Source organism: Zingiber officinale, chromosome 2B, assembly GCF_018446385.1.
Source record: "Zingiber officinale cultivar Zhangliang chromosome 2B, Zo_v1.1, whole genome shotgun sequence".
In the NCBI taxonomy this organism is placed as follows: Eukaryota; Viridiplantae; Streptophyta; class Magnoliopsida; order Zingiberales; family Zingiberaceae; genus Zingiber; species Zingiber officinale.
Genome location: NC_055989.1, coordinates 72371087 through 72442758, shown reverse-complemented (window position 1 = coordinate 72442758; position 71672 = coordinate 72371087). Strand labels below are relative to the sequence as shown.

The window sequence follows — 71672 nt, the reverse complement described above, 5'->3', positions numbered from 1 at the left end:
ACGTGAAAGACCTAGTGAGTGAAGCTAGGTAGTTGGAAAATCCTAGTCGGTGAAGCTAGGTGAAAGTCTTGGTGAGTGAAGCCAGACATGTGAAAGTCCCGGTGAGTGAAGCCAGACAGTGAGAAAATCCTAGTGAGTAAAGCTATGTGAAAATCCTAGTGAGTGAAGCTAGGTGAAAGTCCTGGTGAGTGAAGCCAGGTAGATGAGAAGTCCTAGTGAGTGAAGCTAGGCAGATGGAAAGACCTGGTAAGTGAAGCCAGGCACGTGGAAATCCAGGTGGGTCAAGATTGACTGGACACTTGGTATTGAGAAGTTCAAGTAGGTCAAAGGATTGACCTAATACTTGACACAAGGAAATCCAGATGAGTCAAGGGTGACTGGACATCTGGTGGAAGGAAGTCCAAGTGGGTCATTGAGGACCGGACACTTGGCACGAGACGGTAAATCTAAGTGGGTCAAGGAGGACCACACTTGGTGATCAGAAGTCCAATGAGAAGTTGGCAAGGAGAAAGTCATGATGGGTTAAAAGTTGATCAAACACTTAGCGGTCGTAAGTCCAATAGGGAGTTGGCATAGAACTAGGAAGTTCGGACGTAGTAAACTTCCAAAGGCCATAACTTTTGAGTCAGATATCGGAATGAGGTGATTTTGGATGCGAAATGAAGCTTATTTCAAGCTCTACACATTTTTATACTTGTCAATCGGTTGGGGGGTTCAATCGATCAGCCAATTGATTGGTTGACGTGATTTTGTGCAAAAAACTTCTTGATCGATTAGGTAATCAATCAAAACTTCCCCAATCGATTGGGAGAGTTTCTGAGTAGACAGTGAGCTTCTGAATCGATCAGTTGATCGATTGAAATCTTTAATCGATCAGTCAATCGATTGGTAAGCTTGAAATCACGCGATAGAGGCTAAATCGATTGGGCAATTGATTCAGGCGTTTTCCAAAGAGCACAGAGGCGCTCTGAATCAATTAGTCAATCGATTCAAAGCCTCCCGAATCGATTGAGAGTCATTCAATTAATTGGGATCTGATTGTTGCACAGGTTATAGCCGTTGGCGAGCGTCTTCTTCGTGCATTCCTCTCCAGCGACAAAAGGGCGATCTCAACGACGATTCACAAATATTCTCCACTGCTCACAGCCAGTTCTTGGAGGCTCTTGGAGACAAGTGCTAGTGCACTTTCAATGTTCAAGAGGCAACAACAAGCAACAAGTAAGCAAGAAGAAAGAGTTCTCATTTGTAGTCTTGTATTTTTCTTCTTGTGTGTGTTGTATTTTGTTGCGTGGGTTTGTACGACGCTTTTACGCCTCCGGCTACGACTGAGAAGGAGTGTTTTATTAGTGGAGAGTGTGTGGTGTGTGGATCCTTGGATTAGTTATCTCTTCTTGAGGTGGATATCAAGTAAATCCTTAGTGTCAGCGTTGTGAGTGTGTTTCGTGTTGTTTGTTCCGCTACACATCACCGAGCGCGATGAGCTATTCACCCCCCCCCCCTCTATAATATTTTGACCCTAACAAAGAACGTGGGCACTACCTACCAGTGACTCATGAACAAGGTGTTCCGGAGGCAGATTGGTCGTAACATGGAGGTATATGTGGATGGCATATTGATAAAATCTCTTCATGCTACTGACCTATGCGCAGAAATTGATGAGACCTGCCAAACTTTGATGACCTATGAGATAAAACTGAACCCGAGTAAATGTCTGTTCGGCATGAAGAGTGGTCATTTCCTAGGTTACATCGTCATCGAGCGGGGCATCAAAGCTAATCCAAGCAAGGTTAAGGGGCTACAAGACATGACACCGCCCTGGAGCTTGAATGAATCCCAACGGCTAATCGGTCGGATCACAACACTATCTAGATTCATATCCAGGTCATCTGACCTAAGCTTGCCATTCTTTAAGGTGTTTCACCGAGCTACAAAATTCTAGTGGGACGTCGAGTGTGATTGGGCGTTAGAAGAGCTCAAGGAGTATCTTAATTCCTTACATATATTAGCCAAACTGATTGTTGGTGAGCCGCTCTGGATCTATCGATCATCCAGCGAACACACGGTTGGATCAGCTTTAGTAAGGCAGAATGGCCAGGAACAACAGCCTGTATACTTTTTAAGCTATATATTGAAGGATGCAGAGTCTCGCTACATCAGTCTGGAAAAATTAGCTTATGCATTGATACTCACCGCTCGAAGGCTTCGTCCATACTTTCTAGCACACTCAATCATCGTGCTGACTAACGGCGCCTTGGGGCGAGTCCTTCTCAACCCCGAGGCATCTAGGAGGCTAATCAAATGGGCGATCGAGTTAAGTAAATTTGACATAGAATATCAACCCTGGAAGACAATCAAGGCCCAAACCTTGGCTAATTTTGTTACAAAAGTCCAGAATATCGAGCCGGAGACAACCTGGAATATATATGTGGATGGTTCATCCACTTGGCAAGGTAGAAGGATTGACATAATGTTAAGCTCACCACAGGAAGACCGCATGCACCTGTCTCTACGGCTAGACTACAGAGCCACCAATAATGAAGCTGAGTATGAAGCATTGATAGCCAGCTTGCAGGCGACCCGACATGTGGGAGCCGTTAAAGTCCTCATCCGCTCAAACTCTCAGTTGGCTACTTAGCAGCTCTCAGGGACGTTCGAGATAAACAATGTCTGGCTCAAACTCTACGCGGAAGCCTTCAAGAAGCTGAAGGCTAACTTTATGGAGGTCGTCATACGGAAGATCCCTCGATCAGAGAACCAAGCAATAGATAAGTTGGCAAGATTAGTCAACTCCTTGACGTCGATCACCATAGAGCATCTGATCGAGCAAGTCTCATTAGTGGTGAATATCGACAGGACAGAAGGGATAACCCTCCCAAGTGACTAGAGAACGACATTGATAGAGTTCCTCCAATTGGGAGTCACACCAGTCGATCAGGAGGAAGCCCGTCTACTAAAAAAGAGAGTCGAACGATTCACCCTTATCAGAGATCAGTTGTATAAACGAGCCTTCTCCAGGCCCCTGCTCAAGTGCATTAGGCCGGAAGATGCCGAGTACATATTGAAGGAAGTACATCAAGACTCTTGTGGAGGTCACCCGGGCGGTCGCTCGTTGGCCCGAAAGATACTCCTGGCCGGATATTTTTGGCCCACTCTTCAAGAGGACTCCGCTCGGACAGTAGGCACTTGCCTCTCCTGCTAAAAATATCAAAATATTCTGCACCATCCAACCAAAGAGATAAAGATGTCCACGGTGTCTTGCCCGTTCGACCAATGGAGCATGGACATCGTTGGGCCATTCTCCATGGCGACAAGTTAGCGGAGATTCCTGATCATCGCAGTGGACTACTTCTCAAAGTGGTTGGAAGCCGAGTTGCTCGCGAGAATAACCGAGCATATGATCATTAAGTTCATTTGGCAGAACATCATATGCCGATTCGGCATCCCACGCCAGCTCGTATCAGATAATGGGAGACAATTTGCTGGTCAGAAGCTTAGAAAGTGGTGCGAGAGCTATGACATCTAGCATGCCTTCACCTCTGTGGCCTATCCCCAGAGCAACGGGCAAGCGAAAGTCACCAATAAGGAAATTCTCAGAGGGCTACGGGCTCGTCTCGACCACACCGGAGGTAGCTGGGTTGATGAGCTCCCCGGTGTGTTGTCCCCAAGGAGGGTATTGACATAACTCCTTTTCACTTAGTATATGGCGGCGAAGCAGTCATCCCTATAGAGGTTGGAGTGGAATCCGATCGGGTGCGGTTCTACGATAAAGGAAATGTCGAATAGAGATTCATGGAGCTCGACTTGGTGGATGATACGTGGGCTAAAGCATCCATTCAGCTAATGGCATACCGGCAGCAGATGAAACAGAACTACAGCCAAAGGGTGACCCCGAGGTCTTTCTAGGTCAGCGATCTTGTGTGGAAGAAAGTAAAGCTGGTCGGCGACGTCGCCAAGCTCGAAGCCCCGTGGGTGGGGCCTTTTAAGGTCGTGCAGAGGCTCCGCTCAGGTGCCTACTACTTGGAGGATGAGAGCGGAAGGCAGCTCGAGCGGCTGTGGAGCGCGAATCATCTCTAATCCTACAGGGTCGGGTGAGAGGTACGCAAGTGAACACGGATGTATTTGTATATTGCGTCATGAATGCAGGACAAATATGAATAAAAGCGAAGTACGTCACTTTTGAGCTGAGTCAACGGTCGAGCGGCAACCTTAAACCCTCGTCTTCACTAATGGTCGAGCGGCGACCTTAAACCCTCGTTTTCACCAATGATCGAGCGGCGACCTTAAATCCTCATCTTCATCAACGGTCGAGCGGCGACCTTAAACACTTGTCTTAACTAACAGTCGAGTGACGACCTTAAACTCCTATCGTCATCAACGGTCAAGCGGCGACCTTAAACCCCTGTCGTCATCAACGATCGAGTGGCAACCTTCAACCTTTGTCTCGATAAGTGGTCAAGCGTAGATCTTATAACTCAAGAACGATGAGCGGCCGACCGTGAATACGCGCTACTCAAAAGCTCCAAGTCTTCAAAATACGGTGACCGTTCAAGATTATTTTGCTATGACTTCTCATCACAGATCGGAGGGTCACAAAGCCACAATAAGCAACTCGCAATCTCACTTAGGGTTTTACGCGGTAACACGTGAAAAACTAAAATGCGAGTCAAATCGAAAGATGCCAAATGGTGGAAAGGCGACGAATGAATAAGAAAAGATCATTCATTAATACTTAGAATGAGGATTACAAATAGCTTGCATGAAGATTACAAACAGAAGAGTGAATACAAAATCACTCGAGCAAAGGTCACTCTAGATAATCCAAGACATCGTCGGGCAGCGATTCAGTCAGCTTATCCCGACTAATGAACTTACTCGATAGAGCAGCAGGGAGGTAGCCGCCTTCCCTGAGTTGGCCGAACGCCCCTTCGATCACCAAGTCAAACGGACGAAGTGCCTGGTCGGCGACCTTGTCATTAAAAACATCCGAGCGGATGTAGGCTTGCTTCATGAGTTCGAACCTACTCGACTCGGCTCTCTGATAAGTCTCTAGGGCCGCTCGGGATGCCTTAAGTTCTTCCTTCAACCGGGCCAACTCTTCTTCCTTGGCGTCGAACTGGGTCTTCTTTGAAGTCTGCTTCGCCAACCGTCCATCTCTCTCGGCCTTCAGCGCAGCCTCACCATCCTTCATGTTTTGAGCCAACATCCAAAACTCTTTATTCTTGATCTCCAGATCTTCAATAGCTCGGAGTTTCCTGGTGTTGGCCAAATGAATTTTGGCTTCAAAGGTGTTGGCCTATTTATTAAGCCGAGCTATTTGGGTGGCCTGCTCGGCGTTTTTTCCTTTCTTCGCCTCCAGTAACTCAAGGCTCTTATCCAGATCGGCTCTTAGCTGAACCATCTCAGTATTCATTTGCTCCAGCTGCTCTTGAGAAGCAGATGATTAGCCGCTTGGCGCCTTCAGTTGCTTAACCTTTTGCTCCAAAAAAGCAAGTCTTTGGCATATAGCCAAGCTCTCTACCCAACACTACAAGTAACCATGAAAATATAAGCGTCGATTAGAGATAGATTAAGAAAATACAACACTTACCCCAGTAGACATCAGGGTGTGGCTATCCACGAGCGCCCTCGGAGGCATGACCGCTGCACGGGCTCAGGCGTCAGTCCATATCTGTGCGAGCAGCCTATGAATGATTATTTGATACTCAGGGGCTCAGGATTCAACGCTATCCGACTCACGTCATTCCTCATTCGAAAGATGGAGAATCGTCGTTATGTGGCGCTAGCCGCTCAGGGCTTATTGGGTTGAGGTCGCTCTTCCGGACTACTGAGATGATGATGCTGGATGGATGCCAGACTTTCGTATCTTTAATGGTGACGACATGAAGGCAACTGGCGGCGCGCAGATGGTTCCCTGTGGCAGATCAGATAGGGATGGTGTCCGATCAGACGACATAGGGGGAGCAGTCGCCGGAGCTGGAGCTGGGGTTGATGTTTCAACCCGCTCGACGGAAGGGCGCGGGCTAGTTCTGGTGGGGGTCCGCACCACCGAGGAAGCGGATCGCGATGAAGTCTCTGTTGGTGCAATTGACCTCTAGGGCTTCGATATTTGACAAGGAGAAAGAAGTCTAGTCAAGACTAGATGATTAGTAAAGGTAAGTCCTAACCAAAGGATAGGCAAAGTGGAAGTCCTGGTGAGTGAAGCCAACCCCTAGTGAGTGAAGCTAGGTGGTGGAAGTCCTGGTGAGTGAAGCCGGGCCCTAGTGAGTGAAGCTAGGTGGTGGAAGTCCCGGTGAGTGAGGTCGGGTCCTAGTGAGTGAAGTTAGGTAGTGGAAGTTCTGGTGAGTGAAGTCAGACCCTAGTGAGTGAAGCTAGGTTGAGGAAGTCCTGGTGAGTGAAGTCAGACCCTAGTGAGTGAAGCTATGTGGAGGAAGTCCTGATAAGTAAAGTCAGGCAATGAAAGTCCTAGTGAGTGAAGCTAGGCAACCCTAGGGAGGTAACCTTTAGTTTACTGTATTGTTTTATTTATTGTGCTAACTCAAGTTGCAGGGAAATCCAGCTAGGTCGACGGGCCGACCTGATAGCTGGCACGAAGTCCAGATTGGTCGACGGGCTGACCGGACGTCTGGCAGGTAAGTTAAGGTAAGTCACTGGAGGAGAGTGACTGTGAGGACGCGTTCCCGGGTAGGGAACTTAGGCGTCGATCTAACTTAGATCCATTTCGGAAATCTAAGTTGAGTTCGTGACTAGATTCTGGTCTCAAGGAGACGAAATCTAATTACTACTCTATTTGACAATGAATTATGCTAACCTTTATTTTGCAGGGTAGTATAACTTGTATTTTGCCTTGGACTAACATTTTCTTGCAGGAAAAGTAGTTTTCTGGAAAATGGTGGTTCGGGCGCTTGGAAGGGATCCAGGCGCCCAGAAGCCAAATTTTATCCATCGCACCCCGTCGCAACATGGAGCGCTCTAGTTGGCTGGTCTATGTCACACTCCAAGCGCCCGGAGCTTCCTATATAAGGAGGGTGAGCCCTGGAGCAAAGTACAACAACGACATCTGCTCTATTGCGCTGTGCCCCTGCGACACTGTGAAACTTCTCCGACAACGTGCTGCTTTTTCTTTCCTTTATTGTTATCTATATTTCCTCTTTAAAGTTCTTGTACTTTCATTTGTAATATTTTTACAAACTATTAGTGATTGCCCAACGAAAACACTCGACGAGTGCGGGTTTTGGAGTAGGAGTCGACTAAGGCTCCGAACCAAGTAAATTGATTCTTGTTAGCATTGTTCTCTTTCTTTTCCGCTACGCACTTAATTCCGCTACGATAATTTTTCGATCGATATTCACCCCCTCTATCAACTTTCACCATCCAACAAGTGATATCATAGCAGGTATCGCTCTGAATTGATGCAACCACCAATCAGGCAAAGGTGGTTTTTTTAAAAGAAAAATTAGATATCATTTTTGCTTAAAAAATATTCTTACGCCTTTCGTTTTTCCCTCTAAAAGTATTTTTTAAAAATTCATTTTCATTTTTTTCACTGTTGATTAGTGTTGACAAAATATCGCGTTTAACAAAATTTGTAATAATATTTTTTTATTAATATTTTAATATCTTTTTTAACAAATTTATTTTTTTCATGCATATTTCTTTATCTCCCACATTGCTTAACCCAAGACAAAGTCTTAGAAATTATTGCTTATCTATTTTTTTACAAATATATCAATATCTATTCAAGAAGGACGGAGCATCCACGAACCACCACCATATGATCAAGAAGATTTCAACTACTGGAGGCGAGGAATGGAATGATTCTTAGGAAACCTAAATTTCGATAATGTGCTGATATTGAGAAAACATTCTCGGGACTCATAATTGAACGAAAATGTAAGTAAACTTATTTGTAATATTTTACCTAACAATATTTTATGCAGAGTAAAAAAGTACAAGAATGCACATGAACTTTGGATCCAGTTGATCAAGCTACACGAGGAGTCGTTAGAGCTAGAGGATCAAGTCAAAATCAAATCTGGACTCGAGTCAAATCCAATCGAAAAACCTACTGAATTAGGGGTTGCGCTCAAGGTTAGTAATATTTATGAAAATACCCCTGCTAGTAGTAGTTTAAAAAATATGTATGTTAATTTGGATATTTCTGAAAATATACGTGAAAATAGTGTATTTGATAATACATGCAAAAATACCCCTAGGACATTATCTGATAAAATAAATCTAATTAATTTAGAAAATTCAGAAAATATGAAAATAATTAATAACTATAAAAGTTCAAATGATAACCAAATCAATTTAAATGACTCTACCTCTAAAAAAAAATTCAACTAATAATATAAAAATATTACTTTACACAAAAATTTAAATAAATTAACAAATTTAGAAAAGTTAAATATTAAAAATTCAAATTTAAACTTAAATAAATCTAAAAATTCAAATGATACTGATACAAGGTCAATATTGATCTAGATAAAATTAATAAATTTCTTAATAAATTATTTAATAATCTAGACAATATCAATTTAGAAAATCCTATCCAACCCTAAGAAAATTTAATTAACAAAAAAATAAATTTTAAAAATAAGACTAATTTAATAAATTCAACTAACATATTAACTTGAAAGGCAAAGAAATATAAGGATAAAATCAAACACTTTGATAAAATCAAAACAAAATTTAACAAACTTAAAATTAAATGTTAAAGATAACATGTTAAATAAAGATAATCTAGAAAATTCAAAATTAATAATTAATAAAAAGTTAAAAGATAAACCTTTAAAGAGATATAATTCAAACAATTTAATTAATTTTAATTTAAAAATTAATAAAAACTTAAATATTAAATACACTCCTTTAAAGAAGGACAATTTGATCAATTTAATTAATTCAAAATTAAATTAAAACTTAAATTAACTTAAAATTAAAACTTAAATTAACTTAAAATTAAAACTTAAAACTTAAATTAAATTAAAACTTAAATTAACTTAAAACTTAAAACTTAATTTTAAATTACAAATTAAACATTAAATCTTAACTAAAACTAATCTTAATTATATAAAAATCTTTAAAAAAATCAATAATTTCAGGGGAGGCTCCAAACTAATTGGCACCTCAAAAAATAATCTACCTGACAGGATAACTAAAAATAACCTACCCGGTAGGGTAATTAGGACTAGTTAAAAAAAGATAAAAGTTTAACTTGAATTACGGTACTGGTGAAATTTTGGATGATAGTACGTTAGGGAAACTCTGTCTACGTATGTCTAGGAAGATATGACTTCAACCTGATGCATTTGCTTAGTAGAACTAACAGAAGCTACTCCTTACGGATCCTAACTAGTTAGACCAAGGTTTTGTACTAAATTCGGTGGATAGAACTGTTTGGAAAACCTCGAAGGCATGGTTACTCTAACAATGTCCAAGTGACTCACCATAGCCCAAAAGTTGATCAAAAGAATGCCTATTTGTTGAACCCAAAACTAAACCTGAATCTAATACAAAGTTAAAGCAAACCCTAAAAATTGAACTTAACTTCATCTCACGAAAATTATAAGTTTCCCTGATTGAAAACATATATCGGGTGAGATGACCGAGCATTAATAATCAAATCGAATTGAATCGAATTAAATTAAATCAAATTAAATTTAAAAAAATTAAAACAAAATTAAATAAAATAAAAATAAATTAAATTAAATTTAACTTAAAATAAATTAAATTAACTTAACTTAAATTAAATTAAATTTAAATTAATTTAAATTAAATTAAAATAAATTAAATTCAAATTAAATTTAAATTAAATTAACTTAAATCAAAATAAATTAAATTAAATTAAATTTAAATTAAATTAACTTAAATTAAAATACATTAAATTAATTTAAAATGAAATTAAATTAAATTCAAATTAAAGGCCATTTCGATCAGCAGCTACGGTAATCAAGTATCAAGCGATCTGCCTGCAACCAGCTGCTAACGAGAAGTTCCGACGAAGCTATAATCTTGACGCCGACGACTCGAAGCTCAGAATTTGCCATATTCTTTTGTCGTTGGTACATTTAATTACTGTTTTTAATTGTACTTTAAATTGTAACATTTTAACAATATTATAGTTGTTGCCCACCGAAAGCGATCAACGATCACGTGCCTTGGAGTAGGAGTAGCCCAAGGCTCCAAACCAAGTAAATCTTGGTGTCATTGTTTTGTCGGTGTGTTGTTTTTTATTTCCGCTGCTTTACTTGTACGATTTACGAATCTGAAACGCGTGAAAACCACGAGCGTTATTCACCCCCCCTCTAGCGCGATTTCGATCCAATACAAACCTCCTAGACATATAGGAAGTTTTACTTGTAGTTAACAAGAAATCCTAAGAATGTGTCAAGTTAAGGGGGAACCCTGATTGAAAGACTAAAAGTAGTTTTTTTAAAAAAAAATATTACTTTTGCAAATCTTTGAAACTAAGTTTGAAAAATTATTTTCATAATCTTTTACAAAAATTCTTTTTGCTTTACAAATTTTTATGAAAACACCTTGCAAATATTTTGAAAATGCACTATCAAAAAGTTACTTAAACTTTCAGAAGTTATTAATTGTGAAAACTCACTTTTGTCACTTAGAAAATTTGTTTAAAAATTACTTAGAAGTTTTTTAAATCCTTAATTTAAAATTTTTCTTTACTTTTTCTTTGATCTTCAAACACTTTGGAAAGTTTTTCGCACATTGTTGGTGCAAAACCTAATAGAAACTAACCTTAAGTTCATATCCTTTTGATGTATGCCAAAGGGGGAGAGTGATTTCTTAAGTTAGAAAAATCTTAAGTTAAAGGAAGAGAGTTATCTTAAGTTAGAAAAGTTAAAACATTCCTAAACTCTTAAACTTTTTCGAATGTCTCAAATCTTGAGAATTAACCCTTAAAGACCCATGGCTAACTTAAGAAAATTGTTAATCCTCACTTGACTTTGGCCTGCTGCGCGGAGCATTTCCCAAGGTGTCGATCCAATTTAGATTCATTTCAGAAATCTAAGTTGAGTTCGTGACTAGATTTTGGTTTCGAAGAGACGGAATCTAATTACTACTTTATTTGACTATGAATTGTGCTAACCTTTATTTTGCAAGGTAATATAACTTGTATTTTACCTTGGACTAGCATTTTCTTGCAGAAAAAGGAGTTTCCTAGAAAATGGTGGTCCGGGCACCCGGAAGGCAAATTTTATCCATCGCAGCCATCGTAATGTGGAGCGCTCTGGTTGGCTGGTCTACGCCATACTCCAGGCGCCCGAAAGGGATCCGAGCGCTCGGAGCTTCCTATATAAGGAGGGTGAGCCTTGGAGAAAAGTACAACAACGATATCTACTCTACTACAATGTGCCCCTGCGACGCTGTGAAACTTCTCCGACAACATGCTGCTTTTTCTTTCCTTTATTGTTGTCGGTATTTCCTCTTTAAAGTTCTTGTACTTTCATTTGTAATATTTTTACGAACTATTAGTGATTACCCAACGAAATCACTCGATGAGTGCGGACTTTGGAGTAGAAGTCGAATAAGGCTCTGAACCAAGTATATCGGTTCTTGTTGGCATTGTTCTCTTTCTTTTCCACAGCGCATTTAATTCCGCTACGATAATTTTTTTGATCGATATTCACCCCCCCCTCTATCGACTTTCATGATCCAACAGTCTCCACCCGGCACCTCTTACGCCTTATTAGTGGTTCCCCAGATGAGGTTGAATCCGATGCCCTCTCAACCGGAATCACCGGCAGCCGCTCAGAGGGAGGGTGTGATGCACCAACCACTCTACCGCTGGGCGTCCGACTGGCTATCCCTTTGCCCACTAAGGCTGGAGCCGCTTCACTCTCGTCATGCGGGTCTTCTCGTGAGCCGATCAGCTGCAGACCACGACTCTCCAGTTTTGCCACGACCGCCGCATTGATTTCATCATCTGCAAGCTTGGCCTTTATGGCCAAACGCACACGCAACATGATGTCAACTATAAAAGAAGGAGAGAAATCAGTTAGAGTCAAAGGAAGAAGTGAAGAAGCTGCATACCTAGGCTGGACGGAAGCCTTGTGCAGATCGGACTCAAGCCGGAAACGTAGAGGACACCCTCCAGTAATAACTTGTGGATGTCATATTTCTGACCGGCCAGCATTGAAGCTGCATTGAGGTAGTCTGATCGACTCTTGTACTTTTTAAGTGGAGGCTGATTTGCCACTTCAAGCTACCAATCGGTCGGGAAGTCTGGCCGCTCGGGAAGGCGCATGATCCGGTGATAAGGGCCCACCCCTCAGGAGGTCATTGTTGTTGGTTGCTATGCAGAATATCATACCGGTTCCCCTGTACAAAAATTTTTGTGCAAGTCCTGAACCTTTACTAACAACCTATTGTGTTCTTTAGAAATTAAATTAGGAATCGCAAATGGAACTTAACATTATTGATTCCAAATTTAACTTATCTGTTCTTAGAGGTTTAGACTTAGATCGCAAACGATGTTTAACATTATTGATCCAAATCCACCCATGTTACAAATTTAATTAAATATTAGTTTCGGAAATTGGTTCTCAGGTCAAACATGACGAGGCACTTGACCTTCTTAGGTATGGGAACATCCACCACTGCCTCGACAAAACCTCTTAACGAAAGTCAATATTTAATTTCCTTATAGTAACCCTAGTTTTAACCAAAAAGAATAATCGAATCACAAGATCAAAAAATAAAGAAATATAAATTCGAAACAAATCTGAAACCTAGAATCACTAGCCTCTTGTGTTTGGTATTTCAAAATTCTTACAAAGGAAAAACTAGTATGATGCGGAACAGAATTACTAGTTATACCTTTCTTTGTAAGCAACAACCTCTTGATCTTCTATTGTATTCCTCTTCTTATCTCGGACATTGTGTGGGCAACGATCTACCGAGATGAGAACCACCAAGACAACTTCCTTCTTGCAAGTTTCGGCCACCAACCTTCAAGCTCCAAGGGATGCAAGAGCAAAGCCTCCTTTCTCTCCTTCTCCAAGCAAAATCCGGCCACCACAAGAGCTCCAAGAGATGATGTGGTTCGGCCACAAGAAGAAGAAAGGAGAAGAAGAATAGGGTCGGCCACACCAAGGAAGAGAGGAGAAGCTATAGAAGATATGTGTTGTGAGGTGAGGCACCTCTACCCTATCTTTTATATTCCTTGGTCTTGGCAAATAAGGAAATTTAATTATAATTAAATCTCCTTATATTCTTTGCCATTGGTTAATAAGGAAAATTTAATTAAAAATTCCTTTTAACCCATGTTATGGTCGGCCACACCATCATGCTCCAAATAAGGCAAGTTTTAAATATAAAATTAAAACTTCCTTATTTGTTTTCGGAAATTTTAAAATAAAAATTTCTCTAATAATTTTTCCCTTCATGGTTGGTTATAAAAAGAAATTTTATAAATTAAAATCTCTCTATTAAAACATGTGGATGATTTCCAAAAAGGAAAATTATCTTTAAAATTAAAATCTTCCTCTCAATCTACAAATAAGGAAAGATATCAAATCTTTTCTTAATCTTTTGTAGAAACTATAATAGGAAATATTTGATTTTAAAACTTTCTTTTATATCATCAAGATGATTACAAAAAAGGAAAGTTTTATCAAAAATTAAAACTTCCTTTTAACTACAAATAAGGAAAGATATCAAACCTTTCACTTAATCTTTTGTAGAAAGCTATAAAAGATTTAAATTTTAAACTCTCTTTTAAAATCATGGTATCCACATATGGAAATATTTTAAATAAAATCCCTTTTATTCTTTACATGGTCGGCCACACCAAGCTTGGGCTCCAAGCTAGGGCCGACCACCTTTACTTGGCTCAACCTATGGCTTGGCCGGCCCAAGCTTGGACTCCAAGCTTGCTTGGCCAGCCGCCTAAGGTTGGGTAGGAAGATGGGTATAGGTGGGTATAACACTTTATAAATAAGAGGTTACGATAGAGACCGAGAGGAGGAATTGGTTTTGGTCTCCCGATGAAATTAAGCTTCCCGTGTTCGCCTCGAACACCTAACTTAATTTCATCAATAATAATTCATACCACTAAAGAATTATTATTGAACTACCGCATAAATCCCAAATTATATTTTGGGCTCCTTCTTATCATGAGTGTGTTAGTCTCCCTGTATTTAAGATATCGAATGCCCACTAATTAAATGAGTTACTGACAACTCACTTATTTAATATCTAGCTCCAAGAGTAGTACCACTCAACCTTATCGTCATGTCAGACTAAGTCCACCTGCAGGGTTTACATGACAATCCTTATGAGCTCCTCTTGGGGACATTATCAACCTAGATTACTAGGACATAGTTTCCTTCTATAATCAACAACACACACTATAAATAATATCATTTCCCAACTTATCGGACCTCTTGATTTATCGAACTAAATCTCACCCATTGATAAGTCAAAGAAATAAATACTAGATATATGTGTTTGTTATTATATCAAGATTAAGAGCACACACTTCCATAATAATAAAGGTCTTATTCTTTTATTCAGTCAGTATAAAAAGAATTTTCCTTAATTGGTCCTGCTCAATACACTCAGAGTGTACTAGTGTAATTTTATAGTTAAGATAAACTGATATCAAATTACACTACGACTATTCCAATGGTTTGTTTCTTTCCATCTTAGTCGTGAGCTATTGTTTATAATTTATAAGAAATTGATAATATGATTTTATGTGTGTGACACCACACACCATGTTATCTACAATATAAATTAATTGAACAACTACACTTAGCATATAAATGTAGACATTTGACCAATGTGATTCTTTATTTTAAAAATAAATATTTACAAAAAGCTAGACTTTTAGTATACATTCTAACAGTTTCCATGGGGAAAGTCAGAGTCTAGGCGGTCAACGCCCCCGTATCATCGGTCGGTCGGACAACTCACTTGCCCGACCAGCGTAAAGGATAGCCGAGCTGGTGTCAACCCGCTGATCACCACAGCTTGGTAACATACCGAGCTTCCGATGCTCAGAACAAGATATACGTCGAGCAATCAGCTCACCCGGACTTACATCGAACCTTGGAGTCGGTGAAAAAGGATCACAGCACAATGGAACTCTGATAGTGGAATGTTGGCTAAGCGGTCACTCCGCTCGGTCGAAGGGCTAGACCACCCGAACGGCCAAGGGCTGGTCGAGCAGCTATCCTGCTCGACCTACTAACAGACAAAAGGAGGATCAGTCGATATCCTCGTGGGAACTCGCGCCACCGACAGACGGCATTGTTGGCGGCATGGATAGGCAGAGGATCGTACGGCGGGAGCATCCATTGTCATGTCAGAGATATGCCCGGGTCATTAAGGTATGGTGTCAGGGATGCTTTCCTGACATGTCTTTTCAGGGGAAGCTTTGAGAAGCGTGCATACCTCGAGAAGCGTGCACGCGCTTCCCCAGAGCCCTATATAAAGGATTCCAAGCTTCGACGGAGCTATGCACATTTTTTTACTGTAGCTATTGTTATTCTGCTTCTTTGCTTCCTCGCTTATACACCGCCGGAGACTGACTTGAGCATCGAAGGGTCATTGTCGGAGAACCCCTCTCTGGCTAGGCACTGACGCTGCTATGGTTGCAGGTTCCTTCAACTCAGTGTCCATCAATAGTCAACAGGAGTGCCACGTCCCCTAGCGTCCATCGCCTCGACTCTCGGACATGATTAAATTTGGTGTCGTTTGTGGGAACGCACTTGCATCCAAGCCGAGAAAATGGAAGAAGCTGGACAACTTCACACCGTGATGCTCACCCAAGAAGAACTTGATATGCTCGTGCAAGATCGAGAGACCAAAATAGTCGAGCAGCAGCAGAATGCGCTAGCTGATTGACTGGTGCAACAATCCACATCAACGTCGGGAGGCCGAGCGGCGCAGGAGGATCGACCGAAGTAGCTCTCCATTTGGGGACAAAACAGGGAGCCGACTGACACCCATGGAGAGGCACCGCCCGCCCCAATACCGTTCCACCGGGCTTTGTTCCAAACATCCTCGAAAATCACGTAGGCGAATCAAGAGCGAAGATCTTCTTCAAATGAAGCGCCCGTTTGGGATGCCCGTAGGGACAAGGCACCTCAAGGCGACAGATCCCCCGAATGGATTAATCGCCAGTTCTCCGAAGCGATACTGTAGGACCCTCTGCCGAGACACTACGCTCCACTGGCTATTGGAGAATACAACGGGTCGACTAATCCAGACGACCATTTGGGCAAGTTTGACAACGCGGCCACCCTTCACCAATACACAAATGGGGTGAAGTGTCGGGTCTTCCTTACCACGCTCTCCGGCTCGGCACAACGATGGTTCAGGAGACTGTCGGACGGATCGATACAAAGCTTCAAGAATTTCTGAACGACCTTCCTACATCATTTTGCAAGCAGCAGGCGCTACTAGAAGACGAGCGTCAACTTGTTTTCTTTGAAGCAAGGGTCGAGAAAAACCCTCCGAGCGTACATATAATGCTTCAACCAGGTAGCAATGGATATCCCCTCGGTCTCGTCCGAGACCATGATGAATGCCTTCACACAGGGGCTCGTCGAAGGGGATTTCTTCTGATCGCTCATCAGGAAGCCGCCCCACGACTATGACCACATGCTCAAGAAGGCCAATGAGTATATAAACATGGAGGAAGCCCATTCCGCAAGAAGGAAGGAGGCACCAGCCGAACCCGCAATGTCGACCGAGCGGCGACCGCCGAACAACCACCAACCGCCGAAGGGGCCAAGAGCTGAAGGTCGGCCGCAGCAGGAAACGAGGGCGCATGCCGTGCAGCATGTGGCTTCCGATCGGCAGAAGGCACCGAAAGGCAAGGTATGGACACCTATGTTCTGTTCCTTCCACCAGTCAGCGTCGCATAACACATGCGATTGCCGTGGCCTAACACCAATCACCAGACCGACCCCAAGGGGCTACCGTCGATGATCTCCTTCTCCCGATCGGCGACATGGGCATCAACCCATGGGGCGGCGGGAAGACGCAAGAAGATCACTCGAACGACAATAATATCATTAGCGAAGGGGAAGCATTGACCCTTCCCGAGCCATGCACGAGCGAAGCAGGCCATCCGCTCGGGAGGAGGAAAATAGAAGTAATGCCGCTCGAGGAGAAATAAACATCATCGTCGGCGGACCAACCAGCGGTGATTCTAACCGAGCCCGGAAGTCATACGCTCGGCAGTTGGAAGTTCACGTCGTAGGTTGTAGCCAAGAGAAGATGAATGGGCCCGAGATAAGCTTCGGGCCCCGTGACCTCGAGGGCGTAGAAGTTCCTCACGATGACACCCTCATCATCCGAGCGGTAATAGCTAACTATACTATCCACCGAGTTTTTGTTGACACAGGAAACTCGGTGAATATAATCTTTAAGAAGACTTTCGTTCAGCTCTAGATCGACCAAGGCGAGCTACTACCAATGACACCCCCATTATATGGGTTCACTGGCAATGAGGTGCAGCCGATCGACCAAACTAAGCTGGCAATATCACTGTGAGAAGAGCCGCTTAGGAGGACCAAAGCCACGACCTTCGTTGTGGTAAATGCCCCCTCAGCCTACAATGTCATCCTGGGCCGACCGGCTCTTAATGAGTTCCGAGCAGTAGTTTCAACCTACTGCCAAAAGATCAAGTTCCTGGTGGACGACTGGGTTAGAGAAGTCAGAGGCGACCAACTAGCTACTCGGCGCTGCTACGTTGAGATGGTCAAGACTGAGGCCAGATCCGCTCGAAAGGCTCCCAAACTAAAGGTAAGCGCCATCACTGAAAAACTACCTACTCTAGTTTATGAGGAGAAAGAGAAAGTGCAAATCCATCCTTGCCGAGCGGAAGCAACAACTTCCATAGCGTCCGACCTGGAAGCTGAACAGAAGGCGGAGTTGATCGCTTATCTCCAGCAAAACCACGATGTGTTCGCGTGGTTGACGTACGGGCTCCCCGGGATTTCCCCGAGCGTCGCACAACACCAACTCCACGTCCGACCGGACGCTCGTCCGGTGAAACAAAGGAAGAGAGACTTTAGCACTGAGCAAAATCTGATCATCCGGGCGGAATTAGAGAAGCTGCTGGAGGCTAGCCACGTGCAAGAAGTTCAATTCCCGAGCTGGCTCGTGAATGTAGTGTTGGTCTTGAAGCTGGGCAACAAGTGGCGAGTCTGCATTGACTTCCGAACCTCAACAAGGCATGCCCAAAGGACTTCTACCCGCTGCCTCAAATTGATCAAATGGTAGACTCCACTGCTGGGTGCAAGCTAATATGCATGCTGGATGCGTATCAAGGGTACCACCAAGTGTCGCTCGCCCGGGAAGATCAAGAAAAGGTCAGCTTTATTATGGTTGATGTCACGTATTGTTATAATGTCATGTCGTTCGGATTGAAGAACGCTGGAGCCACCTATCAAAGGCTGATGAACAAAGTATTTCGACGACATATCGACCATAACTTGGAGGTATACATTGACGACATATTAATCAAATCCCTCTGAGCAGCTGATTTATGTGCAGATATCAAGGAGACCTGGCAGACACTTAGGGTGTACGAGATCAAGCTGAATCCAAACAAGTGTCTATTCGACACGAAAAGCAGGAGATTTCTGGGCTACATTGTCACTGAACGGGGCATCGAGGCTAACCCCAGCAAAGTGAAGGCATTACAGGACATGCTGCCTTCTAGAAATCTGAAGGAAGTCCAGCATCTCACCGGTCGGATAACTGCACTGTCTCGGTTCATCTCCAAGTCATCCAACCGGAGCTTGTCGTTCTTCAAGATATTACGCCGAGCCACCAAATTTCAATGGGATGAAGAGTGTGATCGAACGTTCGAAGAACTGAAGGAGTACCTCAATTCATTGCCTGTATTGACTAAGCCAACTGTCGGCGAGCCACTCAGAATTTATTTATCCTCGATCGAGCATGCGGTCGGCTCGGCACTAGTTAGGTCGAACGACGAGGAACAGCCGATGTACTTCTTGAGTCATATATTGAAATATGTTGAATCCTGCTACACCGGTCTTGAGAAGTTGGCTTACGCATTGGTACTCGCCGCTCGGAGGCTTCACCCATACTTCCTCAGCCACTCCATCATTGTAATGACCAATAGTCCCTTGGGGAGGGTGCTGCTGAATCCAAAAGCATCTGGACAGCTAATCAAATGGACTACGGAGCTCAGCGAGTTCGACATCCAATACCAGCCCCGAATGGCCATCAAGGCGCAGTCCTTGGTGGATTTTGTCACTAAGGTACACAATCTTGAGCCTGAAGCCATTTGGAAAATATATGTGGATGATTCATCTACTCGGCAGGGGAGTGGAGTCGGTATATTGCTCATCTCCCCCCAGGGAGAGCGGATGCAGCTATCCGTTCGGCTCGACTATAAGACAACAAACAATAAAACCGAATACGAGGCATTGATAGCCGACCTGCAAGCCGCTCGGCTCATCGGAGCCATTAAAGTTCTCATCCATTCGGACTCACAATTAGTCGCACAGCAGCTGACCAGGACATTCGAGATAAGTAATGCTCGTCTCAGACTCTACGCTAAAGCCTTCAAAAAACTGAAGGCCAACTTTTGGAAGGTCGTCATACATAAAATCCCCCAATTGGAGAACCAAGCTACAGACGAGCTGGCCACGCTAGCCAACTCGCTATTGTCGATCGTCATACTATAGCCGATCGAGCAGGTATCTTTAGTGGCTCATGTCGACCGAATGGAGGGACTCTCCTTCCCAAGTGATTGGAGAACGGCTCTAGTGGAATTCTTGCGGTCAGGGGCTACGCCAGCCGATCGGGAGGAGGCTCACTTATTGAGGCAAAGGGCTGGTCGGTTCACCCTCATAAGAGATCAGCTCTACAAGAGGGTCTTCTCCAGGCCTCTGTTCAAATGCGTCGGATCTGAGGATGCCGACTACATACTACAAGAGATACATCAAGGATCCTGCGGAGGACACCCGGACGGTCGATCGTTAGCAAGGAAGATTCTGCTGGCCGGATATTTCTGGCCGACCGTAAAGGAGGGCGCCGCTCAGATGGTGGCCACCTGTCTGTCCTGCCAGAGATACCATAACCTCTCGCACCGATCGACCGAGGAGATGAAGACGTCCACAGTTTCTTGCTCGTTCGACCAGTGGGGCATGGACATTGTAGGGTCGTTTCCCGTGGCAATAGGTCAACGGAAGTTCCTACTCGTCGCGGTGCATTACTTCTCAAAGTGGGTAGAAGACGAGCCACTAGCCAGAATTACCGAGCAGATGGTCATGAAGTTCGTTTGGCAACATATCGTTTGTCGGTTCGACATCTCGCGTCGGCTCATCTCTGACAACGGAAGATAGTTCACCAGGTAGAGACTCAGGGAATGGTGCGAAGGATACAACATCCAGCAAGCTTTCACCTCTGTAGCATACCCTCAAAGCAACGGGCAGGCTGAAGTCGTCAATCGAGAGATCTTGCGGATCCTACGCGCTCTGTTTGACCATGTTGGAGGAAGTTGGGTAGATGAACTCCCTAGTGTGTAATGGGTGATCTGCATGACTCCCAAGGAGGGGACAGGAGCAACTCCTTTCCACCTAGTGTATGGCGGCGAAGCGGTCGCCCTCGTTGAGGTCAGCGTTGAATCTAATCGGATACAACACTACAATGAGGACAACGCCGAGCGGAGGCTCTTGGAGCTGGACTTGGTGGATGAGGTGTGCGCTAAAGCAGCAGTACGGTTGATGGCCTACCGGCAAAGGATGAGGTAGAGCTACAATCGAAAGGTGATCCCAAGATCATTTTAGGTCGGCGACTTGGTGTAGAAGAAAGTAAAGTTGGTCAGCGACGTCTTGAAGCTGGAAGCCCCCTGGGGCGGGCCTTTTTAAGGTCGTGGGAAAGCTTCGCTCGGGCGCCTACTACTTAGAGGACGAGAACGGGAGACGACTGGAACAGCCATGGAGCACAAATCATCTCCAGCCCTATCGAGCCGGATAAGAGGTGCACTCATATAGTAATTAATCTCTGTATTCCGATAGCCCTGTACTCTAATTGCAGGATAAGTAAAAAAGAACTTGAAAGGGTCTTACAGTTTCGGCCGAACGACGCACTAAATCGTCGAGCGGCGACATTAAACCCTAGTCTCCATCAATGGTCGAGTGGCGACCTTAAATCCACATCTTCGCCAAATCGTCGAGCGACGACGTTAAACCCTAGTCTCCATCAACGGTCGAGCGGCGACATTAAACCCATGTCTTCGCCAAATCATCGAGCGACGATGTCAAACTCTAGTCTCCATCAGCGGTCGAGCGATGACCTTAAACCCTGGACTTCACCAAATCGTCGAGCAGTGACATTAAATCCTAGTCTCCATCAACGATCGAGCGGTGACCATAAACCCTGGACTTCGCCAAATTATCGAGCGGCGACGTTAAACCCTAGTTTCCATCAATGGTCGAGCGACGACCTTAAACCCATGTCTTCATCAAATCGTCGAGCGACGACGTTAGACCCTAGTCTCCATCAACGGTCGAGCGACGACCTTAAATCCTGGATTTCGCCAGATCGTCGAGTGATGACATTAAATCCTAGTCTCCATCAACGGTCGAGTGGCGACCTTAAATCCAAGTCTTCATCAAATCGTCGAGCGATGACGTTAAATCCTAGTCTCCATCAACGGTCAAGCGACGACCTTAAACCCTAGACTTCGCCAAATCATTGAGCGACGATGTTAAACCCTAGTCTCCATTAACAGTCGAGGGGCGACCTTAAACCCACGTCTTTGTCAAATCGTCGAGCGGTGACGTTAAACCCTAGTCTCCATCAATGGTCGAGCGGCGACCTTAAACCCTAGACTTTGCCAAATCATCGAGCGGCGACGTTAAACCCATGCGTCCGACAATGGTCGAGCAACGACCTAAAATCCAAGAGCATAGAGTGTATAGACGATGACTATAGCCGAGCGGAAAGATCAAGGACCGACATGCAAACAAACAAGGCACGTTTTAAAGAAAAAGCTAGCCGAGCGGACAAATAATTCATTAATAAAAAAGAAGAGCCGCCGATCAGCGGTCATACAAGGAGACTTCAAAAACTTTTACAAGATAGACGCTCAGCCTCACTCTATATAATCATAAACATCGTCAGGCATTGAGTCGTTCAATTTGCTACGACTGACGATGTTGTCCGCCGTCTCGGGAGGAAGGTCGTCGTCTGTCTTGAGCTGCTGAAGCGTCCCATCGATGGCCAGCTCGAAGACACGAACAATCCGCTGGACGACCTTGTCGATGAATTGGTCCAAGCGGAGGTACTCTTGCTTCATCGCTTCAAACCTCTCCGACTCAGCTTACTTGTAAGTCACCAGCGCCGAGCGGGAGGCCTCCAGGGCTTCCTTTGCATCCCTAATCTTGCCTTTCAGAGAGGCTTCCTCGGTCGAGCGTCAAGCCCGCTCGGTAACCAGAAAATCCTCGTCTTCCGAAAGTTTCTGGGAGAGCTGCTGAGCCTCCTGGTTCTTGAGCTCTAGATCGACGATAGCTCGTCTCTTCCTTGTTATAGCCAGCTCGATTTTTTGTCATAAGTCTTTATCTACACCTCGAGTTGGCTCAGTTGGACTTCCTAGTCAGCAGATTTCTTCTATTCGGCCTCGAGGAGCTTCTGGGCCTTCTTCAGATCGGCCTGTAGCTAGGAAACCGATGGCCTCGGGGAGGAAGAGGCACCACTCAAGATCTTGAGCTTCTTCAGCTCGCCCTCTACAAGAGCGAGTCGTTGGCACATGGTCACGCTCTCCACCCAGTACTACAGATAAAAAGGCAAACGTTAAGCGTCGATCAGAGGTAAATTATGAATTGACGAAATATGCACCCTAGTGGACATCTGCAGATGACTGTTCCTGAGCGCTCCTGGCGACATTGTCGCCGCTCAGGCCCTCGCTTCCTCCCAAATACCGGCAAGTGGCGCGCGGATCAGGATCTTATGCTCGGGGATGGTCGGACGGGCGCACTGCTCAAGGTAATCTTCTGTCGGAAGGTTGAGGATCGCTGTCACCGATCACCGGCCGCTCGGGTCTGACGAGGAGGAGAACATCGGTCTGGAAGGAGCGGCAGTAGATGTGGGATCGATCCTGGACAGCAGTGGTCTCTGTTGGGTTCGGGTCGGTGGTAAAGAGGCAACCGGCTGGGCAGCAAGGGCCTCCAGTGGCAGCTTAGACAACGATGGGGTCCGGTCGGATGAAATAACCTCTGTCGTGGCTGAAAGCCTAGCTTTTGTATAAACATTTATTTAGAAATAAAAGAATCACATTGGTCAAATGTCTACATTTATGATAAATGTAGTTGTTCAATTAATTTATATTGTAGATAACATGATGTGTGGTGTCACACACAGAGGATCATGTTATCAGCACCTTATAAATTATAAACAGTAGCTCACGACTAAGATAGAAAGGAACAAACCATTGGAATAGTCGTAGTGTAATTAGGTATTAGTTTATCTTGACTAATAGATTACACTAGTACACTCTAAGTGTATTGAGCAGGACCATTTAAGGTAAGTTCTTTTTATACTAATTTAATAAAAGAACTAGACCTTAGTTATTATGGAAGTGTGTGCTCTTAATCCTAATATAATAACAAGCACATATATTTAATATTTATTTCTTTGACTTATCAAAGGGTGAGATTTAGCTCGATAAATCACAATGCCCGATAAGTTGGGAAATGATGTTACTTATAGTGTGACTTGTTGATTATAGAAGGAAACTGTGTCCTAGTAATCTAGATTGATAATGTCCCCAAGAGGAGCTCATAAAGATTGTCATGTTAAACCCTGCAGGTGGACTTAGTCCGACATGACGATAAGGTTGAGTGGTACTACTCTTGGACTAAGATATTAATTAAATGAGTTGTCAGTAACTCACTTAATTAGTGAGCATTCGACATCTTAAACACAGGGAGACTAACACACTCATAATAAGAAGGAACCCAAAAATATAATTTGGGATTGGTGCGGTAGTTCAATAATAATTCTTTAGTGGTATGAATTATTATTGATGAAGTTAAGTTGTGTGTTCGGGGTGAACACGGGAAGCTTAATTTCATCGGGAGACCAAAACTAATTCCTCCTCTCGGTCCCTATCGTAGCCTCTTATATATAGAGATTTATACCCACCACATACCCACCTTCTTACCCATCCTAATGGGGCCGGCCAAGAACAAGTGGATGAGCCAAGTTGGTGGCCGGCCAAAGCTTGGGTCCCAAGCTTAGGTGGCCGGCCACTAGAATATTAAAAAGAATTTTTATTAAAATTATTTCTTATGTGGATATCATGGATTTAAAAGAGAGTTTAAAATTTAATTTTTCCTTTTATAGCTTTCTACAAAAGATTAAGAAAAGATTTGAAATCTTTCTTTATTTGTAGATTGAAAGGAGATTTTAATTTTGAGAAAACTTTACTTTTTAACCATGATCATAATTTAAAAGAGAGTTTTAAAAAAATTAAATATTCTCTTTTATTAGTTTCTACAAAAGATTAAGAAAAGATTTGATATCTTTCCTTATTTGTAGATTGAAAAGATATTTTAATTTTTAGAGATAACTTTTCTTTTTGGAAATTATCCACATATTTAAAAGAAAGATTTTAATTTATAAAATTTCTTTTTTTACTAACTAATCATGAAGGGATAAAAATTATTGGAGAAATTTTTATAAATTTCTGGAAACAAATTAGGAAGTTTTAATTCTTGTTTTAATTAAAACTTTCCTTGTTTTAGGGAGAAAAGTGGCCGACCAAATAATTTGGAGAAGAGAAAATTATTTTTAATTAAATAAATTTTCCTTTTCATGGCAAAAGAATTAAGAAAGTTTTTACTAAAATTTCCTTATTTGCCAAGACCATGGATTATAAAATAGGGGGTAGAGGTGCCTTCATGAAAAATAACTCTATTCTATTCTTCCTCTCTTTTCCTCCTTGGTGTGGTCGGCCCTAGGGTCTTCTCTTCTTCTTCTTTTCTCTTCCTCCTTTGTGGCCGGTGGCATCAACACAAGAGCTTTCCATGGTGGCTTAGCTAGGAGAAGGAGAGAAAGGAGGCTTTGTTTCTAGCATCCCTTGGAGCTTGATGGTGGTGGCCAGACCTCTACTTCTCATGGAGAATTCTTGGTGGCCGAATCTAGCTTGGAGAAGAAGGAGCTTGGTGGTTCTCATCTCGGAAGATCGTTGCCCACACAACGTCCAAGATTAGAAGAGGAATACGGTAGAAGATCAAGAGGTTATTTTTGCTTACAAAGAAAGGTATAACTAGTAATTATTTTCCGCATCATACTAGTTTTCTTTGTATAGTTATTTTTGGAAATACCAAACACAAGAGGCATTAGATTCTAAATTTTCGGATTTGTTTCGAAGATGTGTTTCTTTTTGTTTTATTTTTCGAATTTGTGATTCGATTGTTCTTTTTGGTTAACCTAGAGTTATTTAAGGAAATTAAATATTAGCTTTCCTTAAAAGGCTTTATCTAGGCGGTGGTGGTTGCTCCTATATCCAAGAAGGTCATGTGCCTCGCCATGCAGTCCTGGAAGCCAATTTTGGAAATTAATATTTAATGGAATTAATAACATAGGTGGATTTGAATCAATAGTGTTAAGTTCCGCTTGCGATTCAAATCTAAACCATTAAGAACAAATAAGTTAAATTTAGAATCAATGATGTTAAGTTCCGTCTGCGATTCCTAATTTAACTTCTAAAGAACACAATAGGTTATTTAAGGAAAGGTTCGACACTTGTACAAAAAAATTTTGTACAGTGGAACCGGTACGTTTTCCTAGGATTAACCAACAAAACTAACTTATCCTACTTTGTCATTCATCAAAACTTGAGTTAGACCGTTAGTGCTAACCGCACCAACATTACCTAAGCCGCGCGGGAGTCGGGAGTGGATCAGACTTAGGCCGAAGATGTACATGACCCCTTCCTGCAGCAAATTATGGATGTCAAATTTCTGGCCGACCAGCATGGTCGCTACATGAAGGTATCCTGGCTGGCTCTTGTATTTTCTTCAGATCAAGCTGAGGAGGTAGGCTGACCTGCCATCGCGTTTGGTAGCAAGGTCGTTTGAGGAGACGCAGAAAGAAAAAAAATACTCCTTTCAATGCTTGTTGGAAGAAGGCATTTTGTCGAAAAAGACTAGCTCGCCCTGCGATTGAAAAAGGAAAGTCCCCAGCTCAAACTGCTTGAGGTAGTAAAAAAAATGGAAGATGCGCGGTCAGAGGAATGTCGTGCAATTGAAACAGCACGACGACACCACACAACAAATGAAAGGAATTGGGTACAAGCTGTGGAAAAGGGGCACAGAAATAGTTGCAAACTTCAATAATGAAGGAGTGGGTCGGGAAGCGGAGGCCGGCCACAAATTGGTCTCGGAAGAGACAAATAGTGTCGGGCGGCGGATTATTTGGCCGATTGGACGAATTGACCAAGATTAGGTCATGGTCAGAGGGGATCTCAAAGATATTCCTAAGGTTCTCGATGTCGCCCGCATCAAATCTGGTCTCCATGGTACTGTACCAGAAACCAGGAGTGGGGTCAGACGACCGAGAAGAGCTAGCCATGGTCGGAAAACAATAACAGGAACTCGATGGGGATGAAGATGGACAGAAAACACGAAGAGCATGAGATAGAAGCAAAGACCCAAGAGAACTGCAAGATCGGAGAAGAGCTTACAGAAGGCAGAAAAGGTTGTCGTGGAAGGAGGGAAGTCGAGATCACTGGAGCAACTGATCGCGAATCGCTGGAACAATTGGTCACGAATCGCTGAAGCACTGATAGCAGAAAACAATGGTAAGGAAGAGGGCGGCGCTGCGGCGTTATAAGCCCTCAGTTCGGCTCAACAGAGCCGTTGGATCTAGGGCATAAAACCCAAGACACAAATTCATCCGTAGAATTCAAACCGTCGATTGTCGCGTTAGAGCCTGTCGCTTCGGGCAGGCGACGACTGCGACAACGACATGTGACATTCCTTCACTGGTTCGCATTTAATAGGCACGTGCACAGCCTTAACGGGGTGATTTACACGAATTCGAAAGAGATTCTGGTGACGTCAGCATTGACCGAATGAGCTCGAGGACATGGAGGGAGAAAAGCCCAAGTGCAAACACTTGGAGCGTCGATCGGCTGCAAGGATCGGTCTTGGGGCCGACCGACACTCTCTGGCGAACCAATCGGAGTCCTACCCATATGATGGCCAATCGGTCAACCAATCTCCATGTTTTTTTTTGTCCAGTCAGTTAGACTTGCAGCCTCCTTCGACTAGACTTGAAGGAGAGACATGTGATCCGGTGATAAGGGCCCACCCCTCAGAAGGTCCTTGCTACGGGGAAAGTCAGAGTCTAGGTGGTCAACGCCCCTATATCATCGGTCGGTCGGACAACTCACTTGCCCGACCGGCGTAAAGGATAGCCGAGCCGATGTCAACCCGCTGATCACCACAGCTTAGTAACATACCGAGCTTTCGACGCTCAGAACAAGATATACGTCGAGCGGCCAGCTCGCCCGGACTTACATCGAACCTTGGAGTCGGTGAAAAAGGATCACAGCACAACGAAACTCTGATAGTGGAATGTTGGTCGAGCAGCCACTCCACTCGACTGAAGGGCTAGACCACCCGAACGGCCAAGGGCTGGCCGAGCGACCATCCCGCTCGGCCCACTGACAGACAAAAGGAAGATCAGCCGATATCCTCGTGGGAACTCACGCCACCGATAGACGAGAAGATCGTACGGCGGAAGCTTCCACTATCATGTCAAAGATATGCCTGGGTCATTGAGGCATGATGTTAGGGATGCTTTCCTAACATGTCTTTTCAGGGGAAGTTTTGAGAAGCGTGCATATCTCGAGAAGTGTGCACACGCTTCTCCAGAGCCCTATATAAAGGGCTCCAAGCTTCGACGGAGGTATGCACATTTTTTACTGTTATTCTGTTTCTTTGCTTCCTCGCTTATATACCGCCGGAGACTGACTTGAGCGTCGGAGGGTCATCGCCAGGGAACCCCTCTCTGGCTCGGCACTGATGCTGCTGTGGTTGCAGGTTCCTTTAACTCGGTGTCTGTCAATAGTCAACAGGAGTACCACGTCCCCTAGCGTCCATCGCCTCGACTCTCGGACAAGATCAGCGTAAAAAAACGAAGTACTCCCTCCAATGTTTATCGGAGGTGGACATTTTATTGAAGAAAACTAAGCCTCACTCGGGCTTGGAAAAGAAAAGTTCCCGGCTCAGACAATTTGGGATAATAAAAATAATAAAAAAGTTAGGAAGTGAGAGGAATGTCATGCAGGTGGAACAGAACCACTACCTCGCATAGCAGCCGAAAGGAGTTCGACACTAATTGATGAAGAGATATGCGAAAATATTTACATACGACAGGAAAAAAGGGGTGGATTAGAAACTGCAGACCAACGATAAACTGATCCCTAAAGAAACAAAGACAGTCAGGCGACTGAACATTTGGTTGATCGAAAGGAGAAGGAAGAAGAACTTGGTAATTATAAGGAAACTCATAGGCGGCTATCAGGCTCTCAGCGTCGTTGACATCAAACCTGAACTCAATAGAGATGTACCTAGGGCCAGGGACAATGATGGGAGGCAGTGAAGAACTCGCCATCGCAAAAAGCAAAGAAGGCAGTGAAAAGATGCTATTGGAGGGAAGGAAAGCTTACTGGAATGTTGCCGGAGGAGCAGGAGAGGAAGGATATCGCCGAGAAACGAAGGCGGAGTATCGCTGAAGAGCTCGAAGACAGAAATGTGCAAAAGGAGAAGGCGGCGAGTACGGGTTTATAAACCCTAGGGCCGGTCGATTGAGGTCGTTCGATCTAGGGTCACGGAGACCTAGGCAAAAATCTGGTCATTGAATTCAAAGCGCCAAAAGTCACATCACCAGAGGATATCCACTTGTTACGTCAAACGTGCGGCGGTAGCAGGAGGGACACGTGATGCTTGGTCACGGGATGACATTTAATAAAGGCAATTAAGAGTCATAAAGGCGCGCTTAGCTATGATGAGAGGGGATTTACATGATCTCCTAGAAATATGGATGACATAAACCCAGATCGCGCCCACCCAAGGGAGCGCAAGAGAAGATCTCGATGGATCTTGCTTGTGTTGATCGGCATTAGGAAGCAGACGTATCGCCGAACGGTAGTCTTCAACAGGTCGATCGACTAAGAAAGTTGCTAACACTCGCTCAGTTACAATGGAGCGGTCACATAGCCGATCGTTGGACTACGTCGGCCCGATCAGAAGCTAAGGAGTGTCATAAGTCGATCGGGTGGAAAGCGTTATTGATAATTTGTCCAATCAGTCGGACTTGCAACCTCCTTCGACTAAACTTGAGGGGGAGGCATGTGATGCAGCGATATGGAGGTCAAGGTTAAGGCGGTCAACGTTCTGGTATCATATGGCAAAACAGATGATAATCATATTGGCCAGTTGGGCGATCAAGCCCCTGACCGAGAGGAGAAGGTTCCGGTCCGACCACCCCAACTTTGACTCGGGGAGGTGTGTCAAACAGTTGACGCTTAACGGGGTGTTATTGGACGCCCGACACAGGCGCAACGGAGTTTCGATTGAGCGGACGAGGCACAGGCGCAGCAAAGTTCTAGCCGAGCGGTTAACCCACTCGGCCTAGCAACGGACCCACTGTGTTATCTCTCGACATCCTTTTGGAAGTTAGTGTCGCTGACACCAGGCATGGTCGACAAGAAGATCGTGTGACGGAAGCTTCTACTATCACATCAGAGATATGCTCGGTTTGTTAAGGTATTATGTCAGAGACACTTTACTGACAAATTTTTTTAGGAGAAATTTCAAGAAGCGTGCTCGTTTGGAAAAGCGTGTACGCGTTACAAAAACTCTATATAAAAAGGGGGGTCCAAGTATCAATGGAGGTACGTGATATATATTATTTACGCTACAGTGTTCATTCTTGTTGTTCCGCCTTCTACTGACTTGAGCATCAGAGGGTCAACACCGGGGACCCCTTCTCTACTCGGCACTGACGTCATCTGTTTTACAAGATATAACTGAATCTATAAGCGATTAATAAGATTTCTACATTTTTAACTTTTCATCTCATCCATTTTCAGATAGGATCTATTATCATTTTATTTAAAAAAAAACTCTAAAAATCTAATATATTTACAAATAAAATAGAGTAGATTGGGTGTCTTTGGGTTACGAGATGTCGCAGCAAAATGTGGATAATTCTTTCATATAAAATCATTTTAACCCATCACCATTTTATCACGTGCAGCAACTATTTGTCTGTCATGGCGGGATTGCCAACTGGCTCACGTGCCCCAAAACTATAACAAGATGTAGTTATTAACCAAATTTACTAAATTTGGTAAAACAAAATTTAAGGCCCATGTTTATCCATTGGGCATGTTTCCCTCCAAAAGGGCAACACAGCTATTGAAAACAAAAATTCATTTTTTTTTCCTTCATTTTGTTTTTTTATAGAAATGGTTAAAGAGAAGAAAAGTATTACTTTAAAAGCACTCTCTAGCCCACCACTTATATTTTACAAAACTACCTTTAGTTTTTTACTTTTTTTTTAATGACTAGGGGATCATAATTGGGCCCTAGTCCATGTGTAAATTTGTCTTTGATGTTAATAGTCATGATTTTTTTTTTTTATAAAATCTTGGTGTTAATAGTGGGCATTGGAAGTAGCTGAGAGAGGGAGTTAGGTGGGTTGTCATTGTTTATTCACCAAGATAAAATTCTATAGATAAAAAATATCAGTGTTATATTAATTCTTCATCTGTCTATCCATATAATCTCTAATAAAAATAACGAAAAAAAATCCTCGGACTATTATGCAGCGATATGATGTCCATATAATCTCCCTTTTGTAATTGGTACCTCCCAAATTTCATCATCAATTTCGTCTGAGTGTTCGTCGGTACTTTTTGCCTCTTCTCCCTCTGTTTCACGATCTTTAAATACTATTTATAATAATTATTTTCATCACTTAATACATAGCTCTCAGCTTAAAATATTAAATTCTCCCACTACTATATAATTATAATAGATATAAACAACTATAACAATTATAATATTTATAATTACGGTAACTGCATAATTATAATACCTATAAGATATATCTTCTATAATATAATGTTGATTGGTATTAATAAAAAATAAAGTACGTACAATTATGATATATGCAACTACTGTAATATAATGTCAAGCAACATTAATTAGTATTAATTAATATTGATTAAAAGTAAAATATTCATATTGGGATAGTTATATAAATATTACATTATACTATTAATAGTATTTGATCCTGTCCGAACGTTGAGTCGATGAATACTGGGGACGTGACACTCTTCGCTATCTTCGAGTGGTGATGTAGATCTCTGGCGAACCTGCAAAGAAGCCGAGCCGGGAGGGGTTTCCCGGCGACGACCCTCCGACGCTTAAGTCAGGCAGTGAAGAAAAGAAGAGCAAGGCAACGCTATTATGGTTACAGTGATGAAAATCGCATACCTCCGTCGAAGTCTGGGGGTCCTTATATAGGACTCCGGGGAGGCGCGGACACGCTTCTCGATGCGTGCACGCTTCTCCAAACATACCTCAGTAGGGTTGTGTCAAAAAAACATGCCTGACGCCATCCGCAATCGTCCGAGCATATCCCAGATGTGACGGTGGAAACTTCTACCGTACGATACTCTGCCCGCTCCGGCAGCCGATCATGCTGTTTGTCGGTGGCAGGAGAAGCCCTGCTCATGTGCTCGAATGGAATTACGCCTTATTGTCCTGTGGCACGGCCGAACGGCCTTTCCGCTCGACCCATAGACTCTTTTACCTTGAGCATCGAAAACACGACCCCTGGTCGGACTGTCTTTCGTCCGGTCCGGGAGACTCCTGGTTGGATATTCGGTCGGCCCGTCACTCCGCTCGGCACGACCTCTGTCCGCTCGGCACGACCTTGGGATTGACCCTCTTGACTATTGATCTCTACGTGTCATTGACCTCCCGTCAACGAGAGGCCCTCGCTCTTATCACCGAATCAGTATTGATAAGAGTTAAAATATTGTTAAAATATAATATTGATGCAGTTTGATCTATATTATAGCAATTAGATATTATAGTTGTTAAAATAGAGTGTTATCCTCATATGTAATGGTACATTCCCAGGAAGTTACAATATGGGGGACGAAAAGAATTTTTTATTTCTCACTATAAAAAAAATGATTAAAAATATTTTAGATTTCGCCTCTATATATTTTTCTTCAACTGGTCCATTCCTTTTAACAATCAAGGCCTGTCTCGACAGTGATGTCACGATATCATAAAAGCAATTTATTATTGATGGCTATTTTTACATCCATCCCCTTTAAATTACAAAAATACCCCCAAGTCCTATTTGTAACTATGGTTAAAATATCATATCCAAAGATTTTCATGCTTTCCAATAACTAATATATTTTGTTTTTGTGTAAAAGGGTAGTTAATTACACTATTATTATTTTTTATCCCTTTTAAAGACCTAAAAATATGAGCTTTAGTTGATATTCTTTAATATTAATTTTGGAGTCAAATATTATATGAAATTAAATATTACGTTACGAAGAAGAGTGTATATAAGTAAAAAATAAGAGTCAGAAATATAAAAAATGTCAAAAGTAGATGTGTAAATATAGTAGGATAAAAAAAAATTAAGGTTGTGCCTCATACATTTAAATAGTGTGAATAAACGTATTAATAAAAAAGATTAAAAAATAATCAATTATAAACTGATAAAATAGAATAAAATTAATTTAAATATAAATGAAAATATAATATGATACCGTGTCTAATTATTTTAAAGCACGGTTAGTGAAAACTTTAAAAAACAAATATAGAATAAATTAAGGATTCAAGTCTAAAAATAAAATATACTATCCTTCTCGAAACTCCGTCGGTAGTTTGTACATCAAATTGTTCGGGTAAGAATAAATGAATAAATAAGAATTAGAATGTAAATCCTAATAAAAATTAATATTTAAAAAATTATGGACTTTCGAAATGTTCATAAATTATTTTTAAAATTTATTTAGTGGGTAAAGTAGGAAGACGATCATTTAACTCAAATTAATAGAATAAATTTGAGCGGAGGAGTAATTTTGGAAGAGATTTTGCTAAATTACGGCGGGAAGAAGTCGGAGTAATCCGGAGAGTGGAGTGAAATAAATTGCCGTAAAAAGTGAGGAGGAGGAGGAGGAGGAGGGGGGAAAGTAATGGTAGTTGTTGGAGCTAAGGCCCGAGGCGGAGTTGTGAAGCATCTTTTTTTCTCTCTCTCTCACACACACAAAAGCGAGGCAGAGCATGGGTGTCATTGTAGTACATCTGCTCCCGTGTCGGCTTTGGCAGTTTGTTTGCATTGGCCCTTTGCGTGTCCGATTGCTGCAGCGTGGCGTTTGTTTTGCCCTTTTCTGAGGCGGAGAGGAGGACGGTATGGGCATATGGGACACTGCCAGACTCCAAGGAATCCACCACCCTTGCCTCAGCTGCTCCTGCTTTCTTCGCTCGCCCACTTCCACTGCGCTGCTGCGGCTGCTAAAGCTAGGGCAGGGCGACCTCGCCGCGGCTACTTTGACGGGGAGAAGAGGCTCCTCCTTTGCAGATCTGGCGGTGGCAGGCATCTGCGGGCTGTCAATTCTTTTCTTGAGATGGTAGATTGTCCCGAAAAGAGAGCTGCAATTTCTCCCCCTTTTTAAATATTCTCTACGCTCCTCCTCTGCGCAAGAGTGTGTGATTTTCCGAGGAAAGGTGGTTCTTTGGCGATCTTGCGGGGATTCAAGAAGGAAAAGAGTATGTTGATACCTTTAGCTTCCAGGATCTGACGGGCTTTTGATTTGTGACTATCTGGACTTTGATCCCGAGGCTTTCTGTTCGGATGGGTGCTTTGAACTAGTAATGGTACTAGCTAGCAAGAGCGTGTAATCTTTTGGGGGAGGAAAGTTGGTTCTCTGGCGATCTAGGAAACAAAATTAAGGCGATCTTGAGAGGGTTCAAGAAGGAAAGGAATATATTTCTGCCTTTTGGCTTCCAGGATCTGGCGGGCCTTGGATTGACGACTATCACGACGTAGGAAACTCTGGTTTTGCTCGGATTTCCCTGTTCGTGATGGCAGTTCGTGAAGTGATTGATACGGACGTGGTGACTGCAGCTAATTGATTGTCTATGCGAAGAACGTAAGAAAGTAACGAGCATGGCTACAAGACATCTTCTCTTTTGGGCGTTCTTCTGGCTACTGATTGGCTTCCTTTACCCGTCGTCGTCCGCCACACTGACGCCGTCCGGCATAAACTATGAAGGTCTGCGGCACTCTGTCACTTATTTTCTTTCTTCGATCTCCAATTCATGGACAACTTCTTCCAATCGAACGTGCGCTTAGCATGTGGTGTTTTCCTACTTTCGGATCTCCTTTGAACACCCCAACATTGTTGCCTGCGCTATTAAGCTTCAATCACTTCCGGTAGCAGTAAACTTAAAGGAAATTGGAAATGCAGAATGCAATTGATTAAAGGCTCAACCTAAATTACAGTTCTTACTCTATAGTCTATTCCATCTGTTGGTAGTTTGGTATTTCACTGTCTTCTAGACCTGCTCTGACTGTCTCATTTAATCACAATGCATCATAAATCGAATGATTCACATAGCTACTTGATCTTCTTCCCTGTTCCATGTTTATGAGTCTTTACCTGCTCTGACTGTCTCATTTAATTATCATGTGTCAGAAATTAAATGATTCACGTAGATGCAGCTATTTAATCTTCTTCCGTGTTCTTTGTTTATGAATCTTCTAGCAGACAAATTATTGTCAGTTGTCAATTAGCTGAAATGAGATATATGTTCTTCCTAACCATCTCCAAAGCACATCTTGTTTCTGACATTTGATTTTTTTTCTTTCTCTACAATTTTCAGTGGTAGCATTGATGGCAATAAAAATTGAATTAAATGACCCTTACAATGTTTTGGAGAATTGGGATATCAACTCAGTGGATCCATGTAGTTGGAGGATGGTCACCTGCTCAGCTGACGGATACGTGTCTGCTCTGTAAGGACAAACGCCAGTTGTGCAGGATTAAATTTATTTTCTTTCTTTTAATCACCTACTTATGTAAATCGTTTCTCTCTGTCATTGTCAGGGGACTACCCAGCCAAAGCTTGTCTGGTATACTATCACCTGGTATAGGAAATCTTACAAATCTTCAGTCTGTGTAAGCTGGAAAATTCTTCGTTCTTGTGGTTGCCACAGATTATATGATCTATTAGACAAATGATTATGACCCTCATGTGGAAATCATTCCTTGTATCAAGGGATAAGCATTGTCATAATTCAATTGAAGATTTATTAATGTTGATTGTTTCTGCAGGCTGCTCCAAAACAATGCATTGTCCGGTGCAATTCCTGCTGAGATAGGCAAACTGGAGAAACTCCAGACACTAGACTTGTCCAACAATCAATTCCGTGGCACTATTCCTAGTTCACTTGGCGACCTTAACAACTTGAATTACCTGTATGATATATTCATAATCAAAACATTGAGTTCTTTTTTAAATGATCATGTATCAATTATCCGGACCCGAAAATATGTGTCTTTCTTCTTTTTGTTTTTTCTTCCAGGCGATTGAACAACAATAGTCTTTCTGGACCTTGCCCAGATTCACTGTCCAACATCAGAGGTCTCACTCTCGTGTATGTCTTTTTCTTCCATTACTTTTTCAGTTGTCGCTGTAGTGGATCTCTGGCATACAAGACTAGCGCCATTTTGTTTTAAACTGAGGCTTTTATTGAATTGGTTGATAATGCTTACAGGGATCTTTCTTACAACAATTTAAGTGGTTCCTTGCCAAAAATATCTGCAAGAACATTTAAGTAAGCTATTGTTTTTTTCCTTGCTTTCTCACTTTGTTTTCTCTGAAAAGATGTGCACTCATTTGATCTATAGACTCTGACATGTAGCTCTTTTTTAATTTTTAATCAGCATTATTGGAAACTCCTTAATATGTGGATCAAATTTAGACATTAACTGCTCGTCTGGATCAGTGGATCCACTTTCATATCCACCGGAAGATTTAAAGTGTGAGCTAATTTTCTATTGTTTTACATGTTGGATTACAGTTCCTTCTTGAAAATAATTGAGTAATTCTTTTTTAACTAATCTAATTCAGATAGGTCACAACTCGGAGGAACAAGAAGCCGGCATGTTGCTATTGTATTTGGTGCAAGTGTTGGTTCGCTTACTTTTTTAGTGATTGTTATTGGCTTACTACTTTGGTGGAGATACAGACACAATCAACAGATATTTTATGATGTAAATGGTAAGAGACTTCACATTACAGTTCTCAAGCTTGAGCATCTATATTTCATATTCTGTCATTCTGTATTTTTTTCAGCCATTTGTTCAATATACAGTTAGTTTCTTTTCTTCAATCATTTGTACGATATATATTAATTAGCATTATTTTAGCAGAAACAATTGTTTTTGTCTGTCTGGAAAGCAAGGCCCATAAGCCTAGAGATTAATAATTTGTACCAACCAAAGCTAACAAACATCGTGTTATGGCCCTTGGATATGGATCGCGTAATGGGACGGTTTACCAGTTAATCGGTGGAATCAATTTTTGTCTTCTTGGTTTTACGATCTTGACAGCCTATGGTGGTAGGGATAATTTGAGGCTCATGGGATTAGAGAACCTCTTGATCTAGGGGGTTATTGCATTATTTCAGCCATTTAAATACAATTGACGTTCCTTTTCGACAAAGGAAGAAAACAAACAACGAATAAGAAAGGTTTTTTTTTTTACTAAAAATAAAAGATACTCGACTTAAATAAAATTCAATTACTATAGCTGAATCAATTCTCTTGATAACCACCCTTGTTTCTAAATTTGTTGTGTGTTTGATGTGCTCCAGATTATCTTTTATTGCATGAGCTTGCCCACAGTCCATAACACGTCGTAAGGTTCATATCTGTCAAATTTCTTCTGTTAATGAAGCTCTAATCTTCCAAATCATACTTCCTTTTCCAAGATCCAATTCAAGAAGCTCAACAGTAATTTACAATTAGCTTACTCTTTCAATCAGAAGAATGAGAAGTTGTGAATATGTATACTTTGATAATCATTCTCTAAGTTATTGATTAATGCATGATTTGATTCGAATAATAGAATTCATTTTTTTACTTATATTTGGTTTTATATGTCTATCCAAAATGTTGATATACTCATCGGTTGCAAATTTGTTCAATTCTAGAGCAATATGATCCAGAAGTTTGCTTGGGACACTTGAAGCTTTATTTGTTTAAGGAGCTACGAACAGCCACCAATAATTTCAATTCAAAAAATATTCTAGGTAAAGGAGGTTATGGAATTGTTTACAAAGGTTGTTTGCGGGATGGAACCATAGTGGCTGTTAAACGTTTGCGAGACTATAACAGCATTGGAGGTCTTCAATTCCAAACCGAGGTTGAAATGATAAGCTTGGCAGTTCATCGTCATTTACTCAAGCTTTGTGGATTCTGCACAACAGAGAATGAGAGGCTCCTTGTCTATCCTTACATGCCCAACGGGAGCGTAGCTTCTCAACTTAGAGGTGAATCCCCTATGCTTCTTACTTTCTCGATTGAATATGATTCCTGAAATTGCTTAAGAAAACAATGTCAAGACAGGTTGTGTATCATGATTGTTTCTATCCTTTATCGACAAGTAACTACACATCTCAATATCTTGGAAAAACAAGACATATGATGGATGTCTGATTAAGTTCCTAGTGATGAAATTGTTGTTGATTGTCTACCTTTTGATAAGGGAAAATTCGACCCTGCCTGTGTGCCCCAACGTTATGCCATAAGATGTATTAAATGTTTGATTTTTGCATAAATGTATGACTGGGTGGCTGATTCCTACCGGTTCTAAACAGCCGTGAGTGGGGATTAGAACCTTGTTTCTTATGTCACAAACGACGAATAATACATCCAACATTGTAGATTTCTTGAACTTGTAGATCCTTTTATTTGCTTGCTTTCACACCTCTACCATGCGATGATGCATGCCAACCTAGTGAAAGTTTGCTTATTGTCATTGTTGGATAGTTATATCAAATAATTAGCACGCTGCCCATGAACTGCTCTAATCTTGAAGATTTTTTTTCTTTGATTTCCGGCAGAGAATGTTCATGGAAGGCCAGCTTTAGATTGGTCAAGACGAAAGAGGATAGCATTGGGGACTGCCCGGGGATTATTATACCTACACGAGCAATGTGATCCAAAAATTATCCACCGTGATGTAAAAGCTGCAAACATTCTTCTCGATGAAGAATTCGAAGCAGTGGTTGGGGATTTCGGGCTGGCAAAACTTTTGGATCACCAGGAGTCGCATGTTACGACAGCAGTTCGCGGAACAGTGGGGCATATTGCTCCGGAATATCTTTCGACCGGACAGTCATCAGAAAAGACTGATGTTTTTGGTTTCGGCATACTATTACTCGAGCTGATTACCGGGCAGAAAGCATTGGATTTTGGGAGACTTGCAAACCAGAAAGGCCTCATGCTCGACTGGGTAAGTGTACTATTCTTTTAGTCGGAGTCTTCTTTAACAAGAGAGAGAATCATATGCTTCTTTCGATCCGTTTACTATGAAATTTATTTGTCAGTCCTTGAATACGCATGTACCATATTGGGGCAATAACTTCTTTCAGTTGTGTAGATTATACAAACAAATCTAAGTCAGCTAACTGAAAGTCACTATCCATGATATGTTCTTGTGTTTGTTTGCCCCCTGGCCTTTGCAGGTTAAAAAACTTCACCAAGAGAATAAACTGTACATGGTGGTCGACAAAGATCTCAAAAACAACTACGACAGAGTAGAGCTCGAAGAGATGGTTCAAGTGGCTCTTCTTTGCACACAATTCCATCCATCACAACGCCCCAAGATGTCAGAAGTCGTGCGAATGTTGGAAGGCGACGGGCTTGCGGAGAAGTGGGAAGCTACACAGAAGGCTGATACACCCAAGTCTCAATCCTCGGAGCAGCCAACACATCAGTATGCTGACTTGATGGACGACTCGTCGATGGTATTAGAAGCAATTGAACTTTCAGGCCCTCGGTGACAGAGACTCGAAACATTGTACAATGTAAATGTGATTCTTTTCGGGTTTTTTTCGTTGGGTAGTGATAACAGTTTCACGTTGCGGTCTCTCGACTCTTGCGACTCAACACATTGTATCGAGGGAAGAGGTGTACAAATAAAGGTAACAGAATTTAAATGTTTTTGTTTGGTTTCTTGCTTACATTGTTTGATGTTGAAGAATATGCCTTGTGGTTTGAACAAATGGAATTTTAATTTAAATCACGCATCGTATATGTAATATAATACATAAATATATATAAATTAGTGTCTTAGATTTATAAATTGGACTTAGTAAGGATGTATCAGGTTCATGCAGTAATACAATATAAAAGTATAAAAGTGATGTTTGAAATTTTCAGTATCATTTAGTGTTTCAGGCTTATAAATTGACTTGATAATGGTCCTATGAGTTATTGTAATGGATTTTTTATATTAGATATTAAATTGATAACAATATTATATTTGATTTTAGTCAAAATCTAATATCAAACTTAATGTCAGACTAAAAAGAACTATAAAAATATATATTTTTATATATAAAAAATAATATTAACATAATTTTATTTTAACCTTCCTCAAAATTAGTTAGTAGTGGATTTTCAACCATTTAAGCACGGTTTATAATTGAATCAAGATATAAAGCTAATCCCATCATATTAAATGTTTTAGTTAATTTTTTTTAAAAGAATTATATTATCATGTATCTATTTAATTTAATTCTTAAAATTTTATATTGATATATTAATTAATGTTATTGAATAAATGTTGCCTTAAAATACTAATTCTTTTATAAAATTTAAGCGTAAAAATTAAAGAGCTTCTGTCCCAAATTATGTGATCATCGAGAAGGCACATTTGATTCCCAAAATACTTTTTTATCCGACTTTGGTATGGATAGTTACCATATGTAAAAACTACCAAATTGTTACCATGCACAGAAGTTAATATAATATTATATCTTACTTTCGATGATACTGTAGTAACTAATCATTCATCATTTTTATAGGATGAGATTCTCTGGATCACAATCCCTGATCCATTTTTAGATCAGGGATTGTTGATAGGTGATATCTCATGGATCCTATCTGTATAACAGGTAGAGTCCATGAATTTTCATCTATGAGTGAAGTGGTCCATTCTCTAGATTGTACTTTGCGGTCCAGAGAATCTGACCTCCATTTTTATACATTATGGAAGACACTAAATAAATATTATAATTATTTTAAAATTTTTTTAATAAAATTTAAATATTTTTTTATCAATTTAAAAATTATTTTGATATAATAATATTTCAAGTTTAAGATTTTAAAATTTAGAATTTAACCATAAGTGTATAGTAGCTATCTGTATTTATTATAATATATAAAAGTTAATAACTACTAATGTACAAACTATTTGATTGGGGCTATAACTTTATATCTACTATAAATTTTAAATTTTAGATTCTAAATTATAAATCGTAAAATCATTTGAAAATAATTGTAACTAGTTTATTCTCTTAGAACTTTATTTAAAATTATAGTAATTTTAATAAAAATATTTAATTAAAATTATCAACAAAACGAATTAGATAAAAAGGTAATTTAAATATAAAATATAAGATGGAATGTGTTTTTTATATTTTTCAAAGGGGCCTTCCCATGATAAAAAAAAATAAAGGCAGTTTTTTTTTGTCAAAATTTAATTCTATCGCCCCAAGTAAACACGCAGTGGGTGCGGACGCCGTGGACAACCATGCGACCTCCAACGATCCCGCTTAAACCCTACTTTACTTAAACCCTCGCTCTCTCCCTCGTCGCTCTCGCCTTGCTCTCGCATCCCCCATGGCGGCATTTCTCCGGCGGCGGCCGAACTCTATTCCTCTCTTGGTAGCCACTCTACCTGCTTGCCTTCGTCTTCGGCCGCTCCATCCCTCTGGAGTGCGCTCCGTCGGGAGCGCCGCCACGTTGAACTTCGCTTACGCTACTTCGGATCAGGCGGCGGAACCTTCGCCTGGGCGAAAGGTTCTCGAGACCTTCAGGGAGGAGTTCGAGGTTGGATCCGGCACCGTCTCCATCGAGACCGGCAAGATTGCTAGGTTTGCGAACGGAGCGGTTGTCATCACTATGGATGAGACTAATGTTCTCTCCACTGTTGCATCAGCCAGAGGTGATGGAACTCGCGACTTTTTGCCCCTCACGGTATGCATGCGCTGTGTATTTTTTTTTATATTGATTTTGGGAAAAATTAGTGACTTTGAAGTTGAATTTTGGTTCGATCATTTCATGGTTTGTTAATGCTTCTATTTTTAACGCGTAAAAGTTGAACTTTTAACGCTTATATTTTCATATGGGCGATTAAAACGTTCAGTAAGCAGTGAAGCTTACAAGCGATTAAAGAAAAAATAGTTGTCTGTGTCTCTGTGATCCTTTTTTTCCCCAGTACTTCATCATAGCAAATTTAGAAATTAATCAACTAGATTGTCCATCAAAGGTGAAAAATGTATCGGCGTATTTAGTTTACCTCCACCATCTAGATATCAGTTGAAGGAATGCCTTTCTGTTTTTTTTTTTCGGTTTCTATAGTTGGTACGGATAATTCTCTAATGTAAAAATCCCTCCAAAATGTCTCTGGTCAAATATGTCAGGATTGGGTTTAATGTACAAAGTTAAAGTTTTGTTTATCTTACTTGTGAGGTAGTGGTGGAAATTGATTGTTCATCTCTGCACAAATGACTATTGTATATAGTTATTTATCTTTATTCTAAAAGCCTGATATTGTGTGTTTGAAGGCATATTGTTAAACTCCATATAGCCTTTGGTTCATCTCACAAGTACTCAATACTTGTTCAACTTTGTTTCTCTTGTGCTCAGCTGTTTCTCTTCTAGGTATGTTTTCACTTCAAATGATTTGTGATTTGTCTTGTCTAAGGTTGACTATCAAGAAAAACAATATGCTCAAGGTGCAATTCCTACAACATTTATGCGGAGGGAGGGAGCTCCCAAGGAACGAGAACTTTTATGTGGACGTCTTATAGATCGTCCTCTTCGTCCACTATTCCCTCGTGGTTTTTACCATGAAGTTCAGGTTAACTTTGCTAAAGAAAGTATTCAAAAAGACTTTGCTCTTATATCCCGATCAGTTTATTAGTATTCACTCATGGTATGCAGGTTACGGCAAATGTTCTTTCTTCGGACGGGAAGCAAGATCCAGATGTCATGGCAGCTAATGCTACATCTGCTGCTCTCATGCTATCTGATATCCCTTGGAATGGTCCAATTGGGGTTATTCGTGTGGGGAGGATCGATGGGAAATTTATTTTTAATCCAACTATGGATGAGGTATTATTTTGGAGTGTGTGTGTGTGTGTGTGTGTGGCATTTTCCTTGTTTATGGTGGCTCATTTGTATGCTTCTGCTACCAGGTATATTATAGTTAGAATTATTGCGTTAAGTCCAATTGAAATGTGATTTTGTGGGCTTAACTTTCTTCCATACTGTGCAGCTAAGCCTCAGTGACATCAATTTGGTGTATGTTTTCCTAAGTCCTGATTGTTTTGAAATGTGATTTTGCGGGCTGAAATAATTTTTTCATACTGTGCAGCTAAGTCTTAGTGACCTCAATTTGGTTTATGCGTGTACCAAGGATCGTACCCTAATGATAGATGTACAGGCGCGAGAGATCACAGAAAAGGATCTCCAAGCTGGATTAAAATTAGCACATCCAGAGGTGGTAATATTTAATTTTATTAGATTTATTTGACTTCACCATGAGTCCTAATAGATTGTATTTTGGAGTTCAGGCTGTCAAATACATAGATCCTCAAGTTAGGCTGGCTGAAAAAGCAGGAAAGAAGAAGAGAGAATATAAGCTCTCAATGATTTCTGATATCACATTGGAGAAAATAAGGAACATAGCAGAAGCACCTATTCAAGCTGTATTTACTGATCCAAGTTATGGAAAGGTGCATCAATGAACCATTATTATTTTTGTTTGATTATCAAAATATTGGTTTTGCCTACATTCCAATAGGCTTACAGTGAATAACAATGTAGTTTTTTTTTAAAACTACCGTTACAGATTCTTTATCCTTCCAATGTGCTATGAAACTAATGAAAACATTATGGGTCATATCTTGTCAGTTTGAGCGTGGTGAAGCATTGGACCAAATCACTCAAACTGTTAAGGCAAAACTGGAGGAAGATTGTGACGAGGATAGCTTAAAAGTCCTTCCAAAAGCAGTTGACACAGTTAGGAAAGAGGTACTGATTTTGTCCAAAATTCCGCTTCCGTGCTTTGTTAATTATTTATGTATGTTGAAATGTTCAATGCTGGATCCATTTTGAAGTCCAACAAACTTTCAGTCATCGACTTGTAAAAGGTTAAAATGGAGGTTGGTTTTGTCTACTTGGATTTGCTAAAATCATATAGAACAGCACATGTATCTTTGAATTCGTCAAATAGCTTAATAATTTACCCTTATAACTATTGTCCCATGATAGTTTGTTTGATACTTTGGTTTAAGTGATAATTTGAACAACTTCAATTCTTTCATTTCTCAACTTTATATGGGAGGGATGCCATTACCACAACTAGGTTTTTTATAATCTTTAAGTCTGTTATACTAACCTTCTTTCCCTCAGGCATCTTAAGAAGGTTATTTTCTTCCATGTAATATACTGATTTGACTGCACACTTGCACTTGAGAAATTACTTGTTTGTAGTCTTCAGAAAACAATTGTGTTCAATTTGAGAAAAACTCACTAAAAATTGTCACGATTTGTATTTTAGCACATTGTGTTCAATTTGATTTTGTTGAAAGTAATGGAAAGGCTGTTCTTTTTAATCATGTTTGTATACTCCAAGAAAATCCTTCTGTAAAATTTTTTTGTTTCTTTGTATTAATCCGTTACATGAATAGATCATCCGTCGAAGGATTATCGATGAAGGATTTCGAGTAGATGGCAGAAAACTTGATGAGGTTAGACCTTTGTATTGTGAATCTGGAATATATCCTATGCTGCATGGATCTTCACTCTTCTCGCGTGGAGATACTCAAGTAAGTCGAATTTTTACTCTTTTATCCTGTATGTGAAACATTTATTTGTTTGACATATGAAGTTGCTGTAGATTAATGGTTCCATCAAACAAAATGACCAGCTTTCTGATCATAGGTCCTATGCACTGTCACACTTGGGGCTCCTGGAGATGCACAACGTTTAGACTCAATAGTTGGGCCGCCAAAAAAGCGCTTCATGCTTCATTACAGCTTTCCCCCATTCTCTATCAATGAAGTTGCTAAACGAGGTGGATTGAATAGGCGAGAAGTTGGACATGGTATTTCATCTTGTCACTTAATTCTTGGAAAATTGCACTGTTATTTTTTTTACCTAGACATTACTTTTAGTTTATTCTTGGTATGAAGTGATGTCTCCTATAATATACACAAGGAGTTGAACTTAAGAATATGCATAGTTATCGTTTGCGGTTTGAGGTTGGGTGCACTAATTTTGACAGAAGCTGGCAGTGCTTTATAGCACATCTGACGGGAAATTCACATTTTTTTTTGCTCTAAGATTGTTATTTATTTTGTTTTCCCTGCTGACATACTCTGTCAGTGGTCTGTCTTATGAATGTGGATTTATAAGAAAATGTTCTGTCACGTGAAGTGCAGACCATGTAGGAAAAACAAGGGCATAAAAGTTAGTGGTACCACTAGAGTTGAGATGAGAGTAATGCAGTGAATATGATGGGTTTGATAAAAGGATAGATTATGATGTTTCCTTTTTGGAAATTAGGGTTTAACCCCAACAAAGGATAAAAAAAGAAATGTGGTTATGATGACAATGGCATATTTAAAGAGCAAATAATGGTTATTTTGAGATGGTAAGTTGACTAGAATTGTTAGATAAATTAGTGGGATTGCTCACATTATTTTATTAAACGATTGTTTTCAATTGAATGCTGTGAAGCATCGCGTTAAACTTGAATGCTGGAAGATAACCGTAACAAATCCCAAATAGATGAGGCAATATTGATTTTTCGCTTGGTTTTTTTTTGTTAGGATCAAAAGAATTCAGATATCTTCAAAATAGTATGATATTGCCTACTTTGGGCCTAACCCTTATGATTTTATTTTTAGGTTCTACCCAAAATGCTTCATACTAATGAAGATATTTTTCCCTTATAAGTCCATGATCCTTTCCATGTGTTTTCAACGTGGGATTTTATTTGCAACCATTGCAACCCAACAATCCCCCCTCCCTCAAACGAATGACCTCCCTCTTAAGTCTATCCTTTTGATGTCATTCCCATCAGGACTTTTCTGCCCCACGGTTCAACCGACTTACTAGGACTTCTTTGCCTCTCAATCCATCCGACCTACTAGGACTTTCTTGCCCCTCAATCCATTCGACCTATTAGGACTTCCTTGCCCCTCAGTCCAACCGACTTACTAGGTCTTCCTTGTCTAGCCGTAGCTAGGACTTCTTTGTCGCGTGTCAGGTCGCCTTGATCTAGACGTGGGACTCCCATTTTCTTTGTTAAAGGTCAATATTTCACACACATGGATCTATTAGACCATGATTTGTGCACATTGGTGGTTAGTTCTTCTAGCGGTTCGAGCTCTGATATCAATTGTTAGGACCAAATGAATTTAGATATCTCTACAATGGTATGATATTGTTCACTTTGGGCTTAAGTCCTCATGACTTTTGTTTTGGGGCTTTACCCAAAAGACTTTATACCAATGGAGATATCTTTCCCTTACAAGTATGATCCTTTCCATGCATTTGCAACTATTGCAATCCAACACTTTTTGTGTGATAGTCAAAATGCAAGTAATTGCATTAGATAAAAAATGAACATTTATATAATATATGTCTTTTCTTTTTTGGGGGTACTTTGGCTTCCTCTTTAACTTCAACGTCAAATCATTGTATAGGTTGAGCCATAGGTGAGAAATTATAGTTTTTTTTGCTTGTGTTGTATTATTAGGTCAGAATAATGGAACCCATAGGTCATGATATTCAAGATCGTGTGGGAGTAGATGAAACCTGAAAAAATCTTTTCTGCATTTCCTCTTATATTTTCTTTTTTGTATTCAAAGAAGTGGCATATACCATATCTCATGGAATAAATACCCTATTAAGAATTTGTCTGGATGCATTTGCTCAGCGTAGGAGTGTTTCTCTGTTATAGTGAATTGCCAGATAATATAATGCAATTTCTTGAGTTTTTACTAATTATTTTTCTTCTCAGGCCTGTTACTATGACATTTTTCTTTAACAGGAACACTTGCAGAGAAGGCTTTGCTTGCCCTACTACCTCCAGAGGATGATTTTCCATATACTGTTCGTGTGAATTCTGAAGTTATGGCTTCTGATGGTTCAACATCAATGGCAACAGTATGTGGAGGTACCATCACCCTGCTAATTGTGCACTTATCTTTCTGCTGATATTTCTATTACAGATATGTCTGCTCAAAGCTATGCAATGTTTCAGTTGTACAGAAAATTGTATTTTTTGCATCTAGTGTGTTTTTGACTGGGCAAAATTTTGGTGCATTTTAAATATTCTCTGTAGGGAGTATGGCTTTGATGGATGCTGGCATTCCAGTTAGGGAACATGTAGCTGGAGTTTCAGTGGGTCTTATTAGTGATGTGGATCCATCGACTGGAGACATTACTGATTATCGTATACTGACAGACATATTGGTAAGCACATATTGCCTTTATCAAATGTTTCTGTTTGATTATAGAAGACTGTACCAGCAATATGATTACAATGGTCAACTAATCAAAAGGGGTTTTTATTTGACCATTATCATTTTTTTAATCTTACCTATCTCTGAAATTTCTCTATGCCTCCACCAGACCACCACCCACCTCACTATGATATTGTCTTTTTATTTTCTTTCTCATTTCCTGTTTTTTTTCTCTAGTTTAGTTTCATATGGTTCTTTCCTCTTCCTCTTATGTTTCCTGCCTCCTGTTCAATATAAATATTATATCTTGTCTTTTGTCTAAAGCTTTAGGTAGCATAGTTGTGTAACGCTTTAAATATATCAGTTGTAACCCTATTTGGTAAATAATAATAAGATACTTAAGTTTTAACTCCTTCCATTCTCTTTGTCTGCTTCCCTGCTGACTAGTAGAGTGTGGTACACTATGTCTGCTGGAACATACTGATTTAAAATTCTTGATTACTTCTTGTCATAAATATAATGTCTCATTCCTTAACATATCTTTGTTCCTTAACATGCTTGTCCGTGTGCTTGATTCTTCTGGGTTTGCAGGGTCTTGAAGATCACCTTGGGGACATGGACTTCAAAATTGCAGGAACTAAGAAAGGGATTACTGCAATCCAACTTGATATAAAACCTGCTGGAATACCTCTAGACATTATTTGTGAGAGTTTAGAACCTGCAAGAAAGGGTCGTATTCAAATTCTTAATCGCATGGAAGAGAAAATAAGTGTGCCTCGTGCAATGGATGATGGAAGCACACCTAAATTAGGTTTCTCACAGTTTTTTTTTCCCTTTATAGTTGATTTGTTTGCTACTACTTTTGGTTAAAAAAAGAGGAAAAACTTGTTTTGCTTCCCTAATAACCTGCCCCTCTCCAGCCACCTTCAAACTTAATCCTGAATCTCTTCGACGATCTCTTGGGTTTTTGAATTCTCAAAGAAAGCGGATCGAACAAGAAACAGGTGCCTGATCAAAACTAATACCTTTGATTTCCTGTGTTTTTTGGTTGTAAATTTGGTGTTTACCTCACATTGGAGGAATTCTTAGTCAATTTAATTGGGGTTAGTGCTGTTGATTTGTTTGGATTCACTATGATATAATTATAGAATGGAGATTTACATGGTAATATATGAGGAAAAAAAATCAATTAACTCAATCTGCTCTGATCTGAGTAGAAGATCTTAAAGTTGCAGGTCTGGAACAATGCTCTACGTTCATTTTAATTCAACATATTCTGTTTGCGCATGAAGACCACTCTCCACTTCTCTGTGGCAAAGTCTTTTGACTTGAATATTCTAGTAATGCAAGACACAACATCTAGTTGTGTTATTGGTAGTAGTTTTTGTTCTTCATGATGTTAATAACTATTGACACTTGTAATTTTGTTTGTCACTTCACAACATACATTCATGAAACTCAATACTTAAATAATTAACAAGAATTTTTCATATAAGGTTGGAAATTTATTGCTCACATAGTCACATTATACAAATATTTGTCATTGATTAGTTTGTGCTATAAGTAGTGTTTATTGCTCACGTACTGGATGCTTTCTGAAAAATTATTACTTTTGATAAATGGTGATAGTCCACTCTGTGCATTCTTCCTATATGGTAAATTTATGCTCTTCTCCTTAAAAGTATGCTTATTGAAATCTTTTTATTATCTTGGAAACAAGTTTCTGCAAATGCTCGTTAAGTTTCTTACTTTAGGCAAATGACTTCAGTTAATATAGAGACAAGGATCTTCACTGACTAATCTTTACTCTTTCAAGGCGCACGCATTTCTGTAAGTGATGGGACAGTCACTATTGTTGCTAAAAATGGATCTATTATGGAAAAAGCTCAAGAAAAGGTACTGATTTGAAACTTGAATGGAAATGATAGTTTGTGATCCGGGCATGATACATCAATCGGACTAGTCTTTAAAAAGTACTCTCCTATAGTTTCTTGTCCATTCTACTTCTGGAAATTGTTACTCATTCAATCTTGGTATATGAATTTCTTATTAGAACACAAATCTAGATACAAATTATTCATTTGACAGCTTGTGAGTTGTGATTATCTAAAGACATCGTCATTTTTATTTTCGACTTGCATTTTCAGCCTCCAGTGATTTAGCTGTTTTGTTATCTAAATTTGTAGCCAAAAAAGTGCGATATTGCTATTTCTTACTTATTTTCAATTGTAGCCAACATAATCGTAACTGTTTCTGAAGTCATTGCACTTGCAAACTTACACATATTGTTGCAGATCACTTTTCTCATAGGACGTGAAATTGAAGTTGGTGGCATATACAAAGGTGTTATTTCTTCAGTTAAAGAATATGGTGCTTTTGTTGAGTTCAATGGCGGCCAACAAGGTCTTCTCCACATTTCTGAGTTGACACATGAACCAGTAAGTCATGCTATTCTATTTATATATCTCTTCTTTTAGAGTTTTTCTTATCATTTCTGTTACGAAAGACATCTATGCTGGATGAATGTGCCACATTCCTTCGTAGCACATGAATGCACCACATCACTTTTGCTAAAAATGATTTCGTGTCTTGTTGATTGGTGGGAGTCTCATTCATCCTAACATTAATCATATGCTCACGGGATATATTTGAAGTTGCGCTGTGCATGAGATAGATTCTTCCTCCCCACATTTCAATGATTTAGATCGGGGCAATAAATTTAGAATAAAATACATATGAATTATATATATATATATATATATATATACAGGATTGATCTGCTGCGGACAAAGCCCGTGCGGACCGCTGCGGACATGCTTCCTGATCGGTCACCAGACCAATCAGGGAACCTCCTGATCGGTCTGGTGACCGATCAGGAAGCATGTCCGCAATGGTTCGCACGATATAATGTGGGCGTGTCTTAAATCGGAGTCAGGAAAATTGCTATCCCCATTCTTGAAAAAAAAAAATATGGAACCGTCACATTAGTGGCCCCCCTAGAGTCGGTCCCACGGATATGGAGGGAGGTAAATATAGGTATACAGCTGAAAGCGCATAGCCGGGACACTAACCCCAGGCAATGACATCCCGAGGATCGAACCCTGGACCTCTCGGCCACGAAACCATGCGCCCCCAACTGTGCTACGCCCTGGGGACACTATCCCCATTCTTGAAGCTAAGAGGCATGGAGGATGTGAATCCAACGCTTTAGTACCAACTACATAGTAGTCAAGTATCTTTATCGATAGTTTTACAATTTCTAATAAAGAATTTTGTTCATTCGTGGGATTGTGCCTCATAGTGTATAATTTTTCTATATTTCAGGTCATGTATAATTTCTATTCTTGCTGTAGCTCTTGATGATGTTTCCTTTTTCAGGTATCGAAAGTTTCTGATGTTTTGTCTGTCGGACAAGAGTTGTCTGTGATGTGCATTGGGCAGGATATCAGGGGAAACATCAAACTCTCATTGAAGGCTACTATCCCAAAGAAAGGTTCTCCCGATAAGCAAGATCCTGTTCCTGCAAAACCATCAGCGAACGTTGGGGTCTCACCGTCAGAAGACGTAGCCACCTGCACAGAAAGCTCGACTCCGTCAATACTAATACGGAGTGCTGCAGAGTGTGAAGCTCAGGAACGTGCTGCTGTTCAACATACCAAAGCCAAATCTCGAAAGCAGGTCAGCTCTCCCAGGCCTTATGATCCGTCATCAGCGCCTCAAAACCTTGAGGAGTCGAGTGTGAAGAAGAAGAGACAAAGCAAGAAAGAGAAAGAAAAAGAGGTTTCCGATGGAACCAAAACCAAACGTAAGGCTTCTACACGAAAAAGTGTTTCCCACGCTGATGATGGAGACAGCAAGTCTAAACCTAGTGCGCAAGCACAATCACTGAAGATTGGTGATAGATTGCCAGCAAAGGTATATCAGATCCGCACGCATGGTCTTGTACTCGAACTAAGTGGTGGAACACGGGGAATGTACAAATTTGAGGTACTCTCTTTCTCTAGTACTAATTTTCTCGGTACACCACTAAATGGTTCGGTTTTGGGTCTCAGGTAAACGGTAGACGGGATTTCGAGGTAGGTAAAGAGCTTCAAGTGAGGTGCTCAAGCTTTTCTACCAAGGGAATTCCAGTGTTTTCACTGTCAGAGAATGAGTGATATTGCGGCCAACGATAAGTTTAGCCAGAGGTAACTCTCTTATTGATCTCAACAGACCCAGATCATCAAAATCTACAAGAACATCAGAAATGGTAGGGACTGTCTTGATAAATTAAACGTCAACTGGAAGAGGATCTTCTTCTTTTGTTCAGTCAGCTGATGTGCTCTATTTCACTACTGCCACACTTATCCAGCATACGCTTTTGGTATTGAATCAACATTTTTTTTAATTGCTGCCAAACATTTTGCTCATTTGGACTTGTTTAGCGTATTCTACTCGTAAATCTGACCAACTGACTCTGGCTCAATCATCTTTTGTTTGGCATTCGTTTGATATGTTCGGGCTGTCAGGTTTGCGAACACAAATCAAATTGAGTTGCATACCAACAATGAACTCCTTCCCCTCCTACTAGTTCTGCATCTGGCTAGAGAATTATGCTCAACGGCTGCAGGGAAGCAAGCACTCGGGCAATGGCTGCATTTGATCTGCCATGCTCTGAGCTGCCATGTTCATCAGCAACCGATAGCTAAGGAGATCCTCCTTTTCCATTACATCATTTATTTAAAGATAACTAATTCTTAGTTTGTTTGTGCATCATACATAAGCTTGCCAATGGGGCACTTCTTATCCTTTACAACTCTAACAATCCCCAAATGAAGTTGAAACTTGGGATGAATGTCGCCTAACTTCTCGGAGCAGGTCCTTAAATTTGAATGTCCATTTATCATCTTAAACTCTTCAATCGGAAAGAGAACCAAAGAAAGGAAGATCATTTTAAACTCTTTCGTCCTAAGACCTTGATGCATGTACAACCCACCATCCTCCTAAAATTCCAAGCATGCTCAGCTTTGTATCCCTCAGTTCGACCGTCGCATAACACAAAATCTTGTAATCTTCCACCTTGATGTTCTTGTATCCATACTGTGAAAATGTCATAATTATCAATTAGAACTGTTAGTACCAAGTACAAGAGATGGATGTTAACGTTTAGAAGCATATGCTAAACCACAACTTGAGGAGGATGGCTAAACAACATTTGCGAATTATTTCAGTTTAGTCAAGCTAAAGGCCTTCAGAAAACAAGATTTTTAATGGAAGCTACATATGTAATATTATGTCGGCTCTACAATGATATAGTATTTCAATTGAAATTTTGCTACACTTTCAGAAGCTATAGTAACTAAGACAAGTCTCACCTTTGATCTCGGCCATATAGTATTTTGATTATCTCTCTGATGTAACTGCAACATAAACTTTCTAGTGTAAGATAGAAATATTTATTAAGGTAAAGGAAGAAAAAAATTTGCCGAGCATTGGATCTTAGAGAAACATTCAACTATGCACCTCTGATGTTCTCACTGAATGAATTTCATTTAAATGCATATATCAGATATGTGACTATGATGAACCTATCAAAGACTTTTAGCAAAAACTCATTGGATAGTTAAAAAGGTTTAATCTACAAATGTGGAAGTATAAAGGACAAAGGGACTTGAAAAAAAAAGAAGGTAGATCGGCTACCTTAGCAACCCCCTAGTGTTGGCCCCACGGATATGGAGGGAGGTTTATACACGTACACAGACCTTAAATAGTGAATGTACTAAAGAATAATTTAATTGATTTGAATATTAATTAATGATATAGCCTTAAATAGAGCTCAATAGATGAGCCCTAAATTGTTGGGACAATCTCAACTTGAAGATAATGATGATGAAAGACTTGTTTCTCATATTGTAAAAACTATAAATTCTCATGTTATCTCTGATCTCTATTCATCTTCAACATCATTCAAGATACATCTAAATTCATCTCAAGTCTTACTTTCACATTGTTATTTACAAGCAAAAAGGAATACATTTAGGATAAGATGGCAAGGGCTGTCAACTGGTTTGAAACATAATACAGGAATGTTAAATAACCAAAAACAAATCATTAATTTCCCAAAGGCAGTTAACAAGTGTTCTCTTGCAAAATTAACCACTTCAAGATTACTGTTTTAGCTGTGAAATTCTAAAACCAAAAAAATCCAAATGAATTGTATGACTATGATCCATTGGAATGTACAAGCAGGAAACTAAACAAAAGTAAAAATGATGGAGCAGTAAACTCACCTGCTCGAGAAACATATAAATTGACAAAGGGTTTGGCCGTGAACTAAACAGGAGAAGAGCTACATTTATGAAAAGTGTGAGCGGATGTCTCCATCCCAACAGCACTGTCATGACAAGAACGGCAGGCAGCTGAAATTTTCTTACAATCGTGTAGAAGGGATGCAGTGTGTCTTTTGGTCGTCCTGAAGGTGCTGCTAACTCTACTTCGTCATCTATAAAATCTGCTACTTTACTAGTCAATTTAAATATACAACCACCCTTGAGTTCTATGAAATGTTAGCATGAGAATTAGAATCTCACTGAACAGCTTACCATCAAAAGCATGTAATGTAGAGGCTTGGCGGTTTATCATTGCACTAACAAATGCCAATCCGAATACGCTGCTGGATAAAGATTTCTTTCCTAGAAGAGTATCAACAGTATAAATATGAGATGATCATGTCTCAATACGAACTATAGGGAAAACTTGTTCTATTTCAGTTGGTGAAGCTGAGAGTTTAGACTTCAAAGAAAATTCAAAACTTCTTGAACACCTAGAAGAGAACTTTAAGATTAAGGGTTTAGAGTTATTCCTCCGGAAGGCTTTTGTAACTGATGAAAAATGAACAACACATTATCCTCTCGGAATTATCGTTCTTCTTTTTGAGTGATCTAAATATCCACATTTTGGTGTAAGAATGATGACAGGACTATGAATAGGGTAGGGCATGATGTTACGGCCAACTCAACGAATAGATCAACTATGTGGAATTTAGCTGAAGACGATAGCTACGAGTTATAAGGGAAGAAGTCACCAACCAAAGCATCTTCCGAGAGCAACAATCCTCCTCTTGACAAACTCAAACGGCGGCGGCGAGCGATTTGGCGAAGCAGGCAGGATCCTCCACTTGCTCTGACTCCTCGGCAACCAATAGGATACTCCCGGCGCTGATAAGTTGAAGCAAATAAGTTAGGTTTCACGAGATCACGAGGAGCTGCCGATCTTAACTTACTTGGAGATTAACTTACTTGGAGATCCAGAAAAAATCGAGCGTTGCAGCGAAGGCAGGGCGGTGGAGGTGGCCTTTGCTCCGCCGTTGCTGCGGCGGAGGGAGGAGAGAAGCCGCGAGGAGCGAGCGGCCATTTCCTTCTCCTCGTCTCCTCTCTCTTTCGCCCGGCGGTCTAGTGGGAGATGAACCGGTTTGGCGAGACTTGAAAAAAAAAACCCTAGTTAAATCAAATATTTAATTTAAAATAAAAAATATTATTAAGAATAATTTTCCAAAAAAATTAAAACAGCGCTTCAAATTATATAAATCACCAAAGATGTCTCTTTTTCAAAAAAATTTAAAAAAAATCAAAAAGCTTCCCATCAAAAAAAATATTTTCAAAATTCCTTTTATTCAACAATATTATAATAACTATTTAACATGTAAATATTACGAATAGTTAGTTATTATAACGATATTACTTCTAATGTTATTGTAGCAAATAGTCCTAACTTTTAGGACATATATTACTATTATATAGTTGTTACAAAGTTATTAAGTAGTAGTTACAATTATTTTTGATTAATTTAAAATAATTTTGATGAAGTTTAAATATTTTTATCAAGTTGGTAAATTTTTTTTGGATATAATAGTATTTAAAATTTAATATTTAAGATTCAAGATTTAAACAACTTAGTTGCTAAAGTTAATTAGTAACTATTACAAACTAAAAAATTAGTTTTTTATTTTAATCAAAATTATTATACATAAATTAATAATATATTAAAAATCTCTTACCATGTAATTAAAATTATTTAAATTTTGTTAAAATTACTTTAAAATAATTATAGTTAAATTATACCATCTAAATTCTAAAATCACTTGAAAATAATACTTATAGTTATTAGATAACTTTCATATATTATAACAGCCTACCATAATAATTAATCGTAACTACCACTATATCAATATGTTTTCAAAATTAAATTGATGTTAATGATATTTGTTAAAAATTTCATTATAGATAGTCTAATATAATTTATTATTTTTAACATTAATGATTTTAATAAATATCATTATAAAATACTTATAACTATATTTAAAAATAAATATCCACAAAAAATATCATAATAGTTATTTATTTTAGTAGTGACAATCCAATCTTCAACAACTTTGTGTGAATTTCTTAGAGCACGTCAGAATCACTATGATGGCACAAGTGAAGGTGAATTCATGCGGGAAAGGTCGACTTCTGAGTAGTTGTGATGGTCATCAAATCTTCTGTCCCTAATATCATCTGTCTCTATATCCTATTCGTCATCCTAGCCCATCGTCGGTGGCCTCTGACCGTCGTCCCGATCAACACTATAACCCTTGGGAAAGGTGAACTCAAGAGGGTCGCCATTAGCACGATCAACGTCGAAATTTGACCGGATCTGAGTAAATTTTCTTCTACCGTCGATTTAAGCCTCTGCTCAGATCTGGTCGGATTCCGACGTCGATCGTGCTGATGATGACCCCCTTGGGTTCACCTTCCCCAAGGGTTATAGTGTTGATCGAGGTGGCGGCCGAAGGCCGCCGGTAGTGAGCTGAGATGACGAGTGGGACACGGGGATAGAAAAATTTGGGGACAGAGAATTTGACTCGTTGTGACGGAGGGTGTAGTCAACAAGAAAGGCTTTTGAGACAAGGACAAAGGGATGACATTTAAAATGAAGAGATTGCATTCCGTAGTAAATTTATTTCTAATTCATATAAATCTAAAAGTATATTTATAATTAGTATTTATTTAATTTTATAAAAATTTATATGTGATTTTGTATTAAATTTATTTTAAATTCCGTTTAAACCTTCTTTTTCAAATATTATAGTTTATTAAAATAAACAGATTAATAATTTTATAATAAATCTGTCTCTAATTTATATAAATATGAAATAAATTTTATTTCCGTTTTAAATTTTCATTAAATTTTAAACAGATTTTGTTGACTGAAATTATACGGTCTCAAATTCCATAAGTCATATTTATTTTTGTTTATAAAATTTTTTATATAATTTTGTATCAAATTTATTTTAAATTCCTTCTTGATTTTTTTTCTTCAAATTTTATATTTTATTAAAGTGAAACTGATTAATAATTCCATAGAAAATCTGTGTCTGATTGATACAAATTTTATTTTCATTTTAAAAATTCGTTTATGAAGCCTTGCTTTCTTGTAGGGACTTTTATGATAAATTTTTCTTCTTCTTTTCTCATATGATTACACATTCTACATTCAATGAGTTCACTGTATTCATTCCAAAATACCATGTAGTTATTTATACAATAATCAATTTTTTGAAGCCCCTAATTAATTTCTTTGTATTGTAGAAGCTACCAGTCTTTATGTTATCAACAAGGAATAACTCAAACATTAATTAACAAATGTTATCGTAATATCGTTTTGAGAAATGATGATCTTGTTGGCTTGTAAAGACATTAGGAGGGGGGATGGGGGTTGAATAACGTTCGTCGAAAATCTTGATTTTAAAACAAGTCACACAATGGAAAAGAAAGATAACAAAAACACACACTAATACAAATAATTTTTTACTTGGTTCGGAACCTTCGACTGCTGCGATTGCAAGGTTACAAACATAGTCCCACATTGAAAACACATGTGAAAGATCATGAGTTTATATGAAAAAGATGTCTCCATTGGCATGAGGTCTTTTGGGTAGAGCCCAAGAGCAAAATCATGAGGGCTTAGACCCAAAGTGGGCAATATCATACCATTGTGGAGATATCTAAACTCTTTTCGATTATTCAATTGGTATCAGAGTCCGGACTGCTAGAAGGTCTAACCGCCGACTGTGCACAAGAGTTATGGTGTAATTGAGCCATGTGAGTAAAATATTGACCTCGAACAAAGGAAGTGGGGACTCTCGTGTAGAGAGGACCAGATACCAGGCAAGAACTCCTAGTTGCGGTTAGGCAAGGAAGTCCTAGTAGGTTGAGTGGACCGAGGGACAGGAAGACCTGGTGGGTCGAGGATTGGACTTGGGAAGCCTGTGGTCCTTTGATTGAGGGGGGATTGTTGCGTTTGTACGGTTACAAACATAGTCCCACATTGAAAACACATGTGAAAGATCATGAGTTTATATGAAAAAGGTATCTCCATTGGCATGAGGCCTTTTGAGTAAAGTCCAAGAACAAAACCATGAGGGCTTAGGCCCAAAGTGAACAATATCATACCATTGTGGAGATATCTAAACTCTTTTCGATGACTCCTACTTCAAGGCTCGCACTCGTCAAGTACTTTCGTTAGGCAATCACTATCAGTTCGATAATGGATTACTAAGATTTAGTACAAGAACTGAAATTAATTGTCATCGACAAACAGAAAGGAAATTTGAAGTCTTTCGTTCTTCGAACTTCGGAGCAGTCTTTCAGTGTCGTCGGAGCCTTTTCGGAACAGCACGCAAGAATGAAACTTGTAGCAATTGTCGTTATGAAACTGTTGGTTGAAGGCCTTTATATAGGCTCATTTTGAGTGTCTGGAACCCCTCCGGGCGCTTGGACCGATGTTGACATGGCGATCTCTTGTCAAAACTTGATCCATTATGTTTATCCACCTTCGGGCGCCCGAACCCCCTCCAGGCACCTGGACAGTTGACGTGGGTTCGGCCAGTCATCGTGCTCCAACTCAACTTCAGGATAAAATTTCTGGTTCGGACGCCTAGACCAACCCTGGGCGCTTGGACCACCGGGGTGCCTAGCAGGCCGCTCTGAGCATCCGGACCAGCTCCGAGCATCCAGACCGTCCGGGCGCTGGATTGCTCCAGGCGCCTGGACGCCCTCTTTTCAACCCCTTTTCTCTTTTTTCCTGCAACAAGGTTAGCACACAAGCAATAATAAGAAAAAGGAAAAGTAACAATTTGACAGTCTACGGACTGTCCGACCCTGACCTTCGGTTTCGTTGAAACCCACAGGTCAGACCAATGCCTACAGTTCCCTCGATCGGGAACTTGTCCTCACTGGATTTTTCCTCTAGTTTTTACCTCCACTTACCAACTGCAATCGCTTGACTTGCCTTTAACCCACCAGGTCTTCCCGTCAGTTGTTAGGTCTTATGGACCCAACTGGACTTCGGCCGGTTGTCAGGTCCCGTGGACCCAACCAGACTTTCTGCCAGATATCGGATCCCGCGGACTTATCTGGACTTCGCACCAACTATCGGGTCCCGCGGATCTAGCTAGATTTCAGCCTGGTGTTAGGTCTTCTATGTTGGGACCTTGACGTCTACTAGAGGGGGGGGGGTGAATAGCTCGTCAACCAAATCGATGGATTCTTATAATGTTAGTGCGCAGTGGAATACAAAACAAACTAACAAATAGAAATCTAAACTAAAACAAGAAGAATGAAGACAAGCAAACCACAAAGACACCTAGTTGTGTTTCCCGCCACCAGTCGATTGATACAACCATTAGTCGACTGGTCCTAAGTGGAATTCGATCGTTGTAGGCCAATGGATCGATACCAGTCAACTGATGAAAACACCAGTCGACTGCTCCACACGAGTTGAGCGAATAGAGACATTCTATTCGCTACCAAACGACTGATAGAATACCAGTCGATTGCTACACTAACTGCTATATTAATTGCTACAGTAACCTGCTATAGTGACTACTACAGTAAAACCCTAAACCTAGGATTTTACCTTGAGTATAATCTCTCATGTACTCATCCTTGCCCGCACAACGTAGACCTAGCCTTTTAGCCTCCTCCATCAGCCTCACGTCCCTCGGATGCCTCCCCATCCTTCACGCCTTACTTTCTGGAGCTTCCATCGGCCTTGTCATTATTGTCAGGTCTTCCTTTTCCAAGAGGTCGCCCTCCATGATTTCATCCTTTGCCAAGTCACACTTGGACTTACGTTGTGAAGACTACATGCTTGGACTTACACCGCCAAAACTCACCCTTGGACTTTCCTCCTTTGCCAAGATCATACTTGGACTTTCCTTGTTGTACCTGTATCCTACACACTCACAATGTATATCAAATACAACAATAACCCTAACTTAAACCTTTGCCCAAACATCAAAACCTAGGGCACCTAGATTGCTCCAACATTAATCTAGACTCGTCAACTCCTGCACACTTGGTAAAGCAATTAGACCACAAATATTTTAACTTTAATCCACTTGTCATTCATCAAAATCTGAGTTAAATCATTAGTGTAAACTACACCAACAGTTCTACCTTCATGTTCATTAGTCTTGCAGTAATTGATAGTTGAAAATGATGAGAAGGAATGTCTTCTCACACTTCTCTTCCACATGTCATATAGTTTTTAAACTTTAGGTGTTGGTATTTAAGCTATATTGAAATGATCAACCATATTGATCATATAGTAAACCATTGATTGCATTGCATTGTCATTAGCTAATTCCTCCCATGAAAATGGTTAGATGATGAAACAACAAAAGTTCCAATTGGTTCAAATACATAACGCTCTCAATGACAATACCAGTTATAGTAATTTGGAACAAATCTATTTCTATCTAGATGTACTTTCATGGTATCCTCATCACGGAAATTTGTATTCCTATATTTGCAATAATTATACGGACAACATAACTCATCACCATTCAAATACTCCGGATGACGCATAGGAAACTTTACAAACTCTTCAATTCCATCAAAATATTTTTCGTTAATAAATTCATTTTCTAACTTATCCAAAATTATTCATATACATTTTATCTAATGAGAAATAAATTTACAACAATATTAAGTGTATAAAACTAAGCATGCAGATAGTTTATACTTAATAAGGATTAAATTATTAAAATTTAATACTATCAATATAACTTAAACTTAAACTAAATTGAACCTCATAAGAAGCACGATATCACTAAGAGTGAAGATAGCAAACATGGTGGAAATAAGATCTTAGCTAATGCATTGTACTTGAATATAACAATGAGCTAGCAAACATTAACTAAAATCAATTACATTTCATAATACCTTAAATACAATAAAATTAGGGAAAGATAATTGACCTTAGTGTAGTAATCCTTACCACACTGCCGCCTCACTACCGCGCAATCTGATGACCACCCGATGCTCAACTCCTCCAATGTTGGATCTGAATGAATCACCTACGAGACTGTGTTGAACTAGCCTCTGCATTGAAATACACATGAATATAATCTTACATATATCTATAGATTAATGAAAAGCAGACAACAAACTCAATTGACCAAGGCATGCCCGGTCAGGGTTGCACGCATATACATTGCCCGACTAGATCAAGGCATGGCACACACGACGAGGGCACACTCATGGCTACAAGTTCCCGACTGGTCAACTTCACGATCGGTCAAGCTCGCGATAACGATCTAACGGTTGTCCATGCTCGCAACAACAAGCTCACGATTAGCCAATCTTGCTGCCGCGAGCTAACGACGGGCCAAGCTCACATCCTGCTAAGATCATGGTCGTGAGATCACGACCGGCCAAGCTCCCGGTCGCTAGCACACGACCTGCCAAGCGCGCGACTGCGATCTAGCGGATGACCAAGCTTGCGATCGCCCAAGCTCATAGATGCCAGCTCGTGACGAAAAAGTGAGGAGATCAGGGAAGGGGAGAGGAGAGCATATTGAGATCAAAGAGGAGAGGATGCCTGAGGTCGGAAAGGACGTCGGATATCGAAGAGGAGAGGATGTTGGAGAGATCATGGGAGAGCGAAGAAGGCAAAATTAAAATTAGGGTTATTTACTGTCTCTATTTATCGATGAAAAGGAAAATCTATCACTAAAATAGTGACGGAATTGTTTTTCATCGCTATTGAGAGATGGGAAATAAATGTTGGAGCAATCACAATGGTCCGTGCGACCATGTGTTTTGATGTTTGGGCAAATAGTTTAAGTTAGGTTTACCCTTGTATTTAATATGTGTATGTGAGTGTGCAGGTTTGCAAGATACACATATGACTCAGCTTGATGGCTTCGGGTCCCGTGAAGGATGGAGCATCCGTGGGACCGTGGACAAGGCAACGAGGACAAGGGCTGAGGGAAGCGACTTTGAGGCATACGCGAAGGATGACATTGGGATGAGCCGCGGGCTTGGATGGATCCGAGGGACGAGAGCCAAAGGAAGTAAGCTTGAAGGCAAGAGGTCAAAGCTGCGAAAAAGATTCAACTGAGTCGTGAGGGTCCGAGTGCGAGAGAAATGTACTTAGGAAGGGAAACCCTAAGTTTAGGGTTGTACTAGTCAACTGGTACTGGGATCGGTCGACTGGGGTTGAGTATAGAATGCTTCTGTGCCCGAAACGGTTGGGATCAATCGACTGGTTTGTGGATCAATTGACTGGTAAAGAGTCGTTGGCCAAGCACCAGTTGACTGGTCCATACACCAGTTGACTGGTAACGATAAAATCAGGTGTGCTGATTCCCCAAGCTCTATATAAGGGAGCTTGGGATGGCTGGCCAAGGTGACGAAAGTAGACTTGGTTAAAACCTGATTAATAGTCACCAAGTGCTCATTGTGTTCCAAGAGATCTTGGTAAGAGTTGTAGTGAGGTTTCTCCACCCACAAGGAGGCTTGAGGTAGCCGAAGTTTGCCAGGAGCTAATCCACTGAAGGATTGATGGATCGTCCAACTTACGGATAGTCGTGGAGTAGGAGCTCTAATCTCCGAACCACATTAAAAGAAACGTGTTAGCGGTTTGCATTTCTCTTCTTATCTTTAGATTAGCTTTCATATTCATATTAGTATTTATATTCGTTGTTTTCTGTTGTGCACTAACGAATACGTAGGAAGCAATCGATTTCGGGGCACGACCTATTCAACCCCCCTTCTAACCGGCCACACAATCCCCAATAATAAATTCCGTCCCATAATAATAATGAAATTTCTTTTCTAGTGCTAATTAGCAATGAAAATTAAAATTCATTGTTAATTAGCAATGAATTTTAATTCCGTCGCTAGTTCTGTTGTATTTCTTATAGTGACTTAGTATGATTTGCTAAATTTACTTTGTCAAATCATTTACTTATAAATCCAAATCTAATGTCTCTAAATCCTCGGGGCTATGGTGCAATGGTAAGAGCGTTCACTTGTCTTCCAGACACCCACATTTCGACATTACCTAGTCTGATTAATATTACTCACAACTAATCTACATTAAAAAATCAAAAACATTTAAAAAAAATTAAGTAAAAATTAAATTATATAAATATTACATCTAAATTATTCTGAAATAACTCCTTTCACATCGGACATAATTATTTATGGCTGAACAATTAATAAGTATTAGATTTTTTTACTATAAGTTAATTGACGTTGTAATAGATGTAAAAAAATAAATAAAAAAAACACTAAACTAAATCTAATAACAAAATGTTCTAATGCGATTTATTCTTAATTTTTATTTCAAAAAATTTAATATCTTATTTTTTATATAATATATGTATTATATAGTTAACAAATTTATATATAACTTATATAATCTATTATTTTCTCGGTAACATAATTAAAACTGCTGATAATCATGTTTAATTCACGATTGATTTCGACGCGCGATAAATCAATGAGAAAGCGATGTTTTAATTTGTCATGAAAGTTCCAATAAAATAGTCTGGTAAATAATTTATATACATTATAATTTATTTAATTTATATAAATAATAGAAATAATATAATTTTAAAACATTAGATGAATTATCATAAATTAGTACCTCATACATATAAATTAAACAATATACCAGATCCATATAGTAGTACAATATAAGCATGCCCACCTAATGTAAGGTAAGATTGTTATCTTTTTTGAATTTATTAGATTGATATTTTAGAAAAATAATCGTTTTACAACAAATTATATTGCCTAATTGCTCCAACATTGAAAATCAAGAGATAGAAAAAAAAACTTAGTAAATAAATTTTTAATATAATTTTTGGTTAATTATCGTAATAATAGATGCAACAAATAAATAAATAAATAATATATTAAATCTAATAACTAATTTTTCTTATAAGATTTATTATTTATTTTTTTAAAAAAATTTTAATTTTAAATTCTAATCCTTAAATTAAATTATAAATTTTAAATCCTAACCCCTAAATCCAAAACCTAAATCGCCCGGCGACAAAATAGTGAGAAGGCGGCCGAAACAGTTTGATCCCGACGCCTTTGCTCGCCTGATGACGGACCATCTTCTTGATCCCGACGCCTTTGCTCGCCTGATGATCACGCGCCGGCGTGATCATGCAAGCGCCCCGGAGGACCGCCTCACTTCTCTCCACAACGACCTTCTCATCTCCATCCTCTCCTTCCTCCCCATCAGGCAGCGCGTCGCCCTCTCCGCCGTCTGCTCCCGCTTGCTCCGCCTCCTCCCCTCCATACCCCGACTCGACGCCTTCCGCCTCGAGGTCGTGCATCCCTCCGGCGGCGTCGACATCAGCCAACACTTTACCTTCCCCCGCGCCCTGATCCGCCAATGCCACATCATCTTCCACAAGTTCACCTATTTATCCAAACGCCTCGAGCAGCTCCTCGTCGAGGACCTCGTCGAGGTGGGCGTCCAAGATCTCATCCTCGAAACCGCCGGTGAGAGATTGTTGAATCTCAGCGGCAAGGAAAATTGCGGCTTCTTCGGCCTCAAGTCGCTGAGGAGTCTCTCCTTACTAGGAATCTCGGTGGGACGCTTTGATGGCCACCCCCATCCGCCGCCCATCGCTTGCACCCTTCTCACCTCCCTCAAAATTAAACATTGTGACCTTCACCGGAATGATTTCCTGCGAGCCTTCCTCATCTCTTGCCCTTTCCTCGAGACTCTACATTTCTTCTATTCCTTCGAATACGGGGACAACTTAAGCATCCACTCCGGCTCCATTAAGCATCTAGTCCTATTATTCGCAAACTCCACCGTCAGCGGCACCATCAACGTCCGCTGCCCAAATCTTGAGTCGCTCACCGTCAACGTCGCCAGTGAGCTGCGCATTGAAGCTCCCAAGGTCCGGAACGCGTCATTACTTCTCGGCCTCTATCCGTCGACAGATCCTCCAGATGCATTGATGAAGATTCTCGGAGCTCATTTTGGAACCGATGACGCTTGGCTCATGCTGAATTCTAACCCAACTCCAAATGTATGAGAAGATCGATCGATAAATCTGACCTTCCTAAATTTTATACACGCTCTAACAAAATTTGCTTTGATTGACAGGGATTAACAGCAGGACACGAAAATTATAGAATTTTGTCTCCGGAATGCAAACAGGACGCCGTTATTTTCAACTTTGACTTCGATCTTAAAGATCAATCCTCAGCGATGATATTGACTCAGTTTCTTAAGAAACTTAATCACCACAATACCAGGTTTGATATTCGTGTGGATGCTATGCATATACAGAGCACTAATGAAATGGCAAGGGACGATCACTTGCTTCATAGCTCTACATATGTAGAGCTAATTAAATTACGAATGATCATGTCCGAGAAGAGGTTTGAAGAGTTTCTTTCGAATCAAAAGAGGATGGAGGAGGAATTAAAGCAGACAGTATTGCAAAAGCTGAAAAGTCGCACCAGTAAAGAGGAATTCAAGGATATATTAGTTTCCAATGAGTCCCTGGTCGAAGTATCCTCGAGTATCACTAATTGCATTGAAATAAAATTTTAGTGTGTTTTTTCTGTTCGCTAAGTGTTTGATTTCAGTCATACAATGCCTTTATTTAAAGCTCAGTTCTTGCATTTCTGACGACTAATTTGTTGGACTTATGATTTGCGAGCTTTAGATAATTAACCTTTTAATGCTTTAGAGATAATGATGTGAATGTCTATCAAAATGGAGCGAGGTTTAGCATGGTTTGAATTGCACGCCCAAAAATAAATGTCAGGGCATCAAGAATTATTTTTTGATAAAGTTCGTTTGCTTAAGTTACCTGAGTATTATAGGTATTAGATTGACAGATATACATGGAGATTGTTACCACTATCTTCAGGAAGTTAGGTACTCTTCAATCATTTTACCCATGTCAATCATTGTTGCGCAAAAGTGATGATCGTGAAGGGACCATTATAGGGATTGTGGTTACATATGCTCGTTCGTGGCCAATAATCGCATAGGTGATAGTACCTTTATCTTGAGAAGATTTAGAGAGAGCTCGAGGAATTGAGCTTGTTTGGAGTGGAGAACTAGGAAAAAGCAATTCATCAACACAATTGATGACATTTACTTCCTAGCCTCTAGAAATGTTGAGAACTGAGCTAAGGAAGAGTTTTAGGAACTCAGAGTGGAGAGCTTGGAGGGTTAAGCTCTGAGCGAAGAGCTTGAACTGTGCTTAGAGGGGAGAGCTCGAAAAATAAGCTGGATAATTGAGCTCCTTAATATAATTATTTTTTCCCTTCTTCTGCAATCTATTGAAATATATGCAAACTTAATTCATCTTCTCTGGTAAAATATCCTAACCCAAAATTTAAAATTTTCTCCCAATATCAATTACCTCTTTCATTAAACTATATATATATATATATATATATATATATATATATATATATATATATATATATATATATATATATATATATATATATAAATTTAACATTATAAACCATCTCTAAAAATATTTATAAAAATTTACCATCATTGTTCAGATAATTAGTTGTATCATGTCTAATTGGATCAATCCCATTAAACTTGAACGTCTTATGTAACTACACAGGTCATTTATAATATATTGTGACTACAATGTTGAGAGATTATTGGTGCAATTATCCCTGAGTCAAGGTTGACCAATTTGACTAAGCTCGAGTGAATTCAAACTTGAGTTTTAATGTTTGGACAATATGTGAGAAGAGGTCAAGTAGATTAAGGTTGACTGAATACTTGAAAATATGTGAGAGAAAGCTCAAGTATGTCATTGAGGACCAGATATTTGACTAGGAAAGTCCTAATTAGAGGTTGGGTAAAGGAAAGCCCTAACTAGAGGTTAGGCAAAGAAAAGTCCTAACTGGAGATTAGGTAAGACAAAATCCTAACTCGAGGGTTAGGCAAAGGAAACTCCAAGTGGGTTAAGGAGGATCACACGTTGGCAAAGTAAGCCTTAACTATGGTTAGGCAAGGGAAAACTCTAATTGAGGATAGATAGGGTGGAAGTCCTAGCTAGAGGTTAGGCAAGAGAAAAATCCAAGTGGGTCAAAGAGCACCAGACTTGATGATCGAAAGTCTAATGGAAAGTTGGCAAAGAGAAAGTCTAAGTAGGTCAAAGGTTGACCGGACACTTTGTGGTCAAAAGTCAAACAGAGAGTTAGCATGAAACAAGGAAGTTTTGACATACCAAACTTTTGAAGGTAATAACATTTGATTCGAATATCGGAATGAGGTGATCTTAGATGCGAAACGAAGCTTGTTTAGATCTCTACACTTACTACTTACCAATAGATTGGATAATCTATTTAGCGCGCGATCAGGTAATCGATTGGTTTTTGAAGCACAATACAAAAGGTGCATTAATCGATTGGCACGGGGGCGGGTGGGGGGGGGGTCAATCAATCAGGTAATCAATTGGTTTTCGAAGCACAGTACAAAATGTGCATTAATCGATTGGATAATCGATTAAGGTCAATCCAATAGATTGGTCAATCGATTGGGAGCTAGTTTTCTGTGAAGCACAATATTTTGAATCTATTGGGAAGGTTCCCAATCGATTGAGGTGTTCGCAAAGAGGCCAATCGATCAGGTGATCGATTGGGAGAGAATGTGAGCGAACAGTGGATTTTTGAATCGATTGGATGATCAATTAAAGTCGTTTAATCGATTAGGTAATCGATTGGGAGAAGTAGAAAAGAGCTATTGCAAGGTTTGAACGGACGAATCCGACGTGGCAATCGATTGGGAACCCTAATCAATAGAATAAAAGGTGTTTTCGTGAAGGATTCGATAGCTCTTCTTCAACGCCATTCTCCATCGGTTTCTTGGGTGCTTGGAGACAAAGTCTTGCTGCATTTTCCATCACCAAGAGGCAAATCCAAGCATGAAGAAAGCAAGCTAAGCAAGAGTTCATTGTTGTAAATCGTGTTCGATTTTCTTTGTATTTGCTTGTGTTTTTTCTTACTATATTTCTCGTATTGTGCTTATATGAGGCTTCTCCACCTCTGAGTGTACTGTGAGTGAGGAGAGTGAATACCAAGTAAAATCAAGGGTGTTAGCATTACTTCGAGTTTTCGCTACAACAATTCAATAAGATGAAGCGATTGGAATAATGGTGCAAATGAGTTAAGCTGAGCTTGAGATGATGATCCAAATCGGGCTCAAGCTCGAGAAAATTAAAGAGGCTTGACTTGAGCTAGTTTGTGAATTGGAGCTTGAGTTTGGCTTGGCCATCTAATCATGGGCTCGCTCGAGCTCGGCTCGAAAAATTGAATACCAAGTAGTCCGAGTGTACTATGAGTAAGGAGAGTGAATACCAAGTAAAATTATGGGTGTTAGCATTACTTCGAGTTTCTGCTACAACAATTCAACAAGACGAAGTGATTGGAGTAGTATTGCAAATGAGTTGAGCTCGAGCTGATCCAAGCTCGAGCTCAAGCTCGAGAAAATTAAAGAGGCTTGACTCGAGCTAGTTTGTGAATTTGAGCTTGAGTTCGGCTCGACCATCTAATCATGGGCTCGCTCGAGCTCGGCTCAAAAAATTGAATTAAAATGACAAAAAACGTTCTAGTTTGTGAATTTTAGGTCGAGTTCAGCTCAGCCATCTATTCATGGGCTCGCTCGAGCTCGGCTTGAAAAATTGAATTAAAATGACAAACAAAACTTTATGCAAGCTACGGTTCAAACCTTGGACCGCTAGTAAATCTAATGAAACCTTCTAGCCACAAACACCTCCTCAACTTATTATTTATTCTTAAAGTAGTAATTATTTTAAATATTAGAATATTGAATTAGCTTGGCTCGATAAGGCTCGACGAGCCATCGAGCCAGTATAAAATGGGCTCGAGATCAGATTGAATATTAAATGAGCCGGCTTGGGCTCGGCTTGAGCTCAGTCAACTCCGAGCTCGAGTCGATATTTGACCGAGCCACTCACGAGCAGCTTGTAGGAATAACAATGGGTCGGGTTTAAATCTTGCCCCGTATTAAACACGCCTTGTTCAGGGCGGGTTTAAATATGGTCAAACGGGTTACGAGGTGGGTCTAAACCCGTTGATCGGGTTTAGAAGTGGGTTCGGGATAGGTTATGAGTTTTAATGAACACAAACTGAACCCGCCCCTTATATATAATAATAATAATAATAATTATAATATTTATGTTTTATATTTATATCATATAATATAAAATATACAATAATAATAACTTATTGTTGATTTTTATTTTTTTTTAAGCTCAGCGGGTTGGCGGGTCCAACCCGTTATGGACCCGCTTGGTTTTGAGCGGGCTCGGGGCGGGGCAGGTTGGAAAATTAGGCGGGGCGGGTTTTGGGATTGGTCAAACCTGGCCCGAACCCGCCCCATTGCCATCCCTAGCGGCTTGACTCATTTACATCCCTAGATTAGAGCTAATTAATCACCTCCCTCTAGCTCCCGGAGTGTCCTAATAAGTGGTATCAGAGGTAGGTTGCATTTCATTGGACAATCCTTATGAGCTCCTCTTGGGGACATTATCAACCTAGATCACTAGGACACAGTTTCCTTCTATAATCAACAACACACACTATACATAATATTATTTCCCAACTTATCGGGTCTTTTGATTTATCGAACTAAATCTCACCCTTTGATAAGTCAAAGAAATATATACTAAATATATGAGTTTGCTATTATATTAGGATTAAGAGCACACACTTCCATAATAACCGAGGTCTTGTTCTTTTATTCAGTCAATATAAAAAGAACTACCTCAAATGGTCCTGCTCAATACACTCTAAGGCTACGTTTGGTTGAGTGTAATGTAATCTAGCATGTAATGTAATCAAATTTGTAATGTAATGTAATGTAATCTTGATTACATTGCTACATTTGGAAATGTAATGTATGTAATATTTGATTACAAGGATGATTACATTCTTTTGTTTGGTATCTATTATTTTTTATCAGGAATGTAATTTGTATTATTATAAAATGATAAAAATGTCCTACGACCTCTACTGACGGTCGCCGCACTTCTGCCGGAGCTTCCGCCCGCTGACCGCCGCCGCCGACGGCGGACTAAGGGTATATTCGGTATTTAAATTTTGGTGGGACGGTGACCTCGTAATGTAATCGGATTACATAGCATTTGCTTTGTAATCTAGATTACAAAACTTCACTACATTTTGTAATCCAAATTACATTACATTACATTAGAAGTTTAAAAGTGAAACAAACAAAATAATCTGTCTTGTAATGTAATCAGGATTACATTATAAGGCAGATTATGCCCTACCAAACGCAATCTAAGTGTATTAGTGTAATTATATAGTTAAGATATACTAATACCTAATTATACTACGATCGTTCCGATGGTTTGTTCCTTTCCATCTCGGTCGTGAGCTACTGTTTATAATTTATAAGGAACTGATAATATGATCTTCTGTATATGATACCACACACCATGTTATCTATAATATAAATTAATTGAACAACTACACTTAGCATATAAGTGTAGATATTTGACCAATGTGATTCTTATTTCTAAATAAATATTCATACCAAAAGCTAGGCTTTTAGTATACATCCTAACAAAAAACATGATGGCAATAGACAACTGAACTTGGTTCCAAAGATGGCTCTACTGTTAGAAGCATTTTTTTTCTTCACTTCTATGCAAGGTTCAAATTTCCTCAACCTTGCTTTCAAGGATCCTTGCTTTCATAAGATCCTTGAACTTAAGTTTCAAGATTCAAAATTTAAGGTCATTCTAGCTAGAGTCTTGGACATTTCAGTGTAGCAAAGGTTCTCATTTGACACTAAAACAATAGGAGTCTGAACTCTTATTGCTGCTGTTTAGGAATCATAAAACAAATTGGCACCAACATATTCTTTCAGCTTTTATCATACAATTCTTGTCTTGGTGAATTTGAGGTTCACTTGATGACTAATTTGGTGTTATCGAATTCTGGAGGAATTTGATTACTGAACATGTTTCTGTTGGTAATTAATCCTTAGGCATTCCAATTCTGATTCAGAAGTTCAAATTCAATTCTTACATCAACTTCATACCATATTTAGAAAAATGAATTTTCTGCCCCAAATCATTTCAGAGCCTAACGCTAAAATTTTGGGAGTTTAAGAATTCAGATCCTTTAGTTTTACAGGTTTTGAATCAAAGGAAAATTTGAAAGACCAGAAAGATTCCTGTTCTGGTTTTTTATCAAAGGAAAATTTGAACTGAAACCTGACAAATGTTTGTTGCACTGCTTGAGCTTCTTCTTCCTTCTCTTCTTCTTCTCCTTCCTTGTGTTTGCTCTCCTTTTGTGTGTCTTTGTCTTGTTGCTTAGCGCGATCTCTTTTCTCTCTTTCTCTTCTTCCACACTTTAGAGGTAGAGAGGTGTTGTTGCCCCCTTCTTTGCGCAACAATTATTTTATTATTTTTTCTCAAAATTAGTGCAACACCACTCAAGCCTTATTTTTTTATCTCCCACACTACTTACCCTAAGACAAACTCTTGGAATCTTCGTGAATTTTTTTAGTATTTAAAAATGAGGAACAAAGAAATACTCAAGCGAAATGTCAATGAACCACCACTATACGATCAAGAAGATTTCAACTACCGAAGGAGAGCAATGGAATGGTTCTTAAGAAGTCTAATTTTGAACAACTTGCTGATATTGAAAAAGCCTTCTTGGGACTCAGAATTGAACAAAAAGGTAAGTTACTTAGTAATATTTTACCTAACAATATTATATGTAGACTAGAAAAGTACAAGAATACATACGAGGTTTGGACTCAATTGATTAAACTTCACATGGAGCCATTGGAGCTAGAGGATCAAATCAAAAGTGAATCTAAACTCAAGTCTAATCCAACTGAGAAACCTACTGAATTAGGGGTTACATCTAAGGTTATAATTTACCAAAATACCCCTGGCAATAGAGAATTAAATAATGTGCATGATAATTTAGATAATTACAAAATTATGCATAGTATGGTGCATGATAATCTAGATTTGTATAAATCGAATTTAATTGATAATTCAGAAAATAAAATTATTAATTCTAAAAAATTAATTAATTTTTATATTTTGATTAATTTTTAAATTTTAATTAATTTTTAAATTTTAATTAATTTTTAAATTTTAATTATGTTAATTAATTTAGAAAATTTAATTAATTTAGAAATTTCTAAAAAATTAGATTTAACTAATTCAACAAATTCAAATTTAAATAAATTAGTTGATAAAAATATTAAAAATTTAGAAATAATTAATAATTCAAATATTAAGATAAATTTGAATTTAAAATTTAAAAATAATAAAATATATCTAGATAAAATTAATAAATACCTTAATAAAATATTGATAATCTAGATAATATTAATCTAGAATTTCTATCCAAAACAAAGATAATTTAATTAATAAAAATTTAATTAAATTATTAACACCCTGGAAGTGTCCAAGCGCCTGAAGA

At 39.8% G+C, this 71672-nt stretch overlaps 4 protein-coding genes across 10 annotated transcripts; 3 read left to right on the top strand and 1 right to left on the bottom strand.

Moving 5' to 3' along the window:
• Window positions 1-33330: 33330 nt before the first annotated feature.
• On the top strand, window positions 33331-39346 carry LOC122045863 (protein NSP-INTERACTING KINASE 3-like). The gene is made up of 11 exons (XM_042606260.1): window positions 33331-34345; window positions 34956-35088; window positions 35180-35251; window positions 35408-35551; window positions 35659-35730; window positions 35851-35910; window positions 36020-36117; window positions 36207-36356; window positions 37291-37629; window positions 38203-38594; window positions 38827-39346. The coding sequence occupies exons 1-11, from the start codon at window positions 34240-34242 to the stop codon at window positions 39142-39144; spliced, it is 1884 nt and encodes a 627-aa protein (XP_042462194.1). The 5' UTR covers window positions 33331-34239; the 3' UTR covers window positions 39145-39346.
• Window positions 39347-40895: 1549 nt separating this feature from the next.
• On the top strand, window positions 40896-51257 carry LOC122045861 (polyribonucleotide nucleotidyltransferase 2, mitochondrial-like). Its single transcript, XM_042606259.1, has 16 exons — window positions 40896-41344; window positions 42075-42230; window positions 42314-42484; window positions 42747-42872; window positions 42946-43107; window positions 43286-43405; window positions 44065-44202; window positions 44318-44480; window positions 46434-46559; window positions 46728-46858; window positions 47440-47659; window positions 47769-47852; window positions 48665-48744; window positions 49143-49286; window positions 50227-50835; window positions 50901-51257. The coding sequence occupies exons 1-16, from the start codon at window positions 40988-40990 to the stop codon at window positions 51003-51005; spliced, it is 2892 nt and encodes a 963-aa protein (XP_042462193.1). The 5' UTR covers window positions 40896-40987; the 3' UTR covers window positions 51006-51257.
• A 184-nt stretch (window positions 51258-51441) lies between these two features.
• Window positions 51442-54309, bottom strand: LOC122045864. 7 transcript variants are annotated; one of them, XM_042606265.1, is made up of 7 exons: window positions 54126-54309; window positions 53916-54044; window positions 53430-53519; window positions 53262-53344; window positions 53118-53176; window positions 52203-52247; window positions 51442-51927 (listed from the first exon to the last, which is right to left on the bottom strand). In XM_042606265.1, exons 1-7 carry the CDS (start codon window positions 54238-54240, stop codon window positions 51864-51866), a joined length of 585 nt encoding a protein of 194 aa, XP_042462199.1. In that variant the 5' UTR covers window positions 54241-54309; the 3' UTR covers window positions 51442-51863. The 7 variants fall into 7 exon arrangements, 6 of the variants coding, with proteins under 6 accessions (XP_042462199.1, XP_042462200.1, XP_042462201.1 ...); XM_042606266.1 differs by having other exon boundaries at window positions 53262-53338; XM_042606267.1 differs by having other exon boundaries at window positions 53262-53329.
• Window positions 54310-63211: 8902 nt separating this feature from the next.
• LOC122049185 lies at window positions 63212-64816 on the top strand. The gene is made up of 2 exons (XM_042610613.1): window positions 63212-64219; window positions 64297-64816. The coding sequence occupies exons 1-2, from the start codon at window positions 63275-63277 to the stop codon at window positions 64747-64749; spliced, it is 1398 nt and encodes a 465-aa protein (XP_042466547.1). The 5' UTR covers window positions 63212-63274; the 3' UTR covers window positions 64750-64816.
• The last annotated feature ends 6856 nt before the right edge of the window (window positions 64817-71672 follow it).

What these genes read in the sequence shown, in the direction of transcription:
- LOC122045863 (XM_042606260.1), top strand. Translation starts at nt 34,240, where the DNA reads ATGGCTACAAGACATCTTCTCTTTTGGGCGTTCTTCTGGCTACTGATT. An exon ending in GTCCGGCATAAACTATGAAG is followed by an intron (nt 34,346 to 34,955) that starts GTCTGCGGCACT and finishes TACAATTTTCAG; the next exon opens with TGGTAGCATTGATGGCAATA. An exon ending in AAGGCCTCATGCTCGACTGG is followed by an intron (nt 38,595 to 38,826) that starts GTAAGTGTACTA and finishes TGGCCTTTGCAG; the next exon opens with GTTAAAAAACTTCACCAAGA.
- LOC122045861 (XM_042606259.1), top strand. Translation starts at nt 40,988, where the DNA reads ATGGCGGCATTTCTCCGGCGGCGGCCGAACTCTATTCCTCTCTTGGTA. An exon ending in GCGGATCGAACAAGAAACAG is followed by an intron (nt 47,853 to 48,664) that starts GTGCCTGATCAA and finishes TACTCTTTCAAG; the next exon opens with GCGCACGCATTTCTGTAAGT. An exon ending in TGGAAAAAGCTCAAGAAAAG is followed by an intron (nt 48,745 to 49,142) that starts GTACTGATTTGA and finishes ATATTGTTGCAG; the next exon opens with ATCACTTTTCTCATAGGACG.
- LOC122045864 (XM_042606261.1), bottom strand. Translation starts at nt 54,240, where the DNA reads ATGGCCGCTCGCTCCTCGCGGCTTCTCTCCTCCCTCCGCCGCAGCAAC. An exon ending in TTTATATGTTTCTCGAGCAG is followed by an intron (nt 52,248 to 53,117) that starts GTGAGTTTACTG and finishes TTTATGTTGCAG; the next exon opens with TTACATCAGAGAGATAATCA. An exon ending in CTATATGGCCGAGATCAAAG is followed by an intron (nt 51,928 to 52,202) that starts GTGAGACTTGTC and finishes ACATTTTCACAG; the next exon opens with TATGGATACAAGAACATCAA.
- LOC122049185 (XM_042610613.1), top strand. Translation starts at nt 63,275, where the DNA reads ATGACGGACCATCTTCTTGATCCCGACGCCTTTGCTCGCCTGATGATC. An exon ending in ATTCTAACCCAACTCCAAAT is followed by an intron (nt 64,220 to 64,296) that starts GTATGAGAAGAT and finishes TTTGATTGACAG; the next exon opens with GGATTAACAGCAGGACACGA.